This window comes from Theobroma cacao, chromosome 8 (assembly GCF_000208745.1).
Source record: "Theobroma cacao cultivar B97-61/B2 chromosome 8, Criollo_cocoa_genome_V2, whole genome shotgun sequence".
Taxonomy (NCBI): Eukaryota; Viridiplantae; Streptophyta; class Magnoliopsida; order Malvales; family Malvaceae; genus Theobroma; species Theobroma cacao.
Window position 1 is genome coordinate 12,318,434 of NC_030857.1, and position 72,089 is coordinate 12,390,522.

General features: G+C 33.9%; 3 protein-coding genes, 1 long non-coding RNA gene and 1 pseudogene across 4 annotated transcripts; all 5 read left to right on the forward strand.

Moving 5' to 3' along the window:
• Nucleotides 17,686-24,868, forward strand: LOC18592718 (sister chromatid cohesion 1 protein 2). The gene is made up of 13 exons (XM_018126381.1): nucleotides 17,686-18,058; nucleotides 18,807-19,071; nucleotides 19,173-19,210; nucleotides 19,275-19,321; nucleotides 20,080-20,138; nucleotides 20,271-21,367; nucleotides 21,801-21,912; nucleotides 22,603-22,733; nucleotides 22,806-23,293; nucleotides 23,681-23,717; nucleotides 23,835-23,856; nucleotides 23,967-24,099; nucleotides 24,389-24,868. Exons 1-13 carry the CDS (start codon nucleotides 17,935-17,937, stop codon nucleotides 24,497-24,499), a joined length of 2,664 nt encoding a protein of 887 aa, XP_017981870.1. The 5' UTR covers nucleotides 17,686-17,934; the 3' UTR covers nucleotides 24,500-24,868.
• On the forward strand, nucleotides 25,312-25,964 carry LOC108663029 (annotated as a pseudogene).
• Nucleotides 27,342-28,279, forward strand: LOC108663137. Its single transcript, XR_001929141.1, has 3 exons — nucleotides 27,342-27,362; nucleotides 28,051-28,181; nucleotides 28,254-28,279. It is a non-coding gene; the product is annotated as an uncharacterized LOC108663137 (long non-coding RNA).
• On the forward strand, nucleotides 28,299-30,205 carry LOC108663136 (sister chromatid cohesion 1 protein 2-like). Its single transcript, XM_018126382.1, has 5 exons — nucleotides 28,299-28,737; nucleotides 29,125-29,161; nucleotides 29,279-29,300; nucleotides 29,411-29,543; nucleotides 29,833-30,205. Exons 1-5 carry the CDS (start codon nucleotides 28,426-28,428, stop codon nucleotides 29,941-29,943), a joined length of 615 nt encoding a protein of 204 aa, XP_017981871.1. The 5' UTR covers nucleotides 28,299-28,425; the 3' UTR covers nucleotides 29,944-30,205.
• LOC108663096 (mitochondrial pyruvate carrier 1-like) lies at nucleotides 49,082-49,581 on the forward strand. Its single transcript, XM_018125673.1, has 3 exons — nucleotides 49,082-49,174; nucleotides 49,278-49,332; nucleotides 49,439-49,581. Exons 1-3 carry the CDS (start codon nucleotides 49,082-49,084, stop codon nucleotides 49,579-49,581), a joined length of 291 nt encoding a protein of 96 aa, XP_017981162.1.

Here is a 72,089-nt window from a genome sequence, read left to right on the forward strand (position 1 = left end):
ACAGTTGGATAACTCCTAAGGTTAAAACTTTAGAGTTCGCTTCACGCCAAACCACCACGTGAGGGTGAACTCAGCCAATGCCAAGGAACGGCTATGTTTTCAAAATAAAAACATGATTTATGCGTACATAACTTTTTAACAGCCTTGGCGGACTCGGTTGGGATAGCCCTCAGACCAAGGTATCCTTGATAACTGAGTATGAGAATGATTTTGGCACGAGCCAAAGCTTTTAAGAAATTCATAAGCCATGTTGATTACTCGATTTATATGAATTGATTTTGTTTGGTTGAAATGAGTTGAAAGGTGATGAATTACAGTATGTTAAACTATTTTATCTATCTCCATTTACTCAGCTTTAGATATTTTAGATAGTATTTGTTTACTCACTGGGATTATATAATCTCACCACCCTCCTTTCCACCCTTTTCAGGCTCAGGATAGTCTGTAGATAACTCATTTCGTTGAAGGCTACAGTTGGACTTGCATCCTTAAAAATTGATGGTTTACCGCTTTTGATACTTTTGGTCGTTCGTGGGCCCACGTGTCACTGTAAATTAAATCTTATGCTTTGGTTATCTGTATTACAGTATGTATGAATTTATTTAGCTTTTACGCTACAAAAATTATTTACCGGTAACTCTATAAATATTATTTTATAAGAAAATAAAATATTTTATTGAATATTTTTTTTATATTCAAATAGGTATAGTTTCACTTTAAATGAGTGTTTTAGACATCTAAACTTATTTTTGATTATGAAATATGTGTTTTCCACTCGCATACTATATTTTTAGCTGGTTTTGAGATTTTTAAGGAAAAAAGACCAAAATGTCCCTGTGAGAAAAAATTATTTTTCTATTGTTTTGATTTGGAAATAGTTTATAATCTCTCAAAACATGATACTTAACAACTATTCCTCACAAGGAAGGTGTGAAAACTGATATTAAAGCCTTCTGAGGTTTCGATTGGCATTCCGGGCAGTAAATGTCTATCGGGACGTCACGGTGATTGTCACGGGCTCGAGGGGAGTACCGGGTCATGACAATCTTTTACAAAGCTTTAAAGCCTACTATTTATAAATTGTTTTCTTGGAAATACTTAAATGTTTTACAAACTGTGATTCTTATTTCAAAGATTTAAGAATGGGTTTTCAACAAAACTTTATAAACTCCTTTTTAAATGAGTTTGTATCCATCGAAACCATAGTTGTTAAATCGAGATATGTATCGTGTATCGAAATCTTATTTTTTAGTATCACGTATCGTATCGTATCGTATCATAAGATATGGAAAAAAATTTTAAAATTAATTATAAATAACATTTATATATGTCAAATAAAGAAAAAAATGAAATATATTATATCTTTTAACAAAAATAAAGAATATAAGGCGTAAATTGAAAAGATGATTATTTTTTAATTTAAACTTTCAACATGTATCTTAATAATATAGATTTTTAAATAAAATACATATTTTATCATATTAATTTATTAATTAAAATTTAAAACACTTATCATGTTAAAATTAAAAGGAAATTCAATTTTTTTAGTATTTTTTTGTTTAAAATCTAAAAATTGAAACGCAAAAAATATAATTTTTTATGTTTCAACTCAAAAATAATAAAAAATAAAATCTTTAATAATTAATTTAATATAAGTTTATAAAAAGTGTATTGATTGTATCGTACAATACACCCCCATATCATAAAATACGTATCGCGTATCGTTTGATACACTTCGATAGTTAATCAAATGCGATATAGTTATAGATACGTATCATTTTCTGCTAGTATTGTATCATATAATACGATACAAATATCATATTGCATGATAATGATAACTATGATCAATACTATAGTATTGAAGCTTTGTTTTGACATGTGATTCTACTTGACACATAACTCACACCTTAGGATGTTTGATTTTGTTTGGGGATTGACTTCCCAAATTCTTTGAATATTTGTACTGTTAAAAGGCAAACTTTAATCCATTTGAATGAATTACTTGCATTATTTTTAAAAAGTGTCTTTGATAAACAGTCTCCCGTTTAAATTGTTCCCCCTCATCGTATCTGCTCACAAAGTTATTTATACTCACACATTTAAAAGGCAATTGTCTTGTAGATCAATAGTTGCTTGGCTCGCTATCCCTTGGGAAGAGCCAATACTTCGGTCATTCTTGGGTAGCTGAATATATGGCATCTATTAGGCATTAACCCTTTTTGTTTCGAGTCATACTCTGCTAGTCCTATTTAGTTTCGTCATTTATGCTTAACCATTATGAATATGACTATGTTTATATCTTGTATTAAATGACATGTACTTGTGATATGCCAAGAATGACTACTTTCGTATTCGCAACAAGATGACCTATACTTGTTTTTTTTATAAGTATTGCTTCTGCATTTTAAGCACGTGAGTGTGCAAACTAATTTGACATATTCCTATGTGTTATAATATGTTCATGCATGTTTGATATACGATTTCATGGTGATGAGTCCCATGAGGTAATCCCAAGTATTTGATTTAATTGTTCATTTTAGGCTTGCATGGGTTAAGAGGGTAACTCTCATCGATATCCTTGCACCGATCATGGTCCTTGGGTTTGGGTCTAGACATCCAATAGCTAACTCGAGCAAAACTTCTTCCAAGGGTTGACCTTCTCTCCATGGGGATCTATCCTTCATGCCTTAACTTGGAAAAATACCTTTCTTTGGGAAAATTCATCCAACACCCAAATCATATCAAAGTATAATCCATTCACTTAAATTAAAACAATATCATTAAGCATAAGGTTTCAATTTCACAGTTTTCTAGAAGAACCTACTCTTTTAGATCCATTTGACATGCACGATTTCTTTTCTGTCGATACGCCCTAAAATTTTAATTTGAATATTTTCTGTATGTACTTGCCTAGTTAATTCAATAGTCTTTTTAATTGCTTTTCAAAATGAAACTCTATTTTTTAATTGTCCGATTATAAATTCTGTAAGAATTTAAGGGTGCCCATACATATTAGCAATTCTTGTAATAGCAATGTTGAGTTTTGGGTTCATAAAATTAAGTTTTTTTGGCACATTCATGTGAAGTTTTTCGCTCTTTTTTTTTGTAGCTTTAATTAATAATTTTAGAAATGATTATGACTTGAATTAAATGTTATAATTGAAGTTACATAATTTTAACAAACATTCTCTTAATAGAAGAAGAGGAGGAAATAAGGTGAAAGGGAATTTAATTGATTAAAAAAAAAGGTGAAGAAAAAAAGAATCGTTGAGAGGGAGTTGGAGAGAGAAAAAAATATTTTTATCTTTTGTGTATTTTTTTAATATTAATATTTAATTAAGTCTTCAAAAATTTTAAATTTACTTTTATAGTAAGGACTTGTATTTGATGTAGAGACAATGTATAGTTTTTATACACGGTCAAACCATTAAATAGTGGCAACTCATTAAAAAATAAATTTAAAAAATATTAAAAAAATTAAAAATAAATATTATTATTTTTAAAAAAATAAAAATATATTTCTTATCTCTAACTCCTTCTCACCCAATCTCCTCTTCTTCTTCTTTTGTTCTTGTTCTCTTCAGTCCAAAACCCTAAATTTTTAATTTGATTCGCCAAAGTAATATTTTTTTCACTGTTTATTTTCTTTTCTTTAATATTTATGGTTGTTTATTTATGGCTCTTAATCTGATTAATAAAAGAGGCTTTCTAAACACTTTTGAGAGTTGATTATAGACTTGACATTAATAGTACGGGGTTAATTATTGTGTGTGACTAGGCTGTGTGCTACAGAGGACAAGTGTTGCTATTGTTGGATTTTGCATGGCTGCCACTGTTGTTATTGCAGAAATGATTGTGACAAGGACAAAATAGAAGTGTATCTTAATGATGCCAAGGCTTGAGTAAGTCTTAGCACTGCGCATAAGACTTTCCCCAACGTGCCTCCTTCAAATTCTGTCCAATTCATTCAAATGTCTCCAAAAGATAAACCTCTCGTCACTGTATGACCCGCCAAGGCAACGACTCAAACGATATTAACAAGAAAGCTCAACATCAAATACAAACTCTTATAGCAAATTTCTGTGCCGTGTTTACTTCGTCGACAATCTTGTAGTACATTTGGTTTGTAAAATAAAATAAAATAATTATTATGTAAAAATAAAATAAAATTATTATTATATAATTTAGTTTATTGAATGAAATAGGATAAAAATTGTTATTATAATTTATTTTAATATTTGATCGATGGGAATAACTTTGGAATAATCAAAAAATAAATAATAAAATGACAAAACTACACTTTATTATAATAAAATTTATTTTCATCAAAAATAAAAATAAATTACATTTTTATTAAACATCAATCTTAATTATTTGAATATTTTTCTCTATTTGTATTTTTCATTTTTTATTTTTTAATCTTTTAATTTTTATTTTCATTAAACATCGATAAGGGAGAAAAAGAAAAAAACAAAAAGAAAAAAAAAGAAAATACAGTGCTAGGGTTGTAATTAGCTCTATTAAATTCGATATTTTCATCCAATGATATTTTTTTCCTATTGCATCAGCCATGGAGTGGTTAATAATGCGGGGAGGGATGGGAATGGTTAAATTTCAAAGAATGACTATTCTCAACAGTAAAATGCCACCATACAAACAATATAAAAAAAAAAAAAAAGGAAGAACGGCTTAGTATAATCCCACGGGACAGTGACACATTGCTTGGATTGTTTACGCGTGTCAAAAACAAATGTTTTATTTAGATAAACATCAAAATAAGAAACTCTACTCTGCTGTGTCGGTGACTGTACACACAAATCAACTCCAAAGTCTAAGATGGAATTCCTTTTTTGTTTTAACAATTTCTGTCTTTAATTGTTGTGTTTTTACAAATTCACCCTTTGAATAGAATTGGGTCTGTGACTTTTTCATCCTTCGCGATAATATTGAATCAAAGGTTGCTGCCTTGTTAATCAATCATGGGGCTAGTCATCTCCGTTCTCACAGCACAACATTTGTAAATCTCCAATTATATCTCCAATTCTTACTAAACTTTCAAAGGTTTATCTCCATTAATGAAAAAGAGAAAAAGAATAAAGAAGATGGTACATCAAAGAATAAGATGACTTTGAGAATGGTGATTAAGGAGAAAATCTACAATTTGAAGATATATGTGATACAGAAGTGCAAATTTGTTCAGATATTAATATTTGTTTTCGCCTTATATTTTATTTTATTTATTTTTAAATAAAAATTGTATATTATACAAATAAATGTTTTTAAATATACAAAGTTTGAAATTTAAATAATTAAAATTTTAGATGTTAATTTTATTGATGAATATGAAAAAAGAGAGATAAAATACCTTTATCCTTTTAAATTTTGATCGAAATTATACGAAGGTTCATTAGTTTTTAAAATGGACACCTAGTCGCAAAAAAATTTTTTTTGCTTCACATGTAGGTTCAGCCGTTAGTCAACTGTATTTTCGTCAATTTGCTAACATGACAAAGATAAAACGATAAGTTTACTCGTGATTAATTTTTAAAATTACTATTATATAATTTTATAATTTTATTTTTTTTCTTAATTAAAAAGAAAACCTTCCAAGATGGAAAGCATATGAGCTCCCTTGGGCAGCCTCGATCGAACTACCTAAAGGAGCACCGGTGCTCCCCTGTGGAGCCCAATCAGGACTCCCAAGGGAACACCAGATCTAGTGCTCCCTTTTCTTGGGAAGCACCGATTTTTTATAACTAAATAATAATTTTTTAAATTAATAAAAAAGAAAAAAATATTTTAGTCTTTTCTTAATCTCTATTAACAGTGTTTGTATTTTTAGGACGGAGTGTCTATTTCAAAAACTAGTGAACCCGTTTGGAATTGCGACTAAAATATAGAAGGGTTGAGGTATTTTACCCAAAAAAATTAAAATGAAATTTATTTTATATATGAATTATTATTATCATCATAGTAGACGTAAATCATTCTCTTATAAAAGGTAATTTAATATTGCTGGGATTCGACCTCATGCTTAAATAGGAGAATAATTAAAAAATTAAAAATATAACACGATGGAAAATAAGAAACTAGATTTTAATCACAAAAACAATTGAATCCCACAGGATCAATGTTTATGTTTTTCATGTAATTTTCAAATAAATTATAAACATTCATAATTTTAAAAGTTACATACATTGCTCTAGATATTGTAATTAAGAGCCAAGTTAATTTGAAAGGTTTGTGATGAAGCAAGTAACCGAAAAGAGAACAAATCAGTGTGAAATCCTATAGTCGAAATCTTTGCTTCTTCACCTTTAGGATTTGTCAAATCTTCAGCCATCTAAATGTTTGGCCTCTAACAGTAATCCACATAGTGACCGAATAAGATATTCTCAAAGGTAAAATTTTTACTTATGCTAGTAAGTTTTTTTTTTAAAACAAAAAGACTAAAAGTTCTTGCTAAATCTTATTTCTGTAAGATAAAGAAAACTATTTTTCTTTTCTTATTTTTATGAAACGGCTTAAGGCTTAGAGTTTTAGTTGGCTAACATAACATATTTATATAGCCAAACTAAGTTGTAACCCTAGATACAACAGTTTTATTTTTATTCAATTAACTCCTTGTGAACTTAATTAATTTTCTCACTTTATTTTGGTCTATTTCAATTAAGCCTAACTTAATTAGTTATCCTTATTTAATCTCAATCATGTCACTTAATGTGTGTCACCCATTCGGCTTCTAACATGTTGGTAATAAATATAAATCCTAATCAAATATCAATTTGATAATTGATTAATATTTGTAGATCATAAGCAACATCTAGCAATACATAATGACCACCCAAATGTTAGAGAGTCAATTAAAGAATTTGACAAAGCCTTTCAGTGATAAGCCTCTTAGTGCAATACGGTCTTTTTATCAAATATCTCGGATTTGTCATAAAGCATGGCTCAATGTCTACTTATAACATTCCAAATTAGTTCTCATAATTCATGACTAATGTTATGAATTTAGGAAACTAATTTTCCTCAAATTCATCATGCTTTGGCCAAAGACTTTATACAAGTTAATCAAGAATTGAGAACAAGTGAGATACATCCCTTCATATCACTTGGGGTGATGAATCCTCTCTTGACCACTCATTCACCTTTGCATGCTTCATGGCATACCCAAAAACATCTTGTTTAGACATTTGGTCGCCTTTAAACCCGTAAAGGTGAAAACAAAGTATGCCATTCCCCATACAAAATGACCTGGTATCTCAAGTTTGAGGGCTAGTTTGCACAACTATCACATGAGAACATATTCCATAAATACTTGAGTGAAATATTAAATGGAGTTCTCATAACAGACCATGTTCAGTGAACTTGTTCTTTAACAAACATCCAAATGTTATCCTCAAATATCCCATATACTTCAATTTATGAGATCGATTGCTTACTTTCCAAGTAAAGAGACTTAACATGCACCAATCTTGGAGCATTGTCAATGCCTTGTCTTGACAATACAATGACCAAGAACAATTTTAGGAACATGGCTTTGATGCATAGTGATCTCATAATTGTAGCAACTTTACAATTCTCTTGTAAGGCTTTTATGTTCCATAGGCTTCATCCAATTGGTACTTAATAACTCCTTATTATTGCACTAACATGAAGGAAAATCTCTATCACATATAGTTATTGATTAAATATGCATTAAATGACAACATATATTCCTTAACCAATCCATTTGTGTCAAAGGCATATACCAACAATCTCCCACTTACACTTGAGTCAATTGCTAACGTATCCCATATCAAACTTTTTCGCTGAGCAACTGTGTCTCTACTAGGACAACACAAATTGCATTATTTGAGAATATGTCAATTAATATGTTTGACAATCTTCATTGTCATAATTGAAATACTAATTTAGATCACAACGAGACCTTAATTCCATGTTATGGCTCTTGTTGTTACTTTAACAACTTGGAATCATTTATTGGTTTATTAAACCAATGATCCAGATATCTCTTCTTTTATAGCCTAAACAAAAGGTTTGTATGTGATTATAAATATGAGCATGCAGCTATCTCTTGTTTTGAAACCATTCCAATACAACTGCTTAATCATGACATTCCAACCATTCCAGTACAACTGCTCAATCATGACATTCCAATACAACTGCTTAATCATGACTTTATGTCACTTCTAACATTTAGGATTCTCTCTATGTTAAACTCTTTTAACATATCATCATAAATTCTTTTGTTGAGTCCTTTTTTAGGCTCTAACTCTTTAGTTCCATTTTGTTTTTCTTGAGCTAGCAACTGTATCTTATGCACGTTTAATGAGTAACTTATCTTACTCCCATTAGCCTTATGATTTGCACCAAATATGTTTATCTTATTCAATGTGTGACACCCCGTACCCCCGTATAGTAGTCAACATGACCGTATCGATAAGACGGAAGGTTAATTGACGTGAATTTACGTACCAAAAAGCGGTGACGGGTGAGAGGAATATATTGGAGTAAAATATTCCACACACGAGAAATAACAGTTAAATAATAATAGTTTGTTGATGATGAATTAGTGAGATAAAAGGTGACTTGGAAGTGAATCGGGACATAATAAGACGTTTTGAGACCCGAGAAGACAAGTGTGAAATTTTAAAATAAAATAATATTTTATGAATAAAATAATATTAAAATATTAATATTTTATCTGTTTATCAAAATTAGTCATGAAAGAGGATTATATGACTAATCTAAGTGGGGGAGAAGAAATAAGGAATAATTTTGAAGAAAAATAATGATAGTTGTGCCCACTTGTCTTTATTAAATAGAGTTACAGCGGGTAAGTAAATATTTAAATATTATGATGATACCGCGTTGAAGTGCAAACTTTATATTTTATTTGCACACATGTAAAGGAAGAAAAATAGAAAGAAATTGGAATTAAAAGATGGTTAAGAGGATTAAATTAAAAAAAGGGAGAAACTTGGAGGGCTAAACGGTAATTTTTCCATGAGCTTGGTCTTTTCTTCCTTATCCATTGCCTGTCCTTATCTTCTCCATAAGGCATTTTTCTTTTTCTTCTTCTTCCTCCCAATGTGACTTTCTTTCTTCACCATAAAAATCAAGTTTTTTCTTCTCCTTTCTCTTCTTTTCTTACTTCTCCATTCTCCTACCCCTTTATTCACCCAACCCAAAACTCTCAACCTCATTTTTCATCACAACTGAACCCTAGGAGAGGGAGAAAGGAAGAAAGAAGAAATGAAAGAAAAAAAGGAAAAAGAAGAGAAAAGCTTGGAGGAGGCTTGGCCTTAGAGGAGAAAAGAGAGAACTGAGAGGTTTTCCTCTCGACCCACACACCATTATTGAGGTTTGAAAAGATTGGTGGTTTGCCTTGTGGATTTTAAGGCAAGGAAGGTAGAAATTGATGTTTGGTTTGAAAGCATGTAATTTGAACCAATTATAATGTGAGGTTTTGTTTGTGGTAGCAAGGATCAACAAAGATCCAAGGAACCTAAGGCATACGTATGGAAGAATCTTGGAATGCGTGGTGATTTTGAGCTAGATTAAGTGATGGGTAAGCGTTCTAACCTCTAAGTCACAAGTAGAAAAGAAAAATGAGATATGTATTGATTGTTTCTACTTATGGCAGCATGTAAAAGTAAATTGTGGTGCATGTGGACTTAGAAAATGTTTGATGGAATTAAATTTATAGTTGCTGCCATATGTTAGGCTATTGGGTGGAAATGATGGTTGAACTTGATAAATATCCTTAAAAAAGATTAGTATATGTGCTAGAGTCATAAATGAGTTACCGGTATTTATACTCTAAAGAATTACACAAGCAAAGGATAAAGGCAACTTTGGTAAAAATATATCAAGATATAAGTTAGTTGAATAAGGATTCAATATTTGAATGAAAAAAAGAAGTATAAATGATATACACTAAAGATATTGAATTTGGATTGTTGCTAAGAAGTGCAAAAGTAAAGATAGTAGACTGTGGTGGCATGCCAGAGGAAATAATGAGTGACTGGCAAGCAGAAATAGCTAGATATGCCTCCAAACTAATAGCAATATAGTATCTTGCTATTGTAAAGTGAGTGAACTTGCATTTAAAATGTTTTGAACAAATGCATATGTGATGAATGAAGTATTAGAATATCTTTGGTTGACTTTTTTAAAATTTATGCATGGGATCAAGCTTTTCACAAGTGATCTTTCTATGTTTTTAAATGTATAATGTGATGAATTACGTATTTGAAATATTATGTTGAATTGCCAATTGAATTGTGGCATGTGATGTATTGTTATGCAAAGATTCTTGTTACATGTTGTTATGTGTGCCATGCATTGAAATGTAATGGTGAATGATAATTATAATCAGGCGTGTGCAGTGTGGGAGTGCACATGACGATGCCAGTAGTGTGCGGTGTGGGAAAGCACACGCTGATGATATATGCCATGTGCGGTGTGGGAGAGCACATGATGATGATGATATATGCCATGTGTAGTGTGGAAGTGCACATGATGCTTGCCATGTGCAGTGTGGAGTGTACATGAGCTGAGTTGAGGTTGGCAGGAGTATGTGCAGAGCCATTATAACTAGTGTGGGGATGACCTTGGTGTATGGTTGCATTATCTATATATTTATATATACATAATGTATACGTGAATTTTTACACGCATATGCACTTGTCCTATAGAGTAGAGATTTTTGGAAAATGTAATGTGATTGAATTGTATATTGAAGGTTGATATTCTTAAATGTTTCCAAAATGAGTTGAAAAAAGCAGCACGACATCAAATTTTGTTTATGATATACAAAATTACATGGTTTCAATATATGTGCATCGTGTTTTCTAAAAATCTTTTGTATCGTTTGCTTGTTCCCTTCCTATGTTTACTCACTGGGTTTATACTCACATTTTTGAACTTCATGTTTTAGTTTTCAAGATCGAAGGTAGTTGGATCCTAGTTAGAAGTGCTCCCTCCTATTCATCTTTCAATAGGTTCACTACGACTCTCAATGATAGCACCCACGCTTAGAGTCATTCTGCTAGTAGTCAAGGGTCTGTTGCATGTATATATGTGATGGTTTAATGTATATTGTGAGATTTGTTGTGAACTTTGTATGAACTTGATTTTCACGATTTAAATTTTGAAGAGATTGTTATTAGAAATTACGAGTTTTAGATCTTAAAGAAAAAGAAGTGATAGACGGGTTCACATAGAGAGGCTTGCTTAGGCTAGTGGGCTATGCCTATTGGTTTGGATTAACTAGGTTTGGAATGCTTTGTGATTCATCTCTTATGAATTCAATATGATAATTAATTGTTTTTTAGTTCTAAGTAATCTTAATTTAGATCTTTTATCTCAATAAGAATGCTCCTTAGCTAAATGTGTTCATAATCTTATTGTGAATTCATTGAGTTAGGACTCAATGTTATTTAAGTCATTTCATTAATTTCCTTTTTAATTCATAATCAAAAGAAAAATAATCTCACAATGATCTTATCATTATGACTTAGTATTGATTATCATATATACAAGGTTATAATTAAGGATAAATAATTTAGAACAATTCTAAAATAAAATGAGATGTAATGTAAATATATAACTATATATAAGCTAAGCATCTCATGCTAGCAAAATATAAATCTATATCTCTTAAACATAAAATAATATATTCAGCCATAGGCTCAAAATTAAAACATCTCATCTTGGAAATCATGCCATGAAAACATTCAATGTTTTAAAATTATTTATTGTTCCACAATCTAATCTAGGTTGACAAGCTTGATCACCATCAACTAAGGTTGTCCCCTTCATGATCCTATTCTTCACTGCTCCTTGTCATTAGTTCCTTCAATATGTCATACATATTAAAACCATTAATAAAGAGTAAGGTATTATATACTAAGTAGTGAAAAATAAATCATCATATGATTCATACTTGATGTGGAAGCTTCCTTTTGTTTCTTCCTTTTGATGGATTCAAAATAATCCTTGCAATTACACCTCCAAGGCCTTAGTTTGCCGTAGAAATGGCATTTGCCATTGTCCTTGTCCTTCTTCACTCTCCAGTAGGGTTCATACCTTTCGAAGTTGATGCATTTTCACTCTTGTCTTAGAAAATTTTCTTTTCTTATTTTTATTTATTTTAGAATAGACAAGATGAACTGAAGACTTTTCCTTTAGCTTGTGTGAGCATATTAAATAAGCCCGAAAAGGTTACCTCAATCTTGTTCATGTTGAAGTTCAATACAAACTGTGAACAGCTCTCTGGTAACGAAGAAAGTACAAGGTCTATGCTCAAATCATGATCCATAACCTAACTCAATTGCTTAAGTTGAGTGATATATCCTATCATCTTAAGCACATAAGGCTTTACTGGGCTTCTTTCAAACATCTTACATTGGAACGATTCTCTTGAAATGTCAAACTCTTTGTGTAACTTTCCTTATCGAACATTTCTCTAAGGTTTAAGATAATATCTAGGGCACTCATAGCTTCATGTTACTTTTGAAAATCTAGAGCCACACTAGGCGACATCACACATGTGGCTTGATCGAGATCATCCGTATAAACTCTATAGGCCTCATTTCCTCATTTGTAGCATCATCTTTAGGTTCCTCAAGAAGAGGACCATTTAGGACATAAGCCTTTTTCTCTTGTTTCAAGACAACCTTGATATTGCAAAACTAGTCAATGAAATTTGAGCCTATCAACTTGTTTGCATCAATTATGCTTCTAAGTAACACACTATTCACCATGATCAATTTATAATCCTATATAAATCAGCATATATAAAGCTTAGTTATTAATTCAAATTATGTAATCGTAAAGACAAGATTTTAGAATCTTATATGATTATTCTCAATATTTTATCAAAGTAATAGCCTTCCTCTAATATTTCAAGAAATTTAACCTTTAAACTTTTTATTGAACTAGGACCCCTTTCATCCCACCAAGACCTTGAGTGACTTAACAAGCCATAATGAAACTAATTAGGTAAGTAACTTAGCTTACCAATTGTATCTTATACAACTCCTTATCTAAATGTATCATATACATTATGCTTAACTATGCCTTTAATACTATGTGGTCATGTGTGATACATCCGAACAACATGTTACTAGTTGAGTAAGACTCATCAATAACTCAAACGTACTCGTATAAAAGTTTGGCCTTAAATGACTCAACAAGCCTCCAATTAAAAAGACAGCCTAGTTATCTTGTTATATGGTAGAAGGTAACTTTTTGACTCAATATATTAGTGAGGGATTTTATTTATTAATTCATTAATTAAAGTCTTATTGATTTCACATTGTTGACATGCATAGCATTTATCACATTTCACATATATCATATATATATTAAACAATAAATCTATCACATGCCAACTTCTAAGATGATTATGGACTTTACTAATTTTAATTTTCTCGAGCTATTAAAGAAAATTAGTTGGTCAAATTCCTAGGAGATTTTACGAACATTATCTTCAAGCTTTGCTTGTAATCTCCTTAAATCTCCATGATGCCTTCGGATCTCCATCTTCAAGTTACAAATTTTTTTTGTCTAACCCTAGTTTTATACTTTGATGTAATTAATTACATTCTATAATTAACAAACCTCGAGTTACTATCACAGCCCAAATCTTGAGCCATGACTGGCGCATGGGCCCAATGGGCATAGCCCATTAAGCCCAAGCAAGCCTCTTTATATGATTATGTTCATCATTCTATCAATCATACGTCATCATTCCTAAAGCCACATTTCATAATTCTCAACTATAAGTATTTCAGTAATATACTATGGCAACCAAATACTTACATTGGTATAATCCCAAAATAATGTCATCTACTGCCAACTCATAGTGGCATCATCGATCCAAAATATACATATATTGTTTATAACATAAATCTTAGCAATTTACATCAAGTGTACATGTGCACATGCAAAAGACCCTTGACTACTAGCGGAGTGACTTTGGGTACAGGTACTGCTATTGAATGCCATGGTACCTACCAAAAGGCGAGTATAAGTGGACACCTCAGTCTAGGTCCCAACTACCTCCAAATCTAAAAAACATGAAGTTGAAAAGAGTGAGTATAAACCTAGTGAGTGAACATAGGAAGGGAACAAGCAAACAATACGGAAAGTTTTAGAAAACATGATGCACTTGTGTTAAAAACAATGCAATTTACCTTAATTTCTTGTTAAAACCCTTCAATTCAGCCCTTGATTATGTAATATCTTAGTTTGAAGGATCCATGATCAACAATGAAGTTAAAGAGTGAGAACTGCAGTAGATTTCCAAACAAGACAAAGAGTTTATTGCTGCAGCGAGAATCAAATTTGGCTGCGACGAGAACAGTGACTCCCCAAGGCAGAAAGTTTCTCGTCGCGGCGAAAATCAATTTGGCTGCAGTGAGAACAGTAATTCCTAAGGCAGAAAGTTTCTTGCCTCGGCGAAAATCAATTTGGCTACTGCAAGAACAGTAACTCCTAAGGTTGAAAGTTTCTCGCAGCAACGAAAATCAATTTGGCTGCGACGAAAATGATGTTCTTTGTAATGCCCTTATTTAGATTCAATTTATATATATTGGCTCGCCCTTAAAGTAGTTTATATATCATAAACAAATCCAATGCTATGTGTAAACATGTATACAAGAATTTATATGAATATATATATATATATATATATATATATCTATTTTATATATTTATATATGTATCCATATGTAACTTCAAACATACATCAAGGACATTCCACTCACCCCCAAAATAGTCGACATGGTTCAGCACATACAACTACCAACATCACCCCAACTCATGTGCACTCCCACACCGCACATAGCTAATACCGTCATGTGCACTCCCACACCGTACATGGCAATTCATCATCATCATCATCACTGTCATGTGCACTCTTTCATTGAATATGAACTCTTACAAAACCCTAAATGAATTCATTTAAAATTAATAAGAAATGATTAATAATTTTTCAAAATTACTTCTTCACAATATGATGATCTTGATTTGTGTGAAAATAATTTCCATTTAAGATTTACACTACAATAATTTTGACTTTCATTCTTCTTAAATTTTCTTACTAGTGTTTTGCCAACGTTGATGCGAAAGAAATATTGTTTACTTTTAAAAAATTATTTACATTTTTTTATGTATTTTAGTACATGCGAGTGAGAATATAATCATATTTTGTTAATAACAATAATTCTAGTAATGAAATAAAATTATAGTAATGAAATTTACATATATATGAAGTAATTATTCTAAAGTATATAATTTATATATGAACATACTTGCAAATGTAATTGATATATTTTACATTATTTAAAATATATATTTTATTGTATATTAATATTATTATTCTTTAAAAATATATTAATATTCAAGTCATCAAATTATTTGGATGATAATAACGTAATCATGAATAAATCTTTATGTGAAACACAATATTAAAACTAAAGGTATTTTAAAAATTTAATCAATTACTGATAACAAATATCATATTTTACACCATAATTTATTTATATTTATTTAAATAAATATGTATATAAGCATATAAGTTAATTATGTATGGAGCAAATTAGGTTTTAAAATCATTGACAATAGGTATATATTAGTAATTAAGGTAAAATACCCTAATCCCCCTAAGTTTGAATCGAAAGTCCAAACGAGTCCATTAGTTTTCAAAATGGATAGTCCATCCCAAAAATGCAAACACTATTAACAGATATTAGAAAAAGACCAAAATATCTTTTTTTATTAATTAAAAAAATTATTATTATATTTTAGAAAAAGAAAGCGGTGCTCTCCCAAAGGAAGAGAACACCAGATCGGTGCTCCCAACGAAGGGGAGCACCAGGTGCTCCTTTGGGAGCCCCAATCGGGCTCCCTAAGGGAGCATCAGGTGCTCTCTTAGGAAGCCCCAAATCGACTCCCCAAGGAGCACTAATGCTTCCTTAGAGAGTCTGATCGAAGCTCTTTAGGGGAGCTTTAGTGCTTCCCATGGGAGTTTTTTTTTATTAATTAATAAAAATAATAAAACATAAAATTATATAATAATAATTTTAAAAATTAATCAAGGGTAAAATTATCTTTTTACTCTTGCCATGTCAGCAAGTTGATGAAAATACTAACGGTTGGATCTACGTATCCAACGAAAAATATTTTTTTGGAGCGGACTGTACATTTTCAAAACTAATGGACCTCCACGTAATTTCGATCAAAATTTAAAGAGGTAAAGGTATTTTACCCTAGTAATTAATAGGGTAAAATATCTTGACACTTCTAAATTTTGATCAAAATTACGTGGAGGTCCATTAGTTTTTGCAATGGACACTTTGCCCCATAACTACAATCACTATTAACAGATATTAGAAAAAGACTAAAATATTCTTTTTTATTAATTTAAAAAATTATTATTATTTTTAAAAATTAAAAAAAAAGCATCGATCAATGCTCCCAATGAAGGGGAGCACTAGGTGCTCCCTTAAGGAGCCCGATTTGGGGCTCCCCTGCTCCTTTAGGGAGCCCAGGCTACCAAATCAGGCTTGGGAAATCTGATGCTCCCTTAGGAAGCCCCGATCCGGCTCCCTAAGGGAGTTTTGGTGCACCTTAATGGGGAGCTTTTTATTTTTTAATTAATAAAAAATAATAAAATTATATAATTGTAATTATAAAAATTAATAAGGGTAAAATTATTTTTTTACAATTGCCACATCAGTAAGTTGACAGAAATACTAACGATTGACCAACGGTTGAACTTACGTGTCAAGTGAAAAATAATTTTTTAGAGCGATGTGTCCATTTCGAAAACTAATGAAACTTCGTATAATTTCGATTAAAACTTAAGGGGATTAGGATATTTTACCCTAATTAATATTAATTGAAAATTTTTTTACATTAATCATACTTTGTGTATACAATTTTTAAAATTATTCATTATTTTTTGTCAATGAAATTGTTATTTAATCAAATATATGACCATATTTATATGGACCATACCTAAAACATTTCCTTTTGAAATTGAGTTTAGACCTAGGCCTAAGGTTAAAAGATTTGGGTCGAATAATGGTTTGGTTGAATCAATTTCTTCTTTTCTTTTTCTTATCCAGAACTAAGTCATTTTGAGCTTTGCTTATAAACCTAATAAAAAAAAGCCTTAATTTCTCATTTCTTTTCTCTTCTTTCTCTCACCTACTCGACTCCCTCTTCTTTGACATTAATCGTCATCAGTGATTTTGACATTTGATATAATCTCAAATAATCATTGCAATATTAATTTATTTATAAGATAAAGATGTGTAGTAGTTGTATAGAAATATTCTTTTATTGTTTACAAATCTAAATTAAACAATCTTAATTAGAATATCACCAAGACTTAATACTTTTTTGAGGCACATACATAAGATTTTAAATTGCACAAAAAAGGTAATTAATACAAGTACAGAAGTTTTAAATTGCAAAGACAGGTAAGCAAAGCAACAGTTTACCAAAAACATACACTGTTTTAGTCATAGGAGAAGGGTCGAATAAGGCAAGGCCATTACTGTCATTTAACGTTCACTCACAGTAATCAAAGTAGAAAGACAAAAACATCACTAAAATCTTAAGAAATGAAAATAAAATAAAAACCCAAGGATCTGTCACAATTTTCCCCCTCAAATTAAAACTCCTAATGGAAAAATAAAAAAAAAAAAAGAAGAAGAAGAAAGTTCTAATTGAGAGGCTTGCAAGGCACACAACTCGACCGTTTTCTTCTCAAGTAACCTTCGCTTTGCTCTCTTCTTCTGCTGCAGAGTGCTGCAGAGTCCTCAAAGGTTCCAAATTTCTGTATTATGTTTATACAATCCAAAACCCCTAACAGAGAAGATAAGAGAAAGAGAGAGAGAGAAAAAAGCCATGTTTTTTTCGAAGGGCCTTGTTTCAAAGAAAGGACCTTTAGGCGCCATATGGGTAGCTGCTTATTTCTTCAAAAAGCTCAAGAAAGCTCAAATTTTTGAGACTAATATCTCCACTTCTGTTGGTTAGTCTCCCTTTTTCTTCTCCTTTTCAAATACCCATTGTTCTTTTCTTTTTATCTTTGCTTCTTTTGTGTCAAAAATGAGACTTTAACAAGGTCATATCTCTCAGGGCCATTATAGTTTCTTCTGTTTTTGTTTTACTCATATTTTTTTTTGGTTATATATGAAGTAAATGCAAGGTCGATAATTGTTTTTTTGTTGTCCTTTTCGTCTGTTTTCATGTGCTGTTCTTCGTATTGAGAAGATAAAGTACAAATAAATTGTGAAAGAAGGAAAGTATTTCAGGTGGTGGATGGGAATTGCATGATACATTTCTGTAAAGTGTGTTTTTGTTTTTGTTTTTTTTCTTCCTACCATGTGTATAGCGCCCACAATGCCTAGGATAACCTTAAACCCTTGTATGGGTTTTGTTTATTTCTTTTTCCTTCACTATTCTGTTTCTTGTTTGAAAGTGCATATTACTGTGACCTAGTTTCTTGATGCTTCATTTCAATCCTATCTATATACATTTACATACATACACACATACATACATATATATTAATTAAAAATTTTCAAGCCTGTCTGTAATTTAAGGAATTGCGCTTCAAGTTGAAAGAAAAACAAGCTGGTGGTAGTTGATATTATATGTTGTTAGTAGAAATTAAATAATTTGGGCATTTTGAACTTTTGCAATTTTCTGAATGCCTATCCTTTCATATGCATTTTATATGTTTTTCCTCATTTTATACGTGTTTTTGTGTCTTGCAGATAATATTTTGCAAGACCAGCTTGATATTCTCACATATAGAGTATTGGCCTACCTCCTTCTTGGTGTGGTCAGAATATACTCCAAAAAGGTTGAATATCTTTTTGATGACTGCCAAGAGGTGCTGATTAAGATAAATGAATTTGTGGTTAGAGAAAAAAATAGAGCAAAGAAGGAGGCACTCCGTGCAAGATGTTTCTCTATTACGCGACCCGTGAGCTTTGACTTAGATGCTTTTGATCTGGAGATTCTTGAAGAAACTAGTGGGTATGCTAATCTAGTAATCTAGTTTAATAACAAACTTCATGTTCTTTTTTTTTTTTTAAATTCTTTTAATCATGCTCAATATCATGGTTTCCTCTTTCCAGAGACAATGCGGTGCCTCACGAAGACATAACTCTTAAAGGTATTGATATTGCTTCAATTTTTTTTTCCATGCTGTGCTTATTAATTCAACATTGATGAAACAGATGTAGCTTGGAAAAATGCTGGAATAAGGCAATATTCTCTGGACAGGGTATGTATCATCTGGTCATATTATGTAAATGGTAATTTCATCAAATTATACTGAGTTTAGCTTATATCAGTCCTTTCGGTTGAACTTGTTGCCGCTCATATCTTTATTCTCTTTTACTTTGTCATAAGATCCTTCTATTTTTTGTGATTCTTGCCAATATATTAGATTGTTAGTCCAATATGTTATTTGTTATTGAAAGTGTAGTTTGTGCCAATTTTCTCCTCAAATAATCATGCATATAGTTTGCATTCAGTTTTTGGTTAGGATGAATATCAAGGATCAAAAGCAACCCCCAGGACTAATATTTAGACTATTATCCCAACTAGTTGGAATTGTTTATGGTGTATCCTTTCTACCGCAGGATTTATTAACTGTAGTTTAGTTGCATAATAAAGGGAAATAATGTTTGGAGATATTAACTGAAATCTATAGGTTTTTTTTTTTTTTTTTTTATAATTTTGTTAAAAACTCATTCAGCTATTTTTCAATGTAGTCATTGCACTAAAGGAACTATAGATGAAAACTTGGATTATATTGATCTTGAGGTCAATTTTCTCTGCTTTTAGGCTGCAAGGGGCAATTTTTCGCTGTGGAAGATTGTTTTTCTGGACCATATGTGACCTATATATACAATATAGATACATTTATGGTTTTTAAAGATTGTCAGAATTATCAGTAGTGGTTTCCATGCTAAGATTTTTATGTTGGTTTTGGCACTTAGTCTAAAAATCCTGATTTGCACAAATTGACTCTTTCAGTCTGAGCAGTTTGAAGCCTTGGATGATGATTTCTTGATGGATGATACTCTAATTGAAGAGTAAGCTCATAAATCTCAATTGTTAGGTTCTCAGAAATTCTATATGTTTACACATGTTCTTTCCTTTATTCTTTTTAAGAGAAGCTCAAACTTTTGAAAAGATCTCTTTTAATCATATGCTTTTTGCTGCAGTTTTTCATGTCACCTGATGAACTTCAAGACGGAATCAAGAACATCACACGGAGTATGTGACTTGGAACTAAGTATGGAAAAGCTTCGATATGATGAAGAGGTTGCACATCTCAAAACAGTTAGTGGGGTTGAGGAAGACCCTCCAAACCTTGTTAAAGTTTTTGATAAAAGTGACAGAGAGCGTGTAGAGGTTCCTGACATGGCAGTTTTGGAGAACCATATGACCTTAAAAACAAGCAGGGAGAAATACACTGATAGGTTCTTGTCAGAAGAAGGTATGAATCTTCATAGTGAGGCTGAGGAGGATCCTCTAGGTCCACTTAAGCCACTTGCTGAAGATCAGACTAAAAGAGAAAAGATGAAGGATCCAGATTTATCAAAATCAGACAATGAAATGCACCAGGAAGACCATGTAAGCATCTTGGAAGCACGCACAGATGTTCCAGACATAGCAGGTTCGGAAAACCATATGGAAAGAGAAGCAAGCAGGGAGAAATGCAATAATAGGTTCTTTTCAAAAGAAGGGGTGAACCTTCGTAGTGAGGCTGTCGAGGAATGTCCAAGCCCTTTTAAACCACTTGCTGAAGATCAAGCTGATAGAGAAAAGATCAAGGGTCCAGATCTGCCACAATCAGAAAATGAAGTACACCAGGTTATGGAGGAAAATCATGTAAGCATTTTGGAAGCATGTGCAGAAGTTCCAGACATTGCAGACTCAGAAAACTATATAGGAACAGAAGCAAGCAGGGAGAAACCTCCAGGTCTCATCAAAACTTTTGGTGAAGAAAAAACTAACAGAGAGAAGATGAAGGGTCCAGATATGGTGCAATCAGAAAATGAAGTGCACCAGGTTATGGAAGAAGATTGCATCTTGGAAGCAAGTCGAGGGAAGCTTCAGGCTTTCTTTCATATGGACATCGAGGAACCTTCCCCAGTTGTAAGACCACTTGCTGAAGAGGTTCAAACTGGTGCAGAGCTGGATAATTTTCCAGCAATGACAACTTCGGAGGATGGAAAGTCTCAGGTTGCTGCAAAAGACCATTCTCTGTTAGTTACATCGTACGCAACTCCTCAGTCCAAGCTGCGAGGTGCTTCAGGTATAAGAAAACTTAGGATAATATCTTTTCTAGCCTCTTCAGAATTTGTCCTTTCAAATTTTTGTTTGATACTTGATAGTTAACTTGATTCTTGTTTTTTCTGATTTGACAACTGCAATTGTTTTCTATGTTGCTCTGACTCTTTATTTTCCATGAAGTACCCATGTCCAACACATATCTGATGGACATGAGTATGGAGGTCTGCCTTCCAAGTATAAGGAAAAACTTAGAAAAAATATAGTGTACTCTTGAAGACACATACCTGTGTCCAACACTCACCCCAGAGTCTGAATAATATAGATTCCTTTCACTCTATGCTTTGCAGAATTTGATTGGAACTTCCGTTTATGTTATAAATTTTGAGTAAACTAAATAAACTTGGTGTTTAACATTTAAAACATTTGTCCAATACATAATTCCTCCTTTAATGCAGGAGCCACTGCACCACATTTTATGCCTATCCGAACGCCTGTGACCAAGGAGCGTGCTCGGCTTTCCAGGAAAAGAAAATGTTTCTTTGATGACATGATAGTTTTTCCAAATGAGTAAGCTATGGTTACCTCATTTTTTATCCCTTTGTCTATTAATTTTAAGTAATTTTAGATTGTTAATCAATTTTTAACTCTAATCCAGACATTGTTGTGTAGCTTTATACATGGTCCTGACTGCTGAGCTTGATTATCACATATGACAACAATAATTGTATTTGTTGCCTTATGAAATAGCCATGAATTGGATTTTATGATGTAGTTGGAAATAAGATGTGTTCTTAGACTTGCGCTGAGTACTAAATTGGGTAATATTAGGTTTGATCTTTAATCAACAGATTCTGTAATTGGTGTTGCTTGCTCATATGAGATGTGCATCTACCGCTGCAACATGATTAAGGTCATATAGGAATTCTATGGTAAACCTCAGTTTACTATAGAGCTCATTTTGTAGTTTAACAGCATTTCACTTGGCTTCTCATGCCGTCCACTATAAGTTGATCCAGCTATTGCTTAGGATAATTTAATTTCAATTTGCATGTTCTATTTCTGGATTGCAACATGCCCAGCACTAGCTGTCTTCTTGTAATTGATTAAATAGCTGCGGCACCTTTCTATGGGAAATGATGCAGTATAACTTTTTACTTAGGATATTGGTTCTTGATAAAATATGCAAGGGGTACAAATAACTGAAGTTGACAGCTAATAACTTTATAATTCATTAAATTTCATGTGCAATGTTTTCAGCTTAATGAGGCAGTGGATAAAAGATGCAAGTGATTTGGTGTCTAAGCGGAGAAAACGTACTGCTCTAGATGCAAGGAAGACCCATCGGGTTTTCAATCTTTCCCAGAGTTTCTCAGAGGCTTCGGTTCCTTGTAATTCCACTATCATAGTTCTACATGGTCTTTTTCTACTTATGCCCTCATCGCTAATCATATTGTTGGCAGGCACCTCGGAGCTTAAATCTCTCGACTATGGAAAGCGATTGAGACTTCTTGAATCTGTTAAAATCATGAAATCTCCAGAAAAAATAGATGTGTCAGAAGCTCCTCCTATTGGTGGATCCTTTGACGAAGCAGAAATTGCTCCAGAGACTGTTGAAATCAGGGATCCTCCAGCTATGTTAAACCTCTCAAAATCTCCTCTTTTTGATGGATCCTCAGAGCAGACAGGAATTGCTCCTCAAACACCTCGTCGGCACTCACCTCCCCTTGTTGGGGGAGAACAAACAGAAATTGCTCCGCAAACACCTGTACCACACTCAAAATCAGTGAGACGATTGGAGAGCCCTGAGTACCTCAAATGTGCTAACTTATTTGAAGTAGGACATGCAAATTTGGATCCTACTGAAAGTATCGAGAAAGAATCTTCTCTTATTGAAATTGTAGAAAAAGAGCCTTCCCTGAGCAAAGATGAAGTTCTTGATCTCAATCTGGTGAGCAAGGAGAAATGATATTACTGATAGCTGCCTTAATGTGATAGAGAATAATCATCTGGCAGGGCTGCCTTATATATTGATGAAAGTTACAAAGCATAGGAATTAGTTTACAAACTGAACCACGCATTGCATCAACGTATTTTGCTATATTTGACGTGCAACTTCTTTCAAATTATATTTTAAATCATCTAAGCATGATAAGGTTGAACTTTAAACCCGAACCAAAATAGTATTTGAGACGACGATTGGTGTCTCACAGTGCTGGATGGTTTAGAAGCTTCTACCTGCTTATGAAAATGTATCAATTCACATGTTAGTTGATTGTTGGCTTCCCTATTCAAAGCATCTTATATTAGTCATTTACTTGATTAATATTTTGGTCAGGAGATACATTCAGATGGAGATGATAACCAGGAACAGGGTAAGAGCTATTCGAATTGTTCTTTATTTTAAACTTTGATCTGGTCAGTGGATTCATTTTAGATTGCACATTGTTGTTACATGTGGGGTATTCTTACCTGAATTTTGTCATTTGCAGATGGATGGTCAATGAGAACTAGGTAAGATAAATACAGCCTTTACCATACTCTTTTGACTTAAATGGTTAAAGTCAATCCCTTATGCCTGCTTGCAAAACTTCCTTCCAATTGGTTAAATCTTTGTTGCACAGAATGGTGGCAAAGTATTTGCAGAGAAGTTTTCTAGGTCAAAGGAAAAGAGGAGAGGAGGAAACGTTGAAGTTATCACAGATTTTGGAAGGAAGAACAAAGAAAGAAAGCGTGAGGCTCTTTTATGAGATACTGGTATGTTGCAGCCAGTGACTTACCTTGAGAATCAATTGTTCACTGTGGTAATAATTTCACTCAAGCCCGGTGCACTGACTCAATTGGTTAATGCCATTCAAGTAGGGCTTCTCAACATGAGGTCTACCCAACTTGGACCAGTCACTGGTTCAAACCATGTCACACACTATAAATTTGTTATCTTCAAACTTAAGACTTTCTTGAGCACACACGAGCTGTTGTTTTTGACAGCTAAATTGGAATATTTGATGTGATAATTAACAATGGTATAAAAATATCAATTTTGCAGGTGTTGAAAACTAAAGGACTTGTGGATGTGAAGCAAGACACTGCTTTCGATGACATTCTTGTCCAGCAATCTCCTCAGTGGGACCAAACTTGCAGAACTGATGGGAAGTAGAACTGCTGGAGGATCTGTTTGTTATTTGCGAGAAGTAGAATAAGTCTTTTGATGAGGATCTATTTGTTAATTGCAAGAAGTAGAATTAGTCTTTTGATCCTAACCCATGTTAAATGAGTTATAGCGGTAGTCCCTCTGTAAATTGAGTAGTTCTGTAAATGTTATCAATTTTAGCTGATATAGGAATCACAAATGTTCTCATTAGAAGAGTACAAGGAAAAGAGGATGTAACTACTTTTTCTTTTTTAGATAGGGTCTTACTTTGAGAGCTTATCTTAGTGATTTGAATAACTTAATCAGAAATCTCTGTGTAGACCATTGTTTTTGATGATTTAATGTCTTTTTATTCAACAACAATGACTTTGACCATCCTGGAAAGCATGAGATGCTGTGAGCAAAGTATTGGTTACATTGAATAAGAAATGAGCGAATTGTTTGATTGAATGTCGACTAAGATTCTTGTAAGTAAATACATAAAATAGAATGACTTTAGAACAAATAAAATGTAATATCTGAAGGCTTCTTGGACAATTCATCTTTGACTTTATAAGAGTTTGAATCTCTTGAAGCTTGTGAGTTTCCATGATACTTCACATTCAATGGAGATGTCTCTTGCTCTCAGATGTCTTTGACATAAAATACTGCCGGTGTCTTTATAATTCAGTAAGGCAATCAGATTTTGTTTCAATTTACAACCAACTTAGAGCTCATTATATCTTGGTAAGACTTTTGCTCTACTCTTTACACAGAAACACAAAAAAGGCATACTATTTTCAACAGTTTTTAATGTTTTGCAATTTGCAGAAGCTGGAATGAACCTCTTAGGAGGTTTTTGGAACAGCCCCATTGGTCCCAAAACAAGTCGCTTTCGGGGCGCTGTCACCAACTGGGGCATTCCTACTGTTGTATGCTCACTGAAACCGAATCCATGTCCTTGTCTTGTCGTCGATTTAAGCATAATTCAGTGTTTTTTGATGACATTTCTATGATGGTTTTGTTTGTTTACAGGCCCATTTAGACACAAAGAAACCACCAGAAACGATATCTGGCAACATGGCTGCAGGTTAATTTCCTCATGTTTAATCTCTATAGACATCTTTTTTTATCATTTCTTTTATTCTTCATGCTAGCAGGGGTTGCAGTTTAGAAAACCTGCTTGGTTTTTTGCAGCTATGTGCGTTTATTCTTTGTTATACATGAGGTTTGCATGGATGGTATAGCCACGCAACCTCCTCCTTGCATGTCATGCCTCGAATGAAACTGTGCAGCTTTATCAGCTCTCCCGTTGGATGAAGTTTCAGGGGTAAGCACTAACATTTTAAACCGTTTTTTCCATTTGCTTCTGTTTCTCTTTGCAAAAACTAGTTTATCCAAGAAACAGGTAGAAATGTTTCTAATGATGGGGGTGGTCTGCAGCAGGTATTCCCCGAAGAAAAATGAAGCTGATCAAACACAAAATGTCTGAGATCATTACTTGCAGCTTGATCCTTAATTAACTCTTACGTTATGGATAGTTTGCCTGTTGCCAATCAGTCATTTGGCATATGCTTTACAGTTTGTATACAAGAAAAGAGCAACAAGGGGTCGTTTGTGTTTGTAGAGAAACATTGAGAACATCCATGATCACTTTACCAAAGAATTTATCAGTTTGTACAATAGCATGCTAATAATGCTGCGCCTCGCAATATTATTTGGTTGTTATTTTGAGTATTTTCATGTTTGTCTAAATCTCATGGTAGGTTTTTTTTTTCTTTAATGGTTCATGGCTAGGCTATATTATTAATTATTAAGAGAAGATATTGTTTCGCTGTCAAACTAAAGGCATAATATCTAAAAAAGCTCTTGATTTATATATAAAAATTTAAATAAGTTTTTAATTTTTGATTATATCCAATCAAATCAAATAAGTTTTTATAACTAACGATTGATTAACTGCCGTTCAAGTTACCACTTATTATTTTATGTCACATGATATTGATGTGACATATTGATATATTATAATAAATGGTTACATAACATAATGACATGGTAACGTGAAATTTTTATTTTTTACATTATGTCACATCAAAATTATGTAATACTAAAATAACAAATGATATTTGAACTAATGATAATTAATTAGTCGTTAGTTATAAAAGATCTATTAAATTCAAAATAAAAAAGTTAATTAAAAATAATAAAAAAAAGAACGTGTTTAAGTTTTCTAAAATAATTTAGAGATTTTCTAAAGCATTATGCCTAAACTAAACATCTCAATTTTTGTTGAAGATGGAAGTTGATATCAAGTATGGTACAACCACTTCAAAATTTTCACTACATACAAATTAACTGCCATTTTAACAAGTTTTGTAAAAAGTATTTATATTGAAAAATAATATTAAATTATGAAATTTAACATGTTTAATTTAAAATATGTTAATCATTAATTTTAATTTGAACAAACTTTTATATAAATCTGCAAATACTTTAAATTCAATAGAAAAGACAAGATTTACAATTAAAATGTCTTTTTCTTTGACTTGGGAAGATAACCATTACAATAAGGGCCTATATATATATATATATAAAAGAAAAAATCTATTTCTAACCTCAAAAAGAAAGAATTTCCAATCAAAATCTTCTGGAAATTGAACACTTTTTTTATTTGTTAGGCTATTACGTTTATTTAGAATTGGGCTGAGTGCTAGCACAAGTCTAACCCAATAGCCCAATTTAATAACCGAGTGCATATGCAGTTGATCCTTCTATGATAACCCTAGATAAGGATTACTGATTGGAGTGCAATATAATTACTGCTCCATAACAAAACTTTCTCCAGGAAAAGAAAATGTTTCTTTGATGGCATGATAGTTTTTCCAAATGAGTAAGCTATGGTTACCTCATTTTTTATCCCTTTGTGTATTCATTTTAGGTAATTTTAGATTGTTAATCAATTTTTAACTCTAGGCCAGACATTGTTGTGTAGCTTTATATATGGTCCTGACTGCTGACCTTGATTATCACATATGACAACAGTCATTTTATTTGTTGCATTATGAAATACATGAATTGGATTTTATGATGCAGTTGGAAATACGATGTGTTCTTAGACTTGCGCTGAGTACTAAATTGGGTAATATTAGGTTTGATCTTTAATCAGCAGATGCTGTAATTGGTGTTGCTTGCTCATATGAGATGCGCATCTACTGCTGCAACATGATTAAGGTCATATAGGAATTCTATGGTAAACCTCAGTTTACTATAGAGCTCATTTTGTAGTTTAACAGCATTTCACTTGGCTTCTCATGCAGTCTACTATAAGTTGATCCAGCTATTGCTTAGGATAATTTAATTTCAATTTGCATGTTCTATTTTTGGATTGCAACATGCCCAGCACTAGCTGTCTTCTCGTAATTGATTAAATAGCTGCGGCACCTTTCTATGGGAAATGATGCAGTATAACTTTTTACTTAGGATATTGGTTCTTGGTAAAAAATGCAAGGAGTACAAATAACTGAAGTCGACAGCTAATAACTTCATAATTCATTAAATTTCATGTGCAATATTTTCAGCTTAATGAGGCAGTGGATAAAAGATGCAAGTGATTTGGTGTCTAAGCGGAGAAAACGTACTGCTCTAGATGCAAGGAAGATTCATCGGGTTTTCAATCTTTCCCAGAGTTTCTCAGAGGCTTCGGTTCCTTGTAATTCCACTATCATAGTTCTACATGGTCTTTTTCTACTTATGCCCTCATCGCTAATCATATTGTTGGCAGGCACCTCGGAGCTTAAATATCTCTACCATGGAAAGAGTTTGAGACTTCTTGAATCTGTTAAAATCATGAAATCTCCAGAAAAAATAGATGTGCCAGAAGCTCCTCCGATTGGTGGATCCTTTGACCAAGCAGAATTGCTCCAGAGACTGTTGAAATCAGGGATCCTCCAGCTATGTTAAACCTCTCAAAATCTCCTCTTTTTGATGGATCCTCAGAGCAGACAGGAATTGCTCCTCAAACACCTCGTCGGCACTCACCTCCCCTTGTTGGGGGAGAACAAACAGAAATTGCTCCACAAACACCTGTACCACACTCAAAATCAGTGAGACGATTGGAGAGCCCTGAGTACCTCAAATGTGTCAACTTATTTGAAGTAGGACATGCAAATTTGGATCCTACTGAAAGTATAGAGAAAGAATCTTCTCTGATTGAAATTGTAGAAAAAGAGGGTTCCCTGAGCAAAGATGTTCTTGATCTCAATCTGGTGAGCAAGGAGAAATGATATTACTGATGGCTGCCTTAATGTGATAGAGAATAATCAGCTGGCAGGGCTGCCTTATATATTGATGGAAGTTACAAAGCATAGGAATTAGTTTACAAACTGAACCACGCATTGCATCAACGTATTTTGCTATATTTGACATGCAACTTATTTCAAATTAGATTTTAAGTCATCTAAGCATTATAAGGTTGAATTTTAAACCCAAACCAAAATCGTATTTGAGACGACCATTGGTGTCTCACAGTGCTGGATGGTTTAGAAGCTTCTACCTGCTTATGAAAATGTATCAGTTCACATGTTAGTCGATTGTTGGCTTCCCTATTTAAAGCATCTTCTAATAGTCATTTACTTGATTAATATTTTGGTCAGGAGATACATTCAAATGAAGATGGTAACCAGGAACAGGGTAAGAGCTATTCGAATTGTTCTTTATTTTAAACTTTGATTTGGTCAGTGGATTCATTTTCGATTGCACATTGTTGTTACATGTGGGGTATTCTTACCTGAATTTTGTCATTTGCAGATGGATGGTCAATAAGAACCAGGTAAGATAAATACAGCCTTTACCATACTCTTTTGACTTAAATAGCTAAAGTCAATCCCTCATGCTTGCTTGCAAAACTTCCTTCCAATTAGTTAAATCTTTGTTGCACAGAATGGTGGCAAAGTATTTGCAGAGAAGTTTTCTAGGTCAAGCGAAAAGAGGAGAGGAGGAAACAGTGAGGTTAACACAGCTTTGGGAAGGAAGAACAAAGAAAGAAAGCGTGAGGCTCTTTTATGAGATACTGGTATGTTGCATCCAGTGACTTACCTTGAGAATCAATTGTTCACAGTAGTAATAATTTCACTCAAGGCCAGTGCGCCGACTCAACTGGTTAATGCCATCCAAGTAGGGCTTCTCAAGATGAGGTCTACCCAACTTGGACCAGTCACCGGTTCAAAACATGTCACACACTATAAATTTGTTATCTTCAAACTTAAAGCTTTCATGAGCACACACAAGCTGTTGTTACTGACAGCTAAATTGGAATATTTGATGTGATAATTAACAATGGTGTAAATATATCAATTTTGCAGGTGTTGAAAACTAAAGGACTTGTGGATGTGAAGCAAGAAACTGCTTTCGATGACATTCTTTTCCTGCAAGCTCCTCAGTGGGACCAAACTTGCAGAACTGATGGGAAGTAGAACTGCTGGAGGATCTATTTGTTAATTGCAAGCAGCAGAATTAGTGTTTTGATCCTAACCTATGTTAAATGAGTTATAGTGGTAGTCCCTTTGTAAATTGAGCAGTTCTGTAAATGTTATCAACTTTAGCTGATATAGGAATGACACATGTTCTCATTAGAAAAGAACAAGGAAAAGAGGATGTAACTAATTTTTCTTTTTTTCTTTTTTAGATAGGGTTTTACTTTGAGAGCTTATATTAGTGATTTGATTAACTTAATCAGAAATCTCTCTGTAGGCCATTGTTTTTGATGATTTAATGTCGTTTTATTCAACAACAATGACTTTGACCATCTTGGAAAGCATAAGATGCTGTGACCAAAGTGTTGGTTACATTGAATAAGAAATGAGCAACTTGTTTGATTGAATGTCGACTAAGATTCTTGTAATTAAATGCATATAATAGAATGACTTTAGAATAAATAAAATGTAATATCTGAAGGCTTCTTGGACAACTCATCTTTGACTTTATGAGAGTTTGAATCCCTTGAAGCTTGTGAGTTTCCATGATTCTTTCACATTCTATCGAGTTGTCTCTTGCTCTCAGATGTCTTTGACATAAAATACTGCCGGTGTCATTATAATTCAGAAGGCAATCAGATTTTGTTTTAATGTCTAACCAACTTAGAGCTCATTATATCTTGGTAAGACTTTTGCTCTACTCTTTACACAGAAACACAAAAAAGACGTACTATTTTCAACAGTTTTTAATGTTTTGCAATTTGCAAAAGCTGGAATGTGTTAGAGATAAAGCATGCATTGACTCAGCTTGCATTTATATTATCTTTTGTTGCACTTTGCTTCATTGTACTGGTTTTTAGGTAAAACTTATCAGCTGAAATGTGGTGTCTGTGTGCATGTTAAAGGTTTAACACTTGTCTTTTAGTATAAACAAGTGTTAGATGATTGATGCTTGTATATATTGTAAGTCTGCTAACTAATGAAGTAACTTTCTCTTCATCCGCTGCCTTGTTTTCTTTCTTTCACAGCTCCCAGCTTTGTTTTTATCATTTTGTTCTACTTTCATATCATGGTATCAGAGCTATAACCGATCCTTGTACCAGATAAAAGACCTCTTTTCATCTATCAAAAGCTTATTTCCTTAGCAATATGTCAGCCTCAACTGTCACACAGCAAACAGCACCCATTTTCGATTGTTCCAATTATCCTGTGTGGGCCATTAGAATGAAAGCTTTTCTCATAGGAGTAAATCTGTGGAATGTAGTTGAAACCGAGACACCAGTACTAGCATTGAGAGATAATGCTACACTAGCACAAGTAAAGCAATATGAAGAGGATATAGAAAAGAAATACAGAGCTTTATCCTTTATACAGTCTATTGTTACCGAATTTGTTTTCAGTCGAATTATGGGATGTGAGATTGCTAAGCAAACTTGGGATAAGCTTGAAGAAGAATTTTTAGGATCTGGTAGAAACAAACAGATTCGACTTCAGAACCTCAGAAGGCAGTATGAATTGCTGAGGATGAAAGACAGTCAAACTGTGCAAGAGTTCATTGATGGTGTGATGAAGATGGTCAATCAAATTCGATTGTTGGGAGAGACTTTGTCTGATGCTAAGGTTGTGGAGAAAGTCCTTATAAGCTTGCTTGAGAGATTTGATGCAACTGTATCTTCCCTTGAACAGGTAAAAGACATCTCACAGCTCACCATATCAGATTTGGTGAATATTTTAGAAGTTTATGAACAAAAGAGGGCTGCTAGAAAGAGTGAAAAAACTGACCTTGCTTTCACAACTAGAATGAAAGGCAAGGCACATGCAGATTCCTCAGTAAAGAAAAATGTGAATGATGTTAAGGATAGGGAGAAAGGGAGTATTTAAGGTCGAAAAGGTCAACATAGAAGGACCAAATTCCTTGTTTGTCCTTATTACAAAAAGAGAAGTCATATAGAGGCATATTGCTGGTTCAGGCCAGATGTAAAGTGCCATGCATGCAAACAATTAGGTCATGTAGAGAGGGTTTGTAAGAACAAACCTGATGCACATAAGAAGATCACAAATGCAGCCGAGAATGTTGAATTTTCAAAAGAGCAACTCTTCATGGCTACCTGTAGTAACATGACTGATGATGCACAATGGCTACTAGACAGTGGCTGCTCGAATCATGTCACACCAAACTCATTGTTGTTTACTCAACTTGATACATATTATCATTCCAAAGTGAAAATTGGAAATGGAATGTATTTGGATGCTGTTGGCAGAGGAACAGTGGGCATACAAACTCCATCTGAACAAAGGTATATTGATGATGTTCTTTTAGTTCCTGATATAGTACAGAATTTGCTTAGTGTAGGACAGATGATGGAAAAACAATATATACTTGTGTTTAAAGGTAGTTTCTGCACTATTTATGATCCTGCTGGTGATCTGTTAATGAATGTGCCAATGAGAAATAGGTGTTTTCATGTTAATTTGACTAATGCATCCATGCAAGTCAGCTCTAGCAACACTAATATATCTTCACTTTGGCACAAGAGATTTGGCCATTGTAGCTATAATTACTTAACTCAGCTATGTTCTTTAAAGTTAGTAGAGAAACTACCTAAGCTAAGCACATTGTCATCAGTTTGTAGTATCTATAAGTCTGGCAAACAGACCAGTAAGCCATATCCCTCTACTAGCATGACAAGATCAAAGAGTAGGCTCGAGTTGGTCCATTCAGATATTGTAGGACCTATGAGCCAAGAATCTCTTAGTGGCAGTAAGTATTTCATAATCTTTGTTGATGATTTCAGCAGGATGACTTGGATATACTTTCTTAAATTTAAGCATGAAGTTTTTGAAGTGTTCATCAAATTTAAGGCTAAGGTTGAAAATGAGACAAGTTTGAAGCTGAAGTGTTTAAGAACAGACAATGGTGGGGAGTTTACCTCATCACAGTTTGAGAAGTATCTTGAAGCTGAAGGGATACATCATCAGCTCACAATCCCTTACTCACCTCAGCAAAATGGAGTAAGTGAAAGAAAGAACAGGTCAATACTTGATATGGGGAGATGTCTGTTGTTTGAGAAAGACCTTCCAAAGAAATTCTGGGCAGAAGCTTGCAGCACAACTGTTTATTTGCTCAACAAATTACCTACAAAGGCCTTATAAAAAATGACTCCATATAAAGCTTGGTACAATAGCAAGCCTTCAATTGAACACCTCAGGATATTTGGAAGCCTCTGCTATCATCAAATTCCTGAAATGTATAGAACCAAGCTTGATTCCAGATCAGAAACGACAATATTCATTGGCTATAGTGAGCAGTCCAAAGGGTACAGACTCTATCTTGTAAAATCAAATAAAGTCATTGTATCCAGGAATGTAATCTTTGATGAAATGCAAGATGGAATTGGAAGACAAGTGAATTAGAAGCAGTGAGGTCTCCATTCATAATTGGAGTTCATGAAGCTGGTGAAACTGAAACTGAAGTTGGAAATCAGATGCCAGATGCAGATGATGATGAGCATTATGCTGTGAGAGGTACTCGAAGCCTTGATGATGTTTATCACAGAAGTTTGATGTTTTTAATAGAATCGGATTCTTATCAAGCTGCTGTAAAATCAGATGAATGGAAAGCTACAATGCAAGAAGAAATCAAAATGATTAATCAAAACAATACCTGGACACTAGTTGATAGACCTGAAAACAACATGTGATCAGAGTAAAATGGATTTTCAGAAAGAAACTTAACTCTGATGGTACTTTGAACAAGTGCAAGGCAAGATTTGTTGCCAAGGGCTATTCGCAGTTACTAGGTGTTGACTTTCTGTATACTTTTGCTCCAGTGGCTCGGTATGAAACCATTCGACTATTGTTGGCCATTTCAGCTGCATTTGGCTGGAAAGTATATCACTTTGATGTTAAGTCAGCCTTCCTGAATGGTACATTACAGGAGGAGGTATATGTTGAGCAGTTAGAAGGATTCAAGATTGAATCTGAACCAGATAAAGTTTATAGGCTGCATAAGGCTTTGTATGGGCTGAAGTAGGCACTTCGCACTTGGAACAGCAAGATTGATGCTTATTTATTAAGTTTTGGATTTGAGAAGAGTTTTAATGAAGCTACTCTGTATGTACTTCATTCAAAAGGCCATGCTCAAGTAATCATTTCATTGTATGTTGATGATTTGTTGATTACTGGATGCAATACAGCTGAAATTAATAAGTTTAAATCTGATATAGAGATGAATTTCAGCATGTCTAACTTAGGCCTGATGAACTACTTTCTTGGAATGCAAATATGCCAATCAACCAAAGGCATTTTTGTATTACAAGAAAATTATATAAGAGATATCTTGAACAAGTTCCATATGAGCAGCTGCAAGCCTGTTTCTACTCCACTTGTAGTAAATCAAAAGCTGTCTATGAATGATGGATGTAAACTCAAGGATCCTGCTTGTTATAGGAGTCTCATTGGAAGCTTACTCTACATTTGTTCAACTCGACCAGAGTTAATGTATTAAGTGAGCCTTCTATCCAGATTCATGAGAGAGCCCACTGACATTCATTTTGCTGCAGCCAAACGCATTCTCAGATATTTGAATGGCAGTATGCATCATGGTTTGTTTTTTGCAAGAGCAAAAGAAATCAATCTAACTGGTTATTCAGACAGCGATTGGGCAGGCAATGCTGATGACTTTAAGAGCACATCAGGTTACATTTTCTCCCTAGGCAATGGTGCAATCATCTGGAATTCACACAAGCAAGCTGTGATTGCTCAATCATCAGTTGAGGCAGAGTATATAGCAGCCAATGCTGCTACCAACCAAGCTATTTGGTTGAGGAAGATTATGAAAGACTTGACCTTTATACAAAATACTCCTACAAACATTTTTGTTGATAGCAAATCTGCAATAGCTATCACAAAAAACCTTGTGTTTCATGGCAAAACTAAACACATAAAGGTTAAGTTCCATGCAATCCGAGAAGCTAAAAGAAATGGAGAAATTGCTCTTGAATATTGTTCTTCTCTGAACCAGTTAGCAGATATTATGACCAAGACCCTGCCTATGTCCAGATTTGAAATGTTAAGAACTAAACTGAAGGTTGTGAATTCAAACTTTAAGGAGGAGTGTTAGAGATAAAGCATGCATTGACTCAGCTTGCATTTATATTATCTTTTGTTGTACTTTGCTTCGTTGTACTGGTTTTGAGGTAAAACTTATCTGCTGGCATGTGGTGTCTGTGTTCATGTTAAAGGTTTAACACCTGTCCTTTAGTATAAACAAGTGTTAGCTGATTGATGTTTGTATATATTGTAAGTCTGCTGACTAATGAAGTAACTTTCTCTTTATTTGCTGCCCTGTTTTCTTTCTTTTACAGCTCCCAGCTTTGTTTTTATCATTTTGTTCTACTTTCATATCAGAATGAACCTCTTGCGAGGTTTTTGGAATAGCCCCATTGGTCCCAAAACAAGTCACTTTTGGGGCTGTGTCACCAACTGGGACATTCTTATTGCTGTATGCTCACTGGAACTGAATCCATGTCATTGTCTTGTCGGCGATTTAAGCATAGTTCAGTGTTTTTTGATGACGTTTCTATGCTGGTTTTGTTTGTTTACACGCCCTTTTAGACACAAAGAAACCACCAGCAACGATATCTGGCAACATGACTGTCGGTTAATTTCCACACGTTTAATCTCTATAGACATTTTTTTTATCGTTTCTTTTATTCTTCATGCTAGCAGGGGTTACAGTTTTAGAAAACATGCTTGGTTTTTTACAGCTATGTGCGTTTATTCTTTGTTATACATGAGGTTTGCATGGATGGTACAACCACGCAACCTCCTCCTCCTTGCATGTCATGCCTCGAATGAAACTGTGCAGTTTTATCCGCTCTCCCGTTGGATGAAGGCTCAGGGGTAAGTAATAACATTTTAAACCGTTTTTTCCATTTGCTTCTGTTTCTCTCTGCAAAAACTAGTTTATCCAAAAAACAGGTAGAAATGTTTCTAATGAAGGGGGTGGCCTGCAGCAGGTATTCCCCGAAGAAAAATGAAGCTAATCAAACACAAAATGTCTGAGATCATTACTTGCAACTTGATCTTATTTAACTCTTACGTTATGGATAGTTTGCCTGTTGCCAATCAGTCATTTGGCATATGCTTTACAGTTTGTATACAAGAAAGGAGCAACAAGGGGGCGTTTGTGTTTATAGAGAAACATTGAGAACATCCATGATCACTTTACCAAAGCATTTATCAGTTTATACAATAGCATGCTAATAATGCTGCGCCTTGCAATATTATTTGATTGTTATTTTGAGTATTTTCATGTTTGTCTAAATCTCATGGTAGGTTTTTTTTTCTTTAATGGTTCATGGCTGGGCTATATTATTTATTATTAAGAGAAGATATTGTTTCGCTGTCAAACCAAAGGCATAATATCTAAAAAAGCTCTTGATTTATATACGAAATTTAAATAAGTTTTTAATATTTGATTATATCCAATCAAACCAAATAGGTTTTTATAACTATTGATTAATTAACTGCCATTCAAGTTACCACTTATTATTTTATGTCACGTGGTACTATGTGACATATTGATATATTATAATAAATGGTTACATGACAAAATGACATGGTAACGTGAAATTTTTATTTTTTACATTACATCACATCAAAATCACGTAACATTAAAATGACCAATGATATTTTAAATAATGATAATTAATTAGTCTTTAGTTATAAAAGATCTGTTAAATTCAAAATAAAAAAATAATTAAAAATAATAAAAAAAAGAACGTGATTAAGTTTTCTAAAATAATTTAGGGATTTTTTAAAGCATTTTGCTTAAACTAAACATCTCAATTTTTGGTGACGATGGAAGTTAACACTAAAGGACTTGTGATTACCGGTATATTTTATAAAATATTATGATTTTGGTATTTTTTTTTATAAATCAATCGAAATGAAAAATATAGTGACAAAATTAAATAAAATTTAATAAAATCAGTAAAATAAAAAAGTTAATCATTCATTTGGGTTTCAGAGAAAGCCCAACACCTAGAAACCCACTCTCGTGGGCCCGACCCATTAACTCTATCATGGGTCTACTAATCTACATGCGTCAAGTAAACCATCAATTAACAGGTCCCCTTAGCCAAAAAGAGAAAACAAAAGAGGAAATGGAACCAGCGATGGTGGTCCCCACCTTCAACCATAGTTAGAAAATCTAAAGTTAACCTAACCTCCCATCCGGGTTAGATCCTCCCCTCAGGTTTAGCTCCTCAGATCTTTCCCCAAGAAAGATTAGGGTTTCAAAATCTCCCAAATCGACAAATCTTCTCTTCAATTTTTCGTATTCTAGGTCCCGTCAAATTGACGAATTCTTCCTGCGTGTGTTGTTTAGTTTTTGGAAATCGAATTGAAAAAAGAAAAAGAGATAAGAAAAATAGGGAAAGAAAAAATGGAGACACGAAGGATAATAGAGTTTCCTCACAAGAATATTTCGGTTGTTATTTTGAGTATTTTCATGTTTGTCTAAATCTCATGGTAGGTTTTTTTTTTCTTTAATGGTTCATGGCTAGGCTATATTATTAATTATTAAGAGAAGATATTGTTTCGCTGTCAAACTAAAGGCATAATATCTAAAAAACCTCTTGATTTATATACAAAAATTTAAATAAGTTTTTAATTTTTGATTATATCTAATCAAACCAAATAAGTTTTTATAACTATCGATTAATTAACTACCATTCAAGTTACCACTTATTATTTTATGTCACGTGGTACTAATGTGACATATTGATATATTATAATAAATGGTTACATGACATAATGACATGGTAACGTAAAATTTTATTTTTTACATTACGTCACATCAAAATCACGTAACATTAAAATGAAAAATAGCAAATGATATTTTAACTAATGATAATTAATTAGTCTTTAGTTATAAAAGATCTGTTAAATTCAAAATAAAAAAATAATTAAAAATAATAAAAAAAGAACGTGGTTAAGTTTTCTAAAAAAATTTAGGGATTTTCTAAAGCATTTTGCTTAAACTAAACATCTCAATTTTTGGTTACGATGGTGTTGAAAACTAAAGGACTTGTGGATGTGACGCAAGACATTGCTTTCGATGACATTCTTGTCCTACAAGCTCCTTAGTGGGACCAAACTTGCAGAACTGATGGGAAGTAGAACTGTTGGAGGATCTATTTGTTAATTGCAAGTGTTGGTCCCTATAATATGTGCTAGAGGGGGCGTGAATAGCACAAATCGGCTCTTGACAAGATTGGAAATAAATTTTCAGAACAAAGAAAATAAAGACAGAGTATACAATGCACAGTAATTTATAGTGGTTCGATCCAAGACCTACATCCACTACCTTGATTATCCAACTAAGGATTTTCCCACAAATCCACTATGGACTAGTGAAATTCACAAGCTTTCACTAAGCTTTATAATGGCTTTTACCAGGCTCAGTCAAAAACCTTTTACACTAGTTTTTCACGGGCTCAACTAAAACCCAATGTGGTTTTCCAAGGCTCAACCACAACCTTTAACAATCAAGCTATCCCAAGCTTGAACAACCCTTTAAAGTGACTCCCTCACTCTAAGAATACAAGAGAAGTAGTAAAAGAAAGTACCTATGATCACTTGTTGATCTGATTGATACAAGATTGAGTGCTAAATACAAATGCAAAGAGTAGGCGTTTAAGTGCAGACAAGTGTAGTGAAGCTTTTCTGTTTTTCCTCTTTCTATAGCTCAAAACTCATTCAAGGCTTCAAAAACTTACTTTTTTATTGTTGGAAGACTCTTTTATACTTGGGGATGCAACTCTTATGGTAGTTTGGCAATTTATATCTGTTGGAAATAGTTGAGGATGAGTTCTAGATGTTAATCTGTCTTGTAGTGCTCTAGTTCAATTTGCCAACAGAGAGCTCTTAGTCGACTGACTTGGTTGACTAAGTTGGCTCTGTTTCTGGTTTGCAAATTCTGACAAAGAGTACTTAGTCAACTAACTTGGTTGACTAAATTGATTCTATTTCTTAAACTCTTCAGTCCACCATTTCTCCAATTTAAAATTTGGTCAACCAATGTTCTTCCTTGTTTCACCAATAAGCTTCCTCCTTATTATTTAGTTACATCTTGATGATTTTATCCCTATTTTTCTTTCAAAAATACTCTTTGAAGAGTTAATAAATTAATTATATGTATTAATTTCCTGCACACTCAAGTAAAGGTATTAGACACACATAAATGGGAATGTTTTATTGTCATAAAAAACTAATGAAGCCAACAATCTCCCCCTTTTTGATGATGACAAAACATTCCTTAATTAACAACATAGTATCTTTTTAATTCTTTTTAGTTTTTTGCAGAAAATGAGGATTGCTCCCTCTAAGTATAAGCTCCCCCTTAGTGTGTGCATATTTTGCTTATTTTGTTTTAGCCAATTTTATTCTTGTCACATAGAAAATGAGATTGTACATTTAGAGTATCTATATGGTCAGCAACATGGAGTGATTTGTAGCATGTAAGTATTAGCAGATCATCATTAATCTTTCAGCTTTAAATGTTGACAAATTTTAATCACTATTTCAGCAGTTGTCAATTAGCTTATTGATTCCAGATTTTGTATACATTATTCATGTTTCAATTGATATGTTATATACACCATCTATATCTATTTTCAAACAGAAATTATTCACAATACCACAACAAAAAAAATTCAATTATCAGCATATAATTCAATATCAATGCAGTAGCAGATTTTGTCAACAGCAGTAAAAATACCAAGGATAGCAGATTTCAATTTCCAGCAGTCAAGCATCATAATCATATCAGCATCCATTTGTTAAACAACCATATAGATAACAAGATTAAAACCAAGTGTTCAAGTGCCACCATGGCACAAATAACAGTTAACCAACAAGTATTTCTAAACTGCCCCTGGACTATTTTTGCTTCCTATCTCCAATTTTTCTAAGTTCATTCATCTTTGATTCTATCTTCTTTCCTTTCCTAGGTTCCTTCCTGGTTCCTCTACCCTAACACTTTTTTTTTAAAATAATTCTATTCTTCTGGTTCCTGGTTCCTACACCCATTCTATTCTACTCTCCCTTTTTGTCAGCATCAAAGGGAGGAGTTTCTATTCATCTGATGTGTCAGAGGGTGAGGATTCAGTGTTGTAGAAAGGGTTGAGAGGAAACGGAGAGGGCTCTCGGAGAGGTGATGACTGTCTTGGGGAAGGTTCTAGGGATGACTTGTTTGAGACAGGGATTGGAGAGGAGGTTAAAATTGGTCTAGATTTCTCTGCCAACTTGGAAGACTTTTTTCTTTTGAGAAAAGCTGTCTTGGAGGCCAGTCTTTCTGCCTTTGGTTGGTAGTTTTGCTTCAGTTGGTGGTGCTGCAGTCGCTTTGGCTTTCCCTGCTTTTGTCTTTACTTTGGCAGTTGATGCAGATTTCTTTCCTTTTTTTACACCTTCATCAGCCTTTTGAGTTTTTGTCTTGGCAGTGTCCTTTTCAGCTTCTCCCTCTTTAACCATTTGGTGGAAGATATCCATGATGGAGACTTCCTCTGAGTTTGGAGGAGAGGCCTGGTGTTTCTCTGTTTCTGAATCATTTTTGCTTTGAGGTTCAAGGGTGGTTGTCTTGGCTAGATGATCAACCCCTTGGTGTGAGTCTTCAGTCTGCAGAGCAGGACTAGTAGATTTGTGGGTGGAACCTTCAACCTGAATGCTAGAACTTCCAACATGAGGAGCTGATTTTTTTGCTGACTTAGTTGAACTTTCAACACCTTGTTGTGCAGGTGTAGTGCTGGATGTGGCAAAACTGTCTATAGCCACAGGTTCAGATGGTATGTTTTCCTTTTCCTTCAGCTTGTTTTCCAACTCAGTGATTTTATCTTCCATTTTTTGTAGCTTCACTCCTTGGTCAGTCAGCTTACCATAAATCCTCATAAGCAAATTAAAAATCATCTTATTCGAAAATCTGGAAGGAGCTTCTTCAAGTTGAGCAGGTAGACTGTGATCTTTTCTTGGGCCAGTTTTAGAGGTCTTAATGAACTTTCTCCATCGAGCACATACCCTATTTTGACCAAGCTGCCATATTGAATAGCTTGATCTCTGGTTTTTATCAGGTCCATATCATACCTTTTGCCCATATTCCCTTCTTCTGCACAAGGGATGTAATCACATTCCCATACGGCAGATTTACCTTATCAAGTTTGCAAGCACTTCTCATTTTCTCAATCATAAATCTTCCCAAGTTCAGAGACACTCCATTGAAAGCATGCTCCATCAGCCAAAGGTCCTAGAGGCTGATGTAGCTAAGGCTTCCATTTCTGCCTTGTATATTTGCTGCTATGAAATAGTGTAGAATTCTGATATGAGGGTTGGTTATCAAACCAGAATTACTTTTAGAAAAGATTTTTCTTTCTTTCCAGTGATGATCTCCTATAATGAGGACGGATAATATTTTTCAGGCAGTTCAAATTCACCTTCTTCATACTCTATTTTCAGCAGGTTCCTTAAATCTTTAGCAGTCATAACGAACTCTTTTCCATTTAGATAAACATTCAAACCATCTTCTACATAGTCATCAAAATCTATTAATTCCTTTCCTTTTAACGAAATTCCAGAATAAAATTCTTTGACAAGACTTAGACTGTAAGATCTATTCTTAAAGGTGTTGTACCCTTTTAGTTTTAGTTCATCAAAGTACTCAGATAGACTGGTCTGGATTTCTACATTTTCCTTAAAACTCTTCCAGTCAATGAATTTTTCACAAGAGATTGGTGCATTCTCGATATTTTTGAATCTATACTCATGCAACTTATTCCTAAATTTCGAAGAAGAAGAACTGGTACCTTTGTGGAGTAAGGGCTCTGTTTCTTTCTTCTTGCCAATTTTCTGCTTCTTTTCTCTAAGCTTCTCGGATATATCTTTCACTGAACCAGGCATGATTTTCAGTTTCTTCTTCAAACTTTCAGTTCTTGTTTCTTCCTCCATTGGCCTTTTCCCTTTCTTCTTTTCTGATATCTCTTTACTCTGAGATGTTCTAGCCATGTTGGTTACAGAAATTTCTGAGGGTTTGAGTCAGTTTTAGAGGCAACTAGTGAGATTTAGGTTTTTGTTTCTAGAGCAGCGGGTTTCAAGGGAGAGATGAGGAGAGGTAGTTTGTAGTTATTGCAAAGAAAAACTGCTCATCTTCCTTTAAGTATTGCCCTATTTTATTTCTTAATAATTTCAAACTTCCCTCTAAAATTTAGTAATTTACCCTTGACAAATTTTCTTCATTTTTTTTTGCACCCGGTAAACACATATTTTTACCACATTTCACTCTTCTTTCTCTATACTTACTGAGTCTTATTATTTAAGACTGTCAGACCACTCTTAGTTGATTGAGAAATCCTTAGTCGACTGAAAGCATTTTGTTTCTTATGAGAGAGCCAAAGGTTTTCTTATAATTCCTTCACATTAATCATTCCTAAATTTCTTCTAATCTCACAGAATTTATCTTCACTCAGAGGTTTGTTAAAAATGTCTGTTAATTGATGTAAGGTATTCACAAATTCTATCGTAATATCATTTTTCATCACATGGGCTCTAATAAAATGGTGTTTAATTTCAATGTGCTTTGTCCTAGAGTGCTGCACAGGATTTTTTGATATATTAATTGCACTTGTATTATCACAGTATATCGGTACATTATGCATAGTTATTCCATAGTCTTTTAATTATTGCTTGATCCAAAGGATTTGTGCACAACAGCTACCTAATGATACATATTCAGCCTCTGCTGTAGACAGTGCTACTGAGTTCTACTTTTTGCTAGACCAAGACACAAGCATCATTCCTAAAAATTTGCATGTTCCACTAGTGCTTTTCCTATCAGTTCTGCTGCCAGCAAAGTCAGCATCTGAATATCCAACTAAGTTAAGAGTTGAGTTTCTAGAGTACCATATTCCTAGTTCTTGAGTGTCTATGAGGTATCTAAAAATTCTCTTAACAGCTATTAGGTGTGATTCTTTAGGCTGTGACTGAAATCCAACACACAAGCACACACAAAATTGAATATCTGGTCTACTTGCCGTTAATTAGAGAAGAGAGCCGATCATACCTTTATAGAGCTTTTGATCTACATCCTTACCTTTTCATCTAAGTCGAGTTTGGTGGATGGACTCATTGGTGTGGAAATTGATTTCAACTTTAGCATATCAAATTTCTTGAGCATATCATAAGTATATTTTTCTTGGTTGATGAAAATTCCTTCCTCACTTTGTTTGATTTGAAGACCAAGGAAGTACTTCAACTCTCCCATCATGCTCATCTCAAATTCACCATGCATTTCCTTTGCAAAGTTCCTGCATAAAGCTTCATTAGTTGCACCAAATACAATATCATCCACATATATTTGCACAACAATTACATCATTTAGATATCTATTAATGAACAATGTAGTATCGATGCTGCCTCTATCATACCCTTTCTCAACTAGAAATTTTGAGAGCCTTTCATGCCAAGCTATAGGAGCTTGTTTCAATCCATACAAGGCTTTATGAAGTTTGAAAACATGATCAGATTTTTCAAAGTCTTCAAAACCTGGTGGTTGTTCTACATATACTTCCTCTTGAATTAATCCATTTAAGAATGCACTTTTGACATCCATTTAGAACAATTTAAAATTCATGAAACATGCAAATGCTAGTAACAACCTTATAGCTTTAATCCTAGCAACTGGAGCAAAAGTTTCATCATAATCTATTCCTTCTTCTTGGTTGTATCTTTTTGCTACCAACCTAGCTTTATTTCTAACTACATTTCCTTGCTCATCTACCTTATTTTTAAACACCCATTTTGTACCAACAATAGGGTGATTTGAAGGTCTAAGTACCAATGACCATACATGACTCCTTGTGAATTGATCAAGTTCTTCTTGCATGGCCATTATCGAACTTTTCTCTTTTTCAGCTTCTTCAAAGTTTTTAGGTTCAATTTGAGATATAAAAGCTAAAAACTCACAAGTTTCTCTTGTTGCTTTCCTAGTTTTAACTCTTTGAGAAATCTCACCAATTATTTGATCTTGTGGGTGATCTTTCACAAATCTCCAACTCCTTGGTAGATCATCATGCTGATTTTCTGCTCTTTGCAGATCTTTTAGAGGTGGAGTTTCATCTTCTCTTCTAGGTGAGCTTTCTTTATTATTTTTGTTGTTTTCTAAGCTCATGTCCTCCATTTGTTTTTCTAGGACTTCTACATCATCATCATCATCATGAACTTCTTTTTGCAATGCATTTAACTCATTAAAAACTACATGAATTGATTCTTCAACAGTCAAGGTCCTTTTGTTAAAAACTCTATAGGCCTTTGAGTTTAAAGCATATCTTAAAAATATTGCTTCATCACTTTTAGCATCAAACTTCCCTAGGGGCTGTTTTCCATTGTTCAATACAACGCATTTACAACCAAAACTCCTAAGGTGAGAAATATTTGGTTTGTACCTTTATAAAGTTCATATGGAGTCTTTGAAATCAAGGGCCTTATTGAGACTCTATTAAGAATACAAGTTGCTGTATTTACTGCCTCAGCCCAAAGATATTTAGGTAGGTTATTCTCACATGACATGGTCCTAGCCATTTTTTTCAAGGTTCAGTTTTTCCTCTCTACAACTCCATTTTGCTAGGGTGTTCTAGGTGCAGAAAAATTATGATCCAACCCCTTTTTATTGTAAAACTTTTCAAACTCATCATTTTCAAATTCTCCTCCATGATCACTCCTTATACTAACTATGGCTAGTCCTTTTTCATTTTCTACTTTCTTACAATGACTTAAGAATGCATGTAGAGCATCATTCTTATGAGCAAGAAAATACACCCAAGTATATCTAGAATAGTTATCAACTATAACAAAGCCATAAGATTTTCCTCCTAAGCTAGTTGTGCTTATTGGACCATATAGATCAATATGAAGCAATTCAAGAGGTCTAGATGTTGACACAATTTTCTTAGACTTGAAGGATGTCCTAACTTGTTTTCCTAGTTGGCAAGCATTACATATCCTATCATTTTCAAATTTTAACTCAGGTAGTCCAGTGACAAGATTCTTTTTAATTAATTTTGACATAGTATACATACTCACATGTTCTAATCTCCTATGCCACAGCCAACTATCATTTTCAGCATTTGCAACAAGACATACTTCACTATTTACTTCAAGATCTTCAAGAAAAATTACATACATATTCTTCAATCTATTTCCTATAAATGAGATTTTATTTGTGCTCATATCTATCACTTCACACTTAGTTGAATCAAAGCACACTCTAAATCCTTTATCACATAATTGACTAATACTTAGTAAATTATGCTTTAAGCCTTTAACCAACAACACATGACTAATTTGAGTTTGAAAATTCTTACCAACCGTACCTATACCATGAATTCTTCCTTTTGAATCATTTCCAAAAGATACGGTTCCGTCCTTTCTCTTATCCAGTTGAACAAACAGCATTTCATGTCCTGTTATGTGTTGTGAACAGCCACTATCCAAGTACCAAGGCTATTTCTTCTTGAGTTGAGCTTTTGAACATGTCTCCTTTAAGTCCAGCTCAACCTACAAAATAGAATTTCAGTTTTTCTTTATAGGTACCCATACTTTGATGGGTCCTTGAGTGTTAGTTGCAACAAAGGATCCCTTAGGAACCCAGATTTTCTTAACTTTCTGCACTGTTCTTTTCTTAAAACACTCATATGATAAATGACCATGTTTACCACAATTATAACATCTAGGTAATGCTTTAGTTGAATTTTTATTGTGGTATACATCTCTTTTTGAGGATTCATTTTTCAAACATTTAAGAGCTGTATTTTCATCAAGAGTTATTTCCAAAGCTTCAAACTTGTTTTCCAGCTCTTGTTTTAAAACCTCAAAGTCTGTTTTTGAATGTTCTAACTCAATTTACAAAATATTTCTTTGCTAAAAAACAGAAGTAAACTCTTGTTTGATTTGTTCCAAATCATTTTCAAGAAATGCAGCCTTTTTCTTTAATGATTTGTATTTTGAAAAAAGATTTTCAAATTCATCATAAAGGCACTCATACTCATCTTGTAAATCATCATAAGAATTAATGCAGGGGGATGAGGGTACCTCTGTTTCATTCTCTTGTGACATTAAACAGATGTTTGCTCTTTCCTCAGATTTTTCATCAACAGTTTCAGAGCTTGATGTGTCACTGTCCGACCATGCAGCAGCCATCATTGCTTTCTTGGATTTCTTATTTTTCTTAGGGGTTTCATCTTTCAGCAATGGACATTCGGACTTGAAGTGACCAGGTTTCTTGTATTCGTAACAGATCATCTCTTCCTTTTTGTTGGAGTCATTTTTGTTTTTTATTTTTCATGAAGCACCTTGGTCTTTCCTGAAACCTCTTCTAGTTAGCTTTCGATTTCTTTTGTTCATTAGCTTTCTGAATTTTCTTGCAACTAAAGCTAATTCTTCATCATCATCACAAGAAAGCTCTTCCAGCTCTTCTTCAAGGATGCTGGCTTTAAGTGTAATACTCTTTTTCTTTTCCTTTGCTTCCCTTTAGTCTTTTTCTTCTTCTTCCTTAAGCTCTAACTCATGAGTAAGAAGAGAACCATAGATCTCATCGAGTGTGATGATGTTCAGATCTTTAACCTCTCTAATGGCAGTCACTTTTGGTTTCCAAGATTTTGGTAGGCTTCTAAGCAGTCTCTTAACTAATTCATGTTCAGGGATAGGCTTGCCTAGCTGACTTAATTTATTTGTGATGTTTGTAAACCGATCAAACATGCTGGTGATGTCTTCACCAGGCTCCATTTTGAACATTTCATAACTATGTGTTAAGAGAACCATTTTAGACTCCTTTACTTGAGAAGTCCTTTCATGGATTATTCTAAGTTTTTCCCACACTTGTTTAGTTGTTGTACAGCTTGAGACTTTGTTAAATTCAGTGGGGGTTAATGCACAATGCAATGTGTTGATAGCCTTAAAGTTTATTTGAACTTTCTTAGTTTCAGCTTCAGTCAATTCAGACTTTGGCTTGGGCATCAACTCATTTGTCACTACATACACGGTTGAGGGCATAAAGGGTCCATCAGTTATGACGTTCCACATTTCATAATCTATAGCCCTAATATATATTAACATTCTAGTGCTCTAATAATGGTAATTAGAGCCATCAAACAGAGGTGGTCTGTTTGTTGATTATCCCTCAGCAACTATGGTTTTTTGTTGAGCCATTTAGATATTCCCAAAGGATGTTAAGCCTTAAAAATAAGGAACTAGCTCTGATACCAATTGTTGGTCCTTATAATATGTGCTAGAGAGGGGGGGGGGTGAATAGCACAAATCGGCTCTTGACAAGATTGAAAACAAATTTCCAGAATAAAGAAAATAAAGACAGAGTATATAATGCACAGCAATTTATAGTAGTTCGGTCCAAGACCTACATCCACTACCTTGATTATCCAACCAAGGATTTCCCACAAATCCACTATGGACAGATGAAATTCACAAGTTTTCACCAAGCTTTACAATGGCTTTTACCAGGCTCAGCCAAAAACCTTTTACACTAGTTTTTCACAGGCTCAACTAAAACCCAATGTGGTTTTCCAAGGCTCAACCACAACCTTTAACAATCAAGCTATTCCAAGCTTGAACAACCCCTCAGAGTGACTCCCTCACTTTAAGAATACAAGAGAAGTAGTAAAAGAAAGTACCTATGATCACTTGTTGATCTGATTGGTACAAGATTGAGTGCTAAATACAAATGCAAAGAGTAGGCGTTTAAGTGCAGACAAGTGCAGTGAAGCTTTTCTTGTTTTTCTTCTTTCTATAGCTCAAAACTCATTCAAGGCTTCAAAAAACTACTTTCTTATTGTTGGAAGACTCTTTTATACTTGGAGATGCAACTCTGATGGCAGTTTGGCAGTTTATATTCGTTGAAAATAGTTGAGGATGAGTTCTAGCCGTTGCTCTATCTTATAGTGCTCTAGTTCAATTTGCAGACAAAGAGCTGTTAGTCGATTGACTTGGTTGACTAAGTTGGTTCTGTTTCTGGTTTGTAGATTCTGGCATAGAGTACTTAGTTGATTGACTTGGTTGACTAAATTGATTCTGTTTCTTAAACTCTTCAGCCTGCCATTTCTCCAATTTGAAATTTGGTCAACCAATGTTCTTCCTTGTTTCACCAATAAGCTTCCTCCTTGTTATTTATTTACATCTTGATGATTTTATCCCTCTTTTTCTTTCAAAAATACTCTTTGAAGAGTTAATAAATTAATTTCATATATTAATTTCCTGCACACTCAAGTAAAGGTATTAAACACACATAAATGGGAATGTTTTATTGTCATAAAAAACTAATGGAGCCAATAGCAAGTAGTAGAATTAATCTTTTGATCCTAACCCATGTTAAACGAGTTATAGTGGATGTCCCTCAGTAAATTGAGCAGTTTTGTAAATGTTATCAACTTTAGCTGATATAGGAATGACATGTTCTCATTAGAAAAGAACAAGGAAAAGAGGATGTAACTAATTTTTCTTTTTTTCTTTTTTAGATAGGGTCTTACTTTGAGAGCTTATATTAGTGATTTGATTAACTTAATCAGAAATCTCTATGTAGGCCATTGTTTTTGATGATTTAATGTCGTTTTATTCAACAACAATGACTTTGACCATCTTGGAAAGCATAAGATGCTTTGACCAAAGTATTGGTTACATTGAATAAGAAATGAGCAACTTGTTTAATTGAATGTCGACTAAGATTCTTGTAATTAAATGCATATAATAGAATGACTTTAGAATAAATAAAATGTAATATCTGAAGGCTTTTTGGACAACTCATCTTTGACTTTATGAGAGTTTGAATCCCTTGAAGCTTGTGAGTTTCCATGATACTTTCACATTCTATGGAGTTGTCTCTTGCTCTCAAATGTCTTTGACATAAAATACTGCCGGTGTCATTATAATTCAGAAGGCAATCGGATTTTGTTTTAATGTCTAACCAACTTAGAGCTCATTATATCTTGGTAAGACTTTTGCTCTACTCTTTACACAAAAACACAAAAAAGACGTACTATTTTCAACAGTTTTTAATGTTTTGCAATTTGCAGAAGCTGGAATGAACCTCTTGCGAGGTTTTTGGAACAGCCCCATTGGTCCCAAAACAAGTCACTTTTGGGGCCCTGTCACCAACTGGGGCATTCCTACTGCTGTATGCTCACTGGAACCGAATCCATGTCATTGTCTTGTCGGCGATTTAAGCATAGTTCAGTGATTTTTGATGACATTTCTATACTGGTTTTGTTTGTTTACAGGCCCTTTTAGACACAAATAAACCACCAGAAACGATATCTGGCAACATGACTGCCGGTTAATTTCCACATGTTTAATCTCTATAGACATTTTTTTATCATTTCTTTTATTCTTCATGATAGCAGGGGTTACAGTTTTAGAAAACCTGCTTGGTTTTTTGCAGCTATGTGCGTTTATTCTTTGTTATACATGAGGTTTGCATGGATGGTACAGCCACGCAACCTCCTCCTCCTCCTTGCATGTCATGCCTCGAATGAAACTGTGCAGCTTTATCAGCTCTCCCGTTGGATGAAGGCTCAGGGGTAAGTAATAACATTTTAAACCGTTTTGTCCATTTGCTTCTGTTTCTCTCTGCAAAAACTAGTTTATCCAAGAAACAGGTAGAAATGTTTCTAATGAAGGGGGGGGGTCTGCAGCAGGTATTCCCCGAAGAAAAATGGAGCTGATCAAACACAAAATGTCTGAGATCATTACTTGCAGCTTGATCCTTAATTAACTCTTACGTTATGGATAGTTTGCCTGTTGCCAATCAGTCATTTGGCATATGCTTTACAGTTTGTATACAAGAAAGGAGCAACAAGGGGGCGTTTGTGTTTATAGAGAAACATTGAGAACATCCATGATCACTTTACCAAAGCATTTATCAGTTTATACAATAGCATGCTAATAATGCTGCGCCTTGCAATATTATTTGGTTGTTATTTTGAGTATTTTCATGTTTGTCTAAATCTCATGGTAGGTTTTTTTTTCTTTAATGGTTCATGGCTAGGCTATATTATTAATTATTACGAGAAGATATTGTTTCGCTGTCGAACTGAAGGCATAATATCTAAAAAAGCTCTTGATTTATATACGAAAATTTAAATAAGTTTTTAATTTTTGATTATATCCAATCAAACCAAATAAGGTTTTATAACTATCGATTAATTAACTGCCATTCAAGTTACCACTTATTATTTTATGTCACGTGACACTGATGTGACATATTGATATATTATAATAAATGGTTACATGACATAATGACATAGTAACGTGAAATTTTTATTTAATACATTACGTCACATCAAAATCACGTGACATTAAAATGAAAAATGATATTTTAACTAATGATAATTAATTAGTCGTTAGTTATAAAAGATCTGTTAAATTCAAAATAAAATATTTAATTAAAAATAATAAAAAAATAAGAACGTGTTTAAGTTATCTAAAATAATTTAGGGATTTTCTAAAGCATTAAGCCTAAACTAAACATCTCAATTTTTGGTGAAAATGGAAGTTGATATCAAGTACGGTACAACCACTTCAAAATTTTCACTAAATACAAATTAACTGCCATTTTAACAAGTTTTGTAAAAAGTATTTATATTGAAAAATAACATTAAATTCTGAAATTTAACATGTTTAATTCAAAATATGTTAATCATTAATTTTAATTTGAACAAACTTTATATAAATATGTAAATACTTTAAATTCAATAGAAAAGACAAGATTTACAATTAAAACGTCTTTTTCTTTGACTTGGGAAGATAACCATTAATTACAATAAGGGCCTATATACATAAAAGAAAAAATCTATTTCGAACCTCAAAAAGAAAGAATTTCAAAGAATTTTCAATCAAAATCTTTCGAAAATTGAGCAGTTTTTTATTTGTTTGGCTATTGTATTCATTTAGAATTGGGCTCAGTGCTAGCCCAAGTGTAACCTAATAGCCTAATTTAATAACTGAGTGCATATGCAATTGATCCTTCTAAGATAATCTTAGATAAGGATTACTGATTGGAGTGCAATATAATTACTGCTCAAATACAAAACTTTCTCCTTTTTTTTTTGTAATTGTCGTTTGGAACTCATGCAAAAAACCATTGCTGGTCTGAGGTGAATTAATCTGGCAGGTCTGTGATGGAGAGTCATTGATGCTAAAGGCTAGGTATCTTTATCATTTTTCAGAACCTTCAATTTCTGAACCTCAATTTTTGAGAAATGATAATTAAGATTACAGTGCTAGATTTTATGGTTTGCTACTAATTTTGGTTTCTCAATGTAGTCTTAACTTACTTGTTTTGTATATTTTTTTAACAGGTCCTTGGAAGATTAGCAATGAGAATAACTTGCATCAATTAAGGAATTAATTTAATAGATTATCAAAAGTATGTGTGCGTGTATATACATCATATACATATACACAAGCATATATGTGTGTGTGTGTGTATTGTTCACTATTTATGTTTTAAGAGTTCATACTTTTATATTAATTAAGTATTTTATATTCGAAACGATTGTCTAGGTAGCATTGTTACTTATAAAAGAGTAACACTAAACATTATCTGCATGTAATCATAAGGGATGGTTTCTATTTAAACATGAAATCCTATGTAGCCTCTTGTTTGTAGGTTGCACCACGGAAAACAATCCATAAACAAGGCTTTGCAAGGTATCCCGACTACTTCGTAGGATTCTGAATTCCTCTAAGACTCTTTAACCTAGGGCTCTGATACCAAGCTTGTCACAACTTTATCCCGGGTCGTGACAGACACGAAGACCCAATGGAGGTAATCTACCAAGCTCCCGTAAGCCTCATACATTACTATTATCACTTGGCTCAACATTTAGAGCCTTAAATACTCCCAAAACATTTCATAAGTCATAATTTATAACATAAATTTCACTTTTATACATAAGACAGGGTCTTCTGCAAAAACATTTGTCGTTACTTATAATCGGCATTAGATAAACAATTTCTAAGTCTACCACCTTATGGCTATCTTGCCTCACACTAGGCATTTACAACTAACTCACAATCCAAGTATACATATACATATAAACAAGGTCAAATGACCAACACCTAATCAAACCATTTATCGACTACCAGCTACTAGCGGATTGACTTAGGTGCAGAAGATACTATCAAATGCCATGGTCATTGAACCCACCTAAATAGGCATGTAGATCCCTCGGGTGTCTATGACTTAAGTGGCCCTGAATCTACAAAACATGAATTTGAAATGGTGAGTACAATCACCCAGTGAAGGATACATAGGGGAACAAGTAATAAAAAGAAATAGATTTCAAATCAATGCACATTTAGTTGAAATCATGCACGTTTTCTTATGCAAATCCATGATGCATTTAGGTCTTACTTGTCAAAGCATACATAAGCAATACATAAAGCAGTAGCAATAGCATAATAGAATACATACATAACTTTCTTTAGTGGTATTTTCTGCCTTATCGAGCCTAATGCATGTAGGGTACTTCGACCCTTACTTTAGTGGTATTTTGCTCCACTGAGGCCATGCTATTCAGGTACTTCGACACTTTACTCCGTGGTATTTTTGCCCCACCGAGGCTATGCTATGTGTTATGAGCCAACCTTGTACAAGGTTGTGACAGGGTAGAATTACATAGAAAATTAAGTTTTTTGTACCTGCAAGGGAGATGTCTCATTTTCAAACATTGTAATGCCATTTGGTGACAATTCCAGAAATACTTGTTAAGTTTTTATAGGAAAGACCCCTTAGGAAAGGAATGTCCCCATCTCACACATTGTAATGGCTATTGGTGAAATACTTGTAAATCCTCATAAACTCTTTATAGGAGGTGAGTAGTCGACGGATTGTTGGGCTGCCTCCTTGGTAAAGATATGTTTGTAGTGAATCATCTAGGGCTACCCCCATGGCCTGACGATGGCGTGTTTTGGTCCCTTTGTACTTATTTTCATATTAATAAAACATTTTTCTTTATGTGGTTGCGTATATGGCATTCGATGTACCTTATGATTTCGATGTACGTTGCCTTAATCTAATTTGTGGTTATTGTTGATGTTTGTTCATATATAAACGAGTTATTGGTCGGCTTGCATAGAAGCGTCCACTTAAGTTCTGCAAAGACTATCGCATACTTAAGTGAAGGAGCGTAGTTCGTGATAGTTGGTATCAAAGCAGACTTTGGGTACTAGCGATGTGTCACTGAAGATAGTGGGCCTTTGTTGAAGTGGGAGAGGATGTCACAGTCCTCATGTGGACGTGAATCCCACATCGTCAAGATAATGTTCCCAGCGGGTAGAGCCATAAAGTCCCACATCGAAGAGAAACTCCCAACGGGGGGTAAAGGAGAATGTCATGGTCTAAGAGAGGGTAGTCATGAATCTCACATCAGCTATGTACTAGAGTGATACTTGGGCATATGAGGATTCACACTGCCTTTAACTTATGAGGTGCCTTTTGTGGGACAAAACCGTGAAGCTAGCGAGTCAAAGCGGATAATATCTCACAAGGGTTAATGTGGACCATGACACTATGTATCGCACACATAACAACACCATTACATTATTATTCACATCAAACATAACATGACAACTAGTCACAAATCATTCTTACCTCAATACATATAATCATATATGTAAAAACATCTTACCTTAATCTAGGGCTCATATAACATCTTAGAAATCAGCTTGTTCCTATGCATTTATTTTTCTATAAAAAACCTCTATAGTATAATATACTCAAACCTCATTTCATGCATGTCCAAAACCATTTGTATGCAATATCCACTCACTTAAAAATTACCTATATCGTGGTTCAGCTAGCATAATTGATTAAACCTCTGTTCGTGAGATTTGGTACTCCGAAAATAGTCTTAACTTAGCATACTTCTACCTTTTCTCAACTCACTTCTTTTCTTGGTAAGCCTTCTTTACCAAATTAGTACTTATAAATATCTTATCAGCTTGTTTTCAGCTCAACAGACCCTAGAAAAGCTTACTTACTTGAATTCAAACTTAATCATTAAATTGAAAATCCACAAGAGCTCTTAATATAATTCTTTAAGCTTCCTTTAATGGTTAGATCAAAGCCAACAAAATCTCCAAAATCCTTAAACTTGGAGAGGATAAACAATTGTTGAAACATAACCAAAACAAGCATTACAACAGGTTAAATTTAACCTCAAGCTGATAGAAAGCTTTACTTTACCTTGGGTACCAATTTCTTATCTCTTATTTGAAGATTCTGATGCTTAAAGACTAAAGAGAACTTGGAGAACATTTGGCCAAGAAAGAAATGAAGAATGCTTCAAAACAAAGGCTGGGTGGAAAAGCTAAAGTTACTACTACCTTTTTTTTTTCAGAATAAAACCAAATGGATGTGAATACCAAAAGAAAAAAAAATAATGAAGGCATTTAGCTAACAACCCTCCACTTGGGTGTGAATAACAAGGTGGAGGAGGCATTTTGGTGGACATGTTGGTTTAATTGCCCATTAGTCCTTGCCTTTACATCTTTTCATGTTATTCACCTCATTCCTTATTTTTCTTTTCAATTTGGTCCCTTAATATTTTCTTTCTTTTCAATTTAGTCCTTCAATGTTTTCTTTCTTTTCAATTTAATCCTTCTTCCAAAGTAGAGGTCCAAAATATACACAACAACTTAAGGATATTGAGTATTATCCTTGGAAACTATAGCTCATAGGCTCAAGGATTTTGTTTATTATCCTTGGAAGCTTAAAATCGAAGACTCAAGGATTTTGCTTATTATTCTTGGAAGCTTAAAATCATTTACTCAAAGATTCTGTTTATTATCCTTGGAAACTCACATAATGCCCAATTAGTCTTGTTTCAACACAAATCTTGCTCTTGTTTCTCTCAATTCCCTTTTCCCACGAGGCTCAGCTTTGAACATTACCATTATCACATTCGCTCTAATCTCATTAACCTGATTGAATCCAACATAGCATTCAAACATATTCAATATATCATGATCACTTCATTCATTCTTTATTTCCTTTACTATATGTGTATATTTACATATCTTAGTAAACCAATTTCAATATTAACCTCAAATGCTTATACACTACACAAGAAACCACCTTATCTATTCCATAAAAACATTTATCTAAGATGAGTGCTAGCCATTACTCTCGTCAAAATTCTTAGCAGCATGTATTTTTTAATTTTTTTTTAAATTGAGGGAGGGGGGATTCGAACCTTACTCTTTAGGCAGGGGGATCATGCACCAACCAATGAGCCAAATGCATTAATTTAACTATGTATATTTAGCCTTAACCATTGATAACTCTATTATATAGAGTTATCTTATGCATTTTTGGAACCTAAAATTGGGCTAAGTCCTCTAATTTTAGGTAATCCATAGGTAATTTTATGCATAGTAGTAGTAATTTAATTTATGTCATGGCATTTATCATTTATGCAATTTTAATGAATTTCTTATTAAAATTCCTGATTTCAGCCTCAAATTAATTGATTTTCTGATATTGAAAGATGTGCAAGGACTTGCAACTTAAATGGCAAAAGATGGTGCAAGTAGCTTAAGAAAGGCCTCCGAACATGCTGCAATATTTTGAGCATAACGTGAGCTATAGAACTCCACGATTCTTGAACCTACAAAAAGCTAAGAGGAAAAGATACAACTTTCATGTTTAGTACTTTACCCAGTTCAAAAGGGATTATAGTAAAAAATGAGGAGAAATTTGACTAACTGTAATAAATTGCAGTCAGTGTTGATAAAAGCTTAGGCCGCTAGGTGCTAAATGCACTGTCCAACATGTTAAAACAAGCCACAAAATAGAACCTTGGGTGCCTAGGTGCTGACACGTAATTTTGCACATTTTTAGCCATTGGATTTTTACATCAAATGGCCATAAAAATAAGTATAAATAGAATAATTTTTTAGGGCTGAAGTAGAGCATCTTGAGGAGCAACTTCAAAGGCTAAGAAGAGCTTTCCACAAGGAGAACAGAAGAGGAAAAATCTTGAAGAAAAGCTTGACAAAGTTGCACCAAAAGAGTTTTCTCTCACTAGCTTTATTTTTTTCTTTCTAAATCTCCTTGTATAAATGCTTAGTTTTGCTGAAATTTTATTATAGACTATTGAAATGCAAAGCTAAACTTTCTTTTCTAGGATTATGGTGGATATTAATGTCACGACCCGAAACCTCCCTAGGGCCCATGACAACCGTCGTGATGTCCCGATTGACACTCATTACCCGAAATGCCAACCGAAACCTCGCAAGGCTTACATATCAGTTTCTTTCCTTTCTTGTGAGCAATCGTTGTTAAACATTCCATTTAAAACAATTACCGGTCGTTTCTGGCTCAAATAAATCCAAAGAATTTTTTTTAAAAGGATTTACAGACAAATATCACTATTCAAAATATTGATTAAAATATAGCATTTTTATATAAAACAATATTTATAGAAACACGTGTAAAAGTTTTTCTGTAATGTGTAAGTAAAATAAATTCATACATACAAAAATTTACTAAGTTATAATGTACAATAATGGTTACAATGACAAGTGGCCCAAAATACACCGAGTGTTGGTGCTAGAAACCTACTGTCTGTGTGGTAGAGATGTCAACTGGAATCCTCGACAAAATAGGGTATCTACAAGCTACCACAGACCTGAAATGTTTGGAAAGGAGGTGGGTGAGATTTTGCAATCCCAATGAGTAAACAGACATTATCATAAATATCTAAAGGCGAGTAACATGGAGGCAAGTTTAAACAACAAATTACAAACCATTTCATAATGTTTTCAATTTATTTCTTAAACCATAAAATATTTGTAATTTACCAAAACAATTGTTAAGGCTTATGTCTTTTATTAAAAACAAGGCTCAAGCCAAAACTAATCCTCGGGGATACCTTGGCCAAGGCATCTAACCGAGTCCACCAAGGTTGTTATAACATTTACATGAGAAACACATTTTTATTTTTAAAACAAGCCGTTCCTTGGAGTTGGCCGAGTTACACATTCACGTGGGGGTTCGACGTAAAGTGAGCTCTAATACTACCCCAGGAGTTACCCTCCTCGCCTCTACAACCGGAGTAACTATATAACCGGGTTTACCGTGCCCCTCTAATAGGCAGTCCACGGAAACCCGTCACTACAGTGACTAACCCACCAATTTTAATAAAATTTCGACAGTATAACGTGACTTTTATTTATTTATCCAGCCTGCATAGTAAAAACAACTTACATAAATTTCCCAATACACTTATAAAATATAGCTACATATACTCATATCTCATAAGCCATTCATAGGAAAATATATAATTTTCAAGACAGTTAACAACAGCAAATTATTCAATTTCATAATCAACTCAATATATCTTTATTTGTCACATTTATTTGTAAAACATGAAAAATCCCGTTTTAATCTCGTTTTCATTTCATAAAATACATAAAGAGCATTTAAAAATAAACTCTAGATAATTTACAATAATAATAAGTTTACTCACCGTTTGTACAAACTAAAAGCTTTCTACGTGCCTCGATAACTACTCGTCGGGTACGATTTCCTTGCCTTTACCGAAAGGCTCTCCTCCTAGACACATTGCAAAAATTTACTCAATTCATCACATTAATGCTAAATCACTATATATTTGACTTAAATCCTATACTAATGCATGGTATGAAATGAAATAGCCAAAAATGGCTTAAACACGGTATTAACCTATTTTTGGCACTTTACCCGATAAATTGCTAACGCACTCCATTTGAGCTCTAAATTGTCCCATTCTCTCTCCAACATTTCTAACCATTAATTATCAGCCTATATTCCTCTAAAATCACCAAAATCAGCTCACTGTCTTCCTTGAAAAATTTGGCCAAAAATGGGACATTAACTCGGTTAATTTTCCACTTTGTTTTTCTATCACATTTAACCATTTTTCATCATTTTCTCTTCATTTCTCTTAGAATAAAAATCAGATTATCATCATTGTACCTCATTGCAGATTCGGCCAAGGGTGGGTATTGTGAAAATTTAATGCTTTCTTGCCCAATTTAATTTCTAAACACATTTAAGTAACTAAAACTATCAATTTAACTAAAAATCAAAACCTAAAAATTTCAATTTCTCCCCCCTTGAAATTTAGCCTGCCCTTGATGTCACTTTTAGATCTCTCTCCTGAAGCATGTTAAATGGAAACAAAGGCATAGGAAAGGTAGAAATCAAGCTAAAGTCAAAAAATTTTACCGTTGGACGCGTAAACGGACGAAAAACACGAATTTCCTTTTGAATTTTTCTAGTTTCCCTTTGTTTTCTTTTTTTTCTTCCTTTCCTCTCTATTTCCTCTCTTGTTCTTCCTTATGGCTGGCCATCACTTAAAATGGGGTTTAAATGGGCTGACTTTTCATTAAAATAATATTAAACCATTAAAAAAATGCCATGTGTCACTTTCCTATTGGTCCATTTTTAAAATTTCATCCATTTGTTTCCAAATTTTCACCATACACTTGTCCCACATATCCATAGCTTAGATAAAATTCACAGACTTATCCAAAGTCTTGGTGGAGTAATTTTTGAAATTTACACTTTTGCCCCCGTAAAAGTCAAAAATTACATTTTGCCCCAAAAATTGAAAAATTGCCCATAGACATATTTTTCATCCCTTATACTCATACCATTCTCCAATTTGTCAAATGTGATCTAAATTCTCTCAAAATCTCAAATTTTGTCCACGGGTGGAAAAATTACGATTTTGCCCCTAAACATCAAAATTTTCAATTTTTCCCCAAATGAACCCTTGAACTCTAAACAATCATTTTTAGTCATTGCTTGACTACAAAATATTAAATTTCATCCTATGATTCCTATTTGAACTAGTTCGAGGTTAAATCAATTCAAGTGTACTGTTAGGTACAATATCGGGTTTCGTCTATTCTTAGGGACTTTCCTAGTATAATAACATGCTACTCAGTGCATGTATGTTATGACATGTATTTATAGGGTCGGGTTTTACAATTCTACCCCCTTTAAAATAAAATTTTGACCTTAAAATTTCACTTACCAGATTCGACAAATAGATGCGGGTATTGACTCTTCATCTGATGCTCTACTTCCCATGTCATTTCTTCCATTCGAGCATTCTTCCACAATACTTTCACCAGTGGAATGCTCTTGTTCCTCAGCACTCGATCCTTTCGATCTAGAATACGTACCGGCTGCACCTCGAACTTTAAATCTTCATGCAGTTCAATCGGTGGTGTCTCTAGAATGTGGGAAGGATCGGGAATATACTTTTTCAACATCGAGACGTGGAAGACATTATGGATCCGATCTAACTTCGGGGGTAATTTAAGTCTATAAGCCACTGGCCCAATCCTTTCAATGATATGAAAGGGTCCAATATATCTCAGGTTGAGCTTTCCCCTATTCGCAAATCGAATCACACCTTTCATTATCCAATAAAATACCATAATTTATCATGATAGTATAATCAATAAGATTTAATACTTCAAAGTATTCAAATTATTACCTTTCTAAGGAGAAACCTAAAGAAAAACTTTATCATCGATCTCAAACTTCAAGTCTTTTCTCCGTTTATCTGTATAGCTCTTCTGCCTATCTTGGGCTATCTTTAGCCTTTCTCGTATAACCTTGATTTTGTCATTAGTTAAATCGATCAATTCCACACTAACTAACTTTTTTTCACCCACTTCATCCAAACAAAGTGGAGTACGACATTTTCTTCCATATAAAGTTTCGTATGGTGCCAAACCAATGCTAGACTATAAGCTGTTGTTGTAAGCAAACTCCACTAACGGCAAGTGTCTATCCCAACTCCTAGTAAAGTCAATGACACAAGCCCGTAGCATATCCTCCAAAGTCTGAATAGTCCTTTTGGATTGATCATCCGTCTGTGGGTGAAAAGCAGTACTAAATCTCAACTTAGTTCCGAGAGCTTCTTGAAATTTTGGCAAAAATCGAGAAGTGAATCGAGGATCTCGGTCTGACACTATAGAAACGGGAACTCCATGTAGCTTCACAATCTCATCTATATAGAGCTGAGCCAGCTTCTCAATAGAGTATGTACTATGGACAGCTAAAAAGTGAGCGGACTTAGTCAACCGATCTATGATCACCCAGATCGCATCCTTTCCCCTCTGTGTCCGCGGCAATCCCAAAACAAAATCCATAGTTACATGCTCCCATTTCCACTCNAGATCGCATCCTTTCCCCTCTGTGTCTATGGCAGTCCCAAAACAAAATCCATAATTACATGCACCCATTTCCACTCGGGAACAGGTAAAGACTGAAGTGTACCTGCTGGCCTCTAATGCTCCGCCTTAACTTGCTGACATACGAGACATTTGACTACGAATTCTGCTACGTCTCGTTTCATACCCAGCCACCAATAATTCTCCCTGATAGTCCTATACATTTTGGTGCTTCCGGAATGTAATGCATAGGCAGATGAATGGGCTTATTCCATGATCACCTGTCTCAACTGGTTTTCCTTAGGAACACAAACTTGGTCTTTAAACATCAAGACGTTATCCTCTCCAAATCTGAACTCACTGACTCCTCAATCGGTCAATTTTTGAATTTCTTTTCTTAACTCATCATCAGATCTCTGAATGTCCTTGATCTGATTAAGTAACAAAGGTCGCACAATGAAGCTTGCCAATAAGGATCCATCCTCACCATTTCTCAACTGGACCCCAAGAGATTTCATCTCTATTAATACTGGAAAATAACAACTCTGAAGTGCTGCTAAAGACGATGAAGACTTACAACTTAAGGCATCAGCTACAACGTTCGCCTTTCTTGGAAGATAGTCTATCACCAAGTCATAATCTTTTATCAACTCCAACCATCGCCTTTGCCTCAAATTAAGCTCCTTTTGGGTGAGCAAATATTTTAAACTCTTGTGATCCGTAAATATCCGACAATGCTCACCATACAAGTAATGCCTCTAGATTTTTAAAGCAAACACCACTGCTGCTAACTCTAAATCATGGGTAGGGTAATTTGCTTCATGCTTCTTCAACTGCCGGGAAGCATAAGCTATTACTTTCTCATCCTGCATCAACACACACCCTAACCCTAACTTAGATGCATCACTATACACCACAAATCCCTTACCACTCACAATAAGTGTTAAAAAGGGAGCGGAGGTTAACCGGTTCTTCAGCTCCTGAAATCGATTCTCATAAACGTCATCCCACTCAAACTTAACTCCCTTACGAGTTAGACGGGTCAAAGGAGCTGCTATTAAGGAAAACCCCTGAACAAACTTCCGATAATAATCGGCTAATCCGAGGAAACTACGAATCTCCGTCACTGTCTTAGGTTGCTCCCATTGTAAAATTACCTCTATCTTCTTGGGATCAACATATATTTTAGCTCTCGATACTACGTGTCCCAAGAATACCACTTCTTGTAACCAAAACTCACACTTCGAAAACTTTGCATACAACTATCTTTCCCGCAAAGTTTGTAATACTATACGCAAGTGGGCAGTGTGCTCATCATTATCTCTCGAGTAAACCAGTATGTTATCAATGAACACAATAACAAACTTGTCCAAGTAAGGGTGGAACACCCTATTCATGAGATCCATAAAAGCTGCCGGTGCGTTAGTTAACCCGAAAGGCATGACCAAGAACTCATAATGACCGTACCGAGTCCTGAACGCTGTCTTGGGTACATCCTATTCTTTAATCCTCAACTGATGATACCCAGACCTTAGATCAACTTTAGAAAACACTGTAGCTCCCTGTAATTGATCGAAAAGATCATCAATCCTCGGTAACGAATACTTGTTCTTAATGGTCATTTTGTTAAGCTGTCGGTAATCGATACATAACCAAAGTGTACCATCTTTCTTTTTCACAAATAAAATCGGTGCTCCCCAAGGAGATGTACTAGGGCATATAAAACCCTTGTCCACTAACTCTTTCAACTCCTTCAACTCTGCCAAAGCCATTCTATATGGAGGAATAGAGATAGGGACAGTACCCGAAAATAAATCAATGGTGAATTCTAACTCACGATCGGGAGAAAGTCCCAATAATTCATCAGGAAATACATCAGAGAACTCACTTACTACGGGGACATTCTCTAACTTAGGTTCCTCCCTCGATATATCAATTACATGAGCCAAGTATGCCAGATATCTCTTTTGCACCAATTTCAAAGCTTTGAGGGCCGAGATTACAGAAAACGGTAATACTAGACGCTCCCTCGTAAATACAACTTCTGCTCCCTCTGAACTCTGGAGAATTATTTCTTTCTTAAAACAATCCACCTTTGCTCGATGAGTGGACAACCAATCCATACCCAAGATCAAATCAAAGTCTCAAATCTCCAAAGGGATTAAATCACCCATGAATTCTTCTTCCCCAACTTTAATACCACAGTCTCTATAATATGTATTTCTTACTAATCGCTCGCCTAGAGGAGTATGCACTACAATCTCTTCCTCTAATGATGACAGGTTCCTATCTGAGAATGATGCAAATGATATGCTCACGTATGATCTATTGGAGCCTAAATCTATCAAAACATGTGCATCTCTATCAAACACAATCATAGTACCTGTCACGGTGCTAGGTCGAGCTCGGGCTTCATCCTCAAGCACTGCAAAGACCCTGGTAGAAATCGAGGCTACAGTCTGGAAGATGGCTGCTCTAGGGTATTACTCTCCATGCTTGACCGTATCACTGGGCCTTGTCTGGACTGTGATCCCAAAGTGTCTCTCCGCTGTATACTAGGATGAGTCAGAGGAGTAGAAGTAATTATTGTACCCCGTCTCAATTGAAGACAATCTCTCTTGATATGCCCCTGTTGGCCACATTGAAAACACTTTACAGGCTGTCTACATGACCCAACATGAAATCCTTCGCAATTACAATATCTGTCCAATCTTCCTGAAGTCCTCCCCTGACTACTCATCACTAGTCGATCAAATCTAGAAGATCTCGGCTGTGACTGCTGAGATGGAGGTCTAGTGGATGCCACAAATGCTGAGGTAGTACTTCCTGCAGTAGATGTCGAATCTCTGCCTCTCTTTGAAGACTGACCCGAGAACGTAGACGGATTCCTTCTCTTTACGAACTCAACTCAGATCCGTCTATTCTTGGTGGCGAGCTTCTCAGCCCGTAAAGCCATCTGCACAACTTCCTTATGTGGCTCCCTACCAGTCATTGTCATTCATTCCCTGATCTCTTTACGGAGCCCTTCCTCGAAATAATTGGCTTGATCCTGCTCCAATTTCACCAGATCCGGCACATATAACATCAACTCGTTAAAACAAGTCTCGTACTCCTCTATCGTTAGATTTCCTTGTTTCTTCTCTTTTCTTTTCTTTTTGATGAAAGTAAGTAAAATACTGACCATCAAATTCTCTGAGGAAGTCAGACCATGTCTAAGGAGTAGTGGAACGGGACTTCACCGAATTTCACCAAGTACCGGCCCTCTTCTCTAGTAATCTAGTAGCCACCATTAGCTTCATGTCGTCATCTAATCTCATATCAGAAAGAGTCTTCGAAACTTGATTAACCCAATCCTTAGCTATGGTCGCATCCAACTCACCAGTAAACGAGACGCAACCCAACTGTCTAGCTTCCTTCAATTTCTTAGAAATGGAGACATCCGGTGTTTGGGGTGGAATAGGAGGTGGTGGTATTGGGGCTGTTACAGGGGAAACAGCGGGTGGAACTGGACTAGCCTGAGCCGACCCGTAAGAGCAACGAGAAAAGTCGCTAATGCCTGAGCTACCTCGGGTGTCATGGCAAGTACGCTAGGAGTAGCAACAGGTGGTGGAGGAGGTATAGAAAGATTCGTAAACTCAGCAGTAGGAGCTGCTCTAAAAGAAGACACAACCGACTCCTCTTCTATGGAATCCGATAGACTCTGTCTGGGGTGACCTCTTCTCCTATCGGTAGATCTAGTAATAGGTGGTAGCTCACGTCGAGGAGGCATAATGATCTACAAAAAGAACGAAATTGGTTTAGACAACTTAAGACTCTATATGCAACTACATGTAACCAACTAATCTTAACTCGGCCACACTGACATTGTAAATTATTTTAAAAATAACTTTAAATCCAATAACTTTAAAAATAAAAAACTTCTTTCAAAACCATAAGCTTTTAAACCAAAAGCTCTGATACCCATTGAATTGTCATGACCCGGAACCTCCCTCGGGCCCATGACAACAGACGCGACGTCCCGATTAATACTCATTATTCAGAATGCCAACCAGAACCTCGCAAGGCTTACATATCAGTTTCTTTCCTTTCTTGTGAGCAATCGTTGTTAAACATTCCATTTAAAACAATTACCGGTCGTTTCCGGCTCAAATAAATCCAAAGAATTTTTTTTTAAAAGGATTTATAGACAAATATCACTATTCAAAATATTGATTAAAATATAGCATTTTTATATAAAACAATATTTATAGAAACACGTGTAAGAAATCTTTTGTAATGTGTAAGTAAAATAAATTCATACATACAAAAATTTACTAAGTTATAATGTACAATAATGGTTACAATGACAAGTGGCCCAAAATACACCCAGTGTTGGTGCTAGAAACCTACTGTTTGTGTGGTAGAGATGTCAACTGGAATCCTCGATAAAATAGGGTATCTAAAAGCTACAACAAACCTGAAATGTTTGGAAAGGAGGTGAGTGAGATTTTGCAATCCCAATGAGTAAACAGACATTATCATAAATATCTAAAGGCGAGTAAAATGGAGGCAAGTTTAAACAACAAATTACGAACCATTTCATAATGTTTTCAATTTATTTCTTAAACCATAAAATATTTATAATTTACCAAAACAGTTCTTAAGGCTTATGTCTTTTATTAAAAACAAGGCTCAAGCCAAAACTAATCCTCGGGGATACCTTGCTCGAGGTATTTAACCGAGTCCACCAAGGTTGTTATAATATTTACATGTGAAACACATTTTTATTTTTAAAACAAGCCGTTCCTTGGAGTTGGCCGAGTTACACATTCACGTGGGGGTTCGACGTGAAGTGAGCTCTAATACTACCCTAGGAGTTGCCCTCATCGCCTCTACAACTGGAGTAACTATATAACCGAGTTTATCGTGCCCCTCTAATAGGCAGTCCACAGAAACCCGTCACTGCAGTGACGAACCCACCAATTTTAATAAAATTTCGACAGTATAACGTGGCTTTTATTTATTTATCCAGCCTGCATAGTAAAAACAGCTTACATAAATTTTCCAATACACTTACAAAATATAGCCACATATACTCATATCTCATAAGCCATTCATAGGAAAATATATAATTTTCAAGACAGTTAACAGCCTCCAATTACTCAATTTCATAATCAACCCAATATATCTTTATTTGTCACATTTATTTGTAAAACATCAAAAATCCCGTTTTAATCTCGTTTTCATTTCATAAAATACATAAAGAGCATTTAAAAATAAACTCTAGATAATTTACAATAATAATAAGTTTACTCACCGTTTGTACAAACTAAAAGCTTTCTAGGTGCCCCGATAACTACTCGTCGGGTACGATTTCCTTGCCTTTACCGGAAGGCTCTCCTCCTAGACACATTGCAAAAATTTACTCAATTCATCACATTAATGCTAAATCACTATATATTTGACTTAAATCCTATACTAATGCATGGTATGAAATGCAATAGCCAAAAACGGTTTAAACGCGGTATTAACCTATTTTTGGCACTTTACCCGATAAATTGCTAACGCGCTCCATTTTAGCTCTAAATTGTCCCATTCTCTCTCCAACATTTCTAACCATTAATTATCAGCCAATATTCCTCTAAAATCACCAAAATCAGCTCACTCTCTTCCTTGGAAAATTTGGCCAAAAATGGGACATTAACTCGGTTAATTTTCCACTTTGTTTTTCTATCACATTTAACCATTTTTCATCATTTTCTCTTCATTTCTCTTAGAATAAAAATCAGATTATCATCATTGTACCTCATTGCAGATTCGGCCAAGGGTGGGTATTGTGAAAATTTAATGCTTTCTTGCCCAATTTAATTTCTAAACACATTTAAGTAACTAAAACTATCAATTTAACTAAAAATCAAAACCTAAAAATTTCAATTTCTCCCCCCTTGAAATTCGGCCAGCCCTTGATGTCACTTTTAGATCTCTCTCCTCAAGCATGCTAAATGGAAACAAAGGCATAGGAAAGGTAGAAATCAAGCTAAAGTCAACAAATCTTACCGTTAGACGTGTAAACGGGCGAAAAACGCGAATTCCCCTTTGAATTTTTCTAGTTTCCCTTTGTTTTCTTTCTTTTCTTCCTTTCCTCTCTATTTTCTCTCTTGTTCTTCCTTATGGCCGGCCATCACTTAAAATGGGGTTTAAATGGGCTGACTTTTCATTAAAATAATATTAAACCATTAAAAAAGGCCATGTGTCACTTTCCCATTGGTCCATTTTTAAAATTTCATCCATTTGTTTCCAAATTTTCACCATACACTTGTCCCACATATCCATAGCTTAGATAAAATTCTCAGACTTATCCAAAGTCTTGGTGGAATAATTTTTGAAATTTACACTTTTACCCTCGTAAAAGTCAAAAATTACGTTTTTGCTCCAAAAACTGAAAAATTGCCCATAGACATATTTTTCATCCCTTATACTCATACCATTCTCCAATTTGTCAAATGTGATCTAAATTCTCTCAAAATTTCAAATTTTGTCCACAGGTGGAAAAATTACGATTTTGCCCCTCAACATCAAAATTTTCAATTTTTCCCCAAATGAACCCTCGAACTCCGAACAATCAGTTTTAGTCATTTCTTGACTATAAAATATTAAATTTCATTCTACGATTCATATTTGAACTAGTTCGAGGTTAAATCAATTCAAATGTACCGTTAAGTACAATACTGGGTTTCGTCTATTCTTAGGGACTTTCCTAGCATAATAACATGCTACTCAGTGCATGTATGTTATGACATGTATTTATATGGTCGGGTTTTACATTAATGTATAGTTTGGATGCTTGATTGACTAATTACTTGTTTTTATGGAATATTTAGTGTTTATTCAAGTATGCACTTATTTCTCATTTTATTGATTGATCACCAGCAGAATGTTTATGTTTTAGATAATACTTGACAAAGTTAGTCTAAAAAGACCATGGTTTGGGTAATATATGATCATTGTAATTATGAATTAATTGGGTGATTTGTTAATAGGGTAGATATACACCTATTAACCATATACAGTCGCTTTATAGGACCTACACTTATGGAACTTAGCTTAATTAATTAGCTATAAACATATAGATAATTAAATTAAGTAAGGCCATTGTACGATATCTCAACAAAGAATCGTACATGCTTAAGGTTCCTAGGTTAGTCAATGCTTAAGGATCCTAGGTTAGCATTAGTTTTCCATAAAAGTAGGTAATTAGTCGATCTTAAGTCCAAATGAAGCATTAATTGAAACCATAATTTTAGGTACTTCCTTACTGTTCTTCAAATTAATTTACTTGCAATTTGTTTTAGCTTAGTTCACTAGTTTAGCCTTGCTACTTTAATTTTCATCTTCAATTAATTTCTAAACTAGATTCCCTTGGATAAGATTAGATTGCCAAATTTTAGTAATTAGAAAGAATTTAGATACAATTCCCTGTGGAGACGATAACTCACTCACTACTATATTACTTGCTGACCATGTGCACTTGCATGATGTTTTGCTAATTTAATAAAATTTTAATGCAAATTGTCTTGATAAATTAGCAAGTAACAACCATTCCAACTTAAATGACTAAATATCCCACTTGTCTTTGCCTGCTCAATGAACAAAGTATCCCACTAGACTTAACCATTCTTTTTCATACTTGTTTCTTGTTATTTGTTTCTAGTTTGTGGTCAGGTATTTTATATGAGATTTAGGTTGAAGAATGAAGGCAAATTTTGTAAAAAGGGTTTGAAAGTTGAGTGAAAATTAGTTTGATCAAATTGTTTGATGTGAAGATTGCACCAATATAACAAGAGTGATTTAATTCCTGTGTTTTGTGGTTAAAACAAAATATTATCAATTGCGATCGATTGAGGCAGAAGTGCACAACTCATATGCGAGCTCCATGGTAGGAAAAGAAAAGCTAGGTGTGGTGTTTTTGTGGACTCCTAGTGTCAATATTTTTGGTTTCTAGACTTTGCTAGACTCATCATTTGTGTTTGCACACCAAAAAATTACAAATTGTGATGCAGATATATAGTTGCAAGAGATTCCCACAAGATCATTTTGCCTTGAATTTGAAAAAGAAAACACTCTGTTTCTTGTTTGGACAGTGAGAAAGTGAGGAAAGACAAGAAGAGAAAAGAAAGAAACCCAAACAAATGCCTAATTTTTTTAATTAAATAATAAAAAAATTAAAGCACAAAGGTTCTTTTTATCTTTTTATAAAAAACTAATTGAAAATTTAACACCATTACTACCTTTTGGAAAATAAATAGAACACAAGGTTTTATATGGAAAAAAATAACCTCTAGGTGCTATGTGAGAAAAGATCATATTACAAGGAGTCTATGTGGAGTTTACCTTATTAATTATTAAAGGAGGATATTGTGTTCTCTTAACTAAAACATTTTTTGATTTATTTATGAAATTTAAATAAAAATTATTTTTATTACATTTAATCAAACTCTTATACTTTATTTTAAGTCAAATAAGGTTTTTTAACTAACGGATGACTAATTGTCATTAACCAAACTGTCATTTGTCTTTTTATGTCACATGGTGTTGATGTGGCATGTTCATATATCATATTAGCTGTTGAAATGGCATGCTTATGTGGCATGTTGACATGGTCACGTGACATTTTCACCTTCCATATCAATATCACGTGGTATAAAAATACGTAGTCATATTTTGATTAATGATAGTTATAACTGTTAGTTATAAGTGCTTATTTGGTCTAAAATAAAAATATAAGGTTTGATTGAACGTAATAGAAAAATAAGTACTTATTTAAATTTTCTTAAATAATTCAAGAGCTTTTTAAAATATATATGCCTAAACATCTCAATTTTTGGTGAAGATAGAACTCAAGGATAGTACAACCACTTTGAAATTTTCACTAATTGCAAATTAGTCGACAAAAAGTATTTATATTGAAAAATAGGATTAATTTATAAAATTTAATGTGTTTAATTTAAAATATTCTAAACTGTTAGCTTTAATAGCTTGAAAATGATTAGACTTTTAACATGACAAAAATGATTAAAATTTCTTGTCTAAGTGATACTTGAATAACTTGAGTGATTCTTGAATGCTTTTGATGTGTTTTTATGTTTCCTTACTTGATTGACATTTGAACTTATGTTTGAAGTTGTTTTGTGAAAGGAAGAACCTTTTATACACTTTGAATCTCAAGTTCAAGCCAGAGAAATCAATTGCTAAAAAGGAAACATCAATTCTTGCAAGTTGGATCACTTAGACAAGCTTTTGAAAACTCAAGAATCCATTCCAAATAGTCAAGAAGTCGATTCTCGCAAGTCTGGGTAGAAAAATAAGCACAGAGAATCAATTCTTGAAGAAACGGATGTTGATTCTTGAAGCAAGAAGAACTGATATCTAGAGAGGCAAGAATTGATTTTCAAACAAGAAGAATTAAAATCTGGAGAGGCAAGAATAGATTCTCAAACAAGAAAAACTTATATCTCAAGAATGAAGAATCGATTCTCATAAAGCAAAAAGCTCTAGACCAAAGAAGAATTGATATATGAAGAATGAAGAATCGATTCTCAAACTCCACAAGTAGCCATTAGACATAAAAAAGACAAGGAAAACAACTAGTTTCTCCATCATCCTTAATGGCTATGAACTTTTTCCAAGTATAAGGAGACTTTTCTAACAAATTTTGAAAGAGAGAAGAGTTGAGAAAGAGATCATTTGATTAAGGATCAAATGAGATGAAGAAGAAGAGGACAAATAGAGAAAAACCAAGCTAGAGCAAGCCACTCATATTCTTCTAAAAAGCTTGTAAGTTATATTTGAGCTTCAACTCCTTATGCTTTCACTCCTATATTTTGTAATCATTTTTATACTCTTCCTCCATGTACTTAACAAAATCCACCTTCTAGAGGTATATTTGCTTCACTTTTATGAGAGAAAGAAAGGTTATGCCTAAGCTTTAAAAGACAATGTTGTAAAGGTTCTGCCTGATCCTTGAAAAGGCTGAGGTTATGTTTGCTCCTTGAAAAGGTATGTAAGTTTTGCTTGATCCTTGAAAAAGTTGAGGTTATGCTTGATCCTTGAAAAGGCATGGGTTATACTTGATTCCTTAAAAAGGCATTGTATGGGTTATGCTTGTTCCCGTGAAAAGGCTTTGTTGTAAAGGTTATACTTGAGCCTTGAAAAGTATTTTTCATAGTGGATTACAACTCCTTTGTGAGCCAAGGAAGAGGATGTAAACACTTATGGAGAGGGCCAAACCTCTATAAATGATTTGTGTCTTTTCTCTTTTTTCTTTACTCTTGAACTTATGCATTTTCTCTTCACTCTTCACTACTTCTTACTTGTGCATTTTACTTGGCTGGGAAGAGATTTGAACATTTGGTTTTGAACTTGCCTTTTCTTCACTTAGTCTTCAAATCTCGTTTGACTCACTTTGAAATACTTATGCGTTTTTCCTTGGTTTGAAGAGTTTTGAAAATTTGCACTTACCTTGTTTTATGCTTTGATTTACTCTTTAAGCTACTTTACACTTTTGATTTATGCACTTCACTTTGAAAATTTTTTGAGAATTTGTTTTAACTTACTTGCTCATTTGGTTTTCAAATTGTTTTTGACATGTTTTAAAGTGAGAGCAAGATTTGAGAATCTCCCTTCTTCTTGAGCTTGTGCTTTTATAATGAAAATATTTTAGAAATTTGATTATAGCTTACTTACTCATCATCTCATCATCTTTATACTTGACCATTCTTACTTCACCTAGCTGAGTATTGAAAATATGTTTTCAGCTTGTTTGTTCATTTATTTGGTTTGTTCCAAAGCGAAAACAAATTGGAGAAATTGTCATTAAGATTCAAAGTCCAATTTGTTTGAAAGAATTTTCGAAAATCCAATTCACCCCACTCTCCTCGATATTTTTCTCATTATTATTGAGTTAACTCATTTCTAATATAAATATTAATTTTAATTTTAACAAACTTGATATAGATTTTTAAATAATTTAAATTGAATAGAAAAAACAAGATTAACAATTTGAATTTAAGATTTGTCTTACTTATCTTTCTTTGTCTTTGATTTGAGAAGATAACCATCCAAGGACTAAGATAAAATAATATCTATTTCAAACTTTAAAAAGAAAAAAAAAATTCAACTGAAATCTTTTGGAAATTCAACACTTTATTTTTTTCTTTGTTTCCTCGTTGCATTTATTTAGAATTAGGCTTATTGCTATCCCAATTTCATATCTTAGTTTATAGTTTATAAAAATCAAATAAGCCTAGGATACTTGTGAGTAGAGAGCACCAAAGAATGATGAAGGAAATTATGATAGTTTGGGAGAAGCCCAAGCAACACTATGTTAAACTTAATGTTGAATGGTTTTGCAAAAGGCAATTGGGAATGGCGGCAACGGGTGGCTTGATCAAGGATGAGAATGGCAATTGGAGTGTGGGATTTACATACAAGATTAGCATCTCTTTCTCTTTAACTGTTGAACTTTGGGCTATGTACCAAGGTTTAAGTTTGTGCTGGAATAGGGGTTACAAAAAGATACAGGTTGAATCTGATTTTGCAATAGCTATATAGAAAATTTCCAACCAAAGAACTACTATGGACCCGAATACTCAACTTCTGAGGGATATTAAGAAATTATTTTTACAAGATTGAGATTGTTCAATCTCTCACGTCTATCGTGAAATCAATCAGTGTGTCGATTGGATAGCTACACAGTACAAAAACTTATCTTTGAGATTATATATCTTAGAAACTCCTCCAAGTAATATTTTCACTTGTTTATTTGCAGACCTTTAGGTGTATCATGGATTAGAATAATATAGTTAGTTCTATTT

What these genes read in the sequence shown, in the direction of transcription:
- LOC18592718 (XM_018126381.1), top strand. Translation starts at nt 17,935, where the DNA reads ATGTTTTTTTCGAAGGGCCTTGTTTCAAAGAAAGGACCTTTAGGCGCC. An exon ending in CAAGCTGCGAGGTGCTTCAG is followed by an intron (nt 21,368 to 21,800) that starts GTATAAGAAAAC and finishes CCTTTAATGCAG; the next exon opens with GAGCCACTGCACCACATTTT. An exon ending in AGATGATAACCAGGAACAGG is followed by an intron (nt 23,718 to 23,834) that starts GTAAGAGCTATT and finishes TGTCATTTGCAG; the next exon opens with ATGGATGGTCAATGAGAACT.
- LOC108663136 (XM_018126382.1), top strand. Translation starts at nt 28,426, where the DNA reads ATGTTAAACCTCTCAAAATCTCCTCTTTTTGATGGATCCTCAGAGCAG. An exon ending in AGATGGTAACCAGGAACAGG is followed by an intron (nt 29,162 to 29,278) that starts GTAAGAGCTATT and finishes TGTCATTTGCAG; the next exon opens with ATGGATGGTCAATAAGAACC. An exon ending in GGATGGTCAATAAGAACCAG is followed by an intron (nt 29,301 to 29,410) that starts GTAAGATAAATA and finishes TTTGTTGCACAG; the next exon opens with AATGGTGGCAAAGTATTTGC.
- LOC108663096 (XM_018125673.1), top strand. Translation starts at nt 49,082, where the DNA reads ATGAACCTCTTGCGAGGTTTTTGGAACAGCCCCATTGGTCCCAAAACA. An exon ending in ACTGGGGCATTCCTACTGCT is followed by an intron (nt 49,175 to 49,277) that starts GTATGCTCACTG and finishes GTTTGTTTACAG; the next exon opens with GCCCTTTTAGACACAAATAA. An exon ending in ATCTGGCAACATGACTGCCG is followed by an intron (nt 49,333 to 49,438) that starts GTTAATTTCCAC and finishes GGTTTTTTGCAG; the next exon opens with CTATGTGCGTTTATTCTTTG.